This window comes from Camelus bactrianus, chromosome 9 (genome assembly GCF_048773025.1).
Source record: "Camelus bactrianus isolate YW-2024 breed Bactrian camel chromosome 9, ASM4877302v1, whole genome shotgun sequence".
NCBI lineage: Eukaryota > Metazoa > Chordata > Mammalia > Artiodactyla > Camelidae > Camelus > Camelus bactrianus.
Window position 1 is genome coordinate 64,575,295 of NC_133547.1, and position 72,089 is coordinate 64,647,383.

The window sequence follows — 72,089 nt, forward strand, 5'->3', positions numbered from 1 at the left end:
AGGTCCCCTGGTGGCCAGGTCGGTAATGCTCACAGATCAGTGCACCTGAGTCATAGACCACGTGTGACATACTACAAACTGCCAGAGTTAGAAGGAATCCTCAAGTACAAATCACAGTCTAAAATGAAAATAATGAAACTTAATATGAAAATACTGAACACTTCAAAGTATATTTCTCAACTTCTTTCCCGGACATGCTGGGTTCTTCTGCTCACAAACACCTGGAAGCCCTAAACTGGAATGTGATCATGTAATCCCAGCCTCCCAGGACAGACGTTTCTGAACCCTATTTATTTTCCCTCTCCTTAAATGACTTTAACTTGTCATTACTGCCTGAGAGATAAGTAGGATACATCCTGAAACAAGCATACTGGATACTGAATACTCTAAACCATCCAGCTAACTGGGAAAGACTGAACTAGACAGAGAATCAAGAAATGTAAGGAAGAGCATCACAAGTGCTGGATGTCACCTGTATACAAGAGTGATGGAATCACACTTGGAGGAGCCAGATATCCTTTGCTGACATTGGATTTGGATTACAAAGTCATTAGGGACAAGTGTTTGGTGCCTCATAGGACATTTCAACACCAACCAAGGTTGCACATCACACACACACACACACACACACACACACACACACCAGCACACACACAAAGAGTTTGAGGCATTTCCTTTGGACACATATGTGTGATATAGAGACTACATTCCTACATTCCTACCTGGTTCACCTTTATTAGCCAGAAGGAAGCATTAAACAATGTTACCTAATTCATTTGGGATAACTGGGGAATTAATTATTATATAAAAATATACTCTAGGTAGCTGAAACATCCACCATTAAGGTCTAAATTTGTTTGAAATCAATCATCTTGGCAGCAGATTGCTTGGAAAAATTTATGTCCTCCCTGCCTTAGTACCCATAGAATTGTAAATTTAAGTTTAAAAACCTTAAATACTGCAAACTTTTTCATGGATATCAATTGTACAGTGGCCAGTTGCTTAGTCTGTAAATAAATGACCCCTAATTATGTTACTAATTTGTAGAATTTATTTTTTGTTATATCCTTACTGTTGGAAAATTTTCACTTCTTTCTCATTAATGTCACAGTGTCTTTTATCTAGCTTCTAATTTAATGTTTCTAATACTCTTTTCATACAAAAACTAGTCAGTTGACTATGGGTATAGGAGAGAAAATAAAATAAAACAAGGTCTAGTAAGTACATGCAATGTGTAAACTTAATAAACTTTAATTCATATATGTCTTAGCATTGGTATTAAATACCTATTTTTTAAACTATAATTTTCTGATAAGAGAGTACTGACTATATGAAAAGTTGTCATATATATCCTTTTAAAATATATAACAGCTTTATGAGATATAAAGCACATATTATAGAATTCACACATGTAAAGTGCACAATTCAAAAGTTTTCAGTATAATCACAGAGTTGTGCAATCATCACCATCACCATCACACATGTTATCACCACATTCAACTTGAAGACATTTTACCACCTCAAAAAGAGACTCTGATCCCCATTACTAATCACTCCACATTTACATTCAATCCTCCAGCCCTAGACAACCATTTATCTACTTTCTGTTTCTACATATTTGCTTAATCTGGAGATCTGATATAAACGGACTGACTAATTATGTGGGGTTTTCTCAGTGTGTACGTCTTCCTTCACTTAGCACAGTATTTCCAAAATTGTAGCATGAGTCAATACTTTACTCCTTTTCACCACTGAATAATACATATGGAGCACACATTTTGTCTACACACTCACTGGTTAAAAGGCATCCTAACCACTTAGTGGGGTTTGTTAGACTAGGGGTAGGACCCTTGCTATTAGTTCTTCTGGAGATATGGTCTGAGAAATAGTCAAGCCAATCTCTGCTTGCGGCTAAATTTGTATCTGTATCATAAAATCAAGAGATCCTGCAAGGCTATTCTGTCATGTGGGCTGGATGAAAAGAAAAGGTAGTTCTGCTGTGAAAGAAAAGTAAAGCAAGTTTTCAGGAGAAGCAGAGGAAACATATGGGAAAAGATTGCAAGTGTCCTTCTGGTTCATAATTTCAAACCCTTCTGGAGATCCTTAGTTTACCTGAGAAGTGCATAGAAATCCTTAGAATACATTTTGACTTTTTAAAATTAAGTCATCGTGGTAGGCAGAGAAATGACTTTCAAAGTTTTCTATGTTGTAGTCCCTGAAATCTAAGAGTATGTCACCTTACTTTGCAAAAGGGATTTGTAGATGTGATTAAAGCAATGGATCTTCAGGTGAGGAGATTATCCTGGTTTATCTGGGCTGATCAAATTTAATTACATGAGTCATTAAAAACAAAGAATCTTTTAGAAACTTTAGAGAATATTTGCTTAAACAGAGTTGCATTTACAAATGAAGAAGCAGAGAGATGAAGTGTTAAATCTCCACTTTGTAGGCTCCTCCAATGTAGGCTTTGAAGATGGAGGAACGGGGCCATAAGCCAAGAACTGTGGGCAGCCTCTGGGACTTGTAAAAGGTAAATAACAGATTCTCCTAAAGCCTCTAGAAAGGAAGGCATTCCTAATTACACTTTGATTTTAGCCTAGTGACACCTGTGTCAGATTTTTTACATCCAGAACTGTAAGAAAGTACATTTGGATTAAGCCACTACATTAGTGGTAATTAGTTTCAGCAGCAACAGAACACTAATACTGCTGGCTTCCATTTATTTCTGCTATGTGAAAAAAAGTCAACAGAAAGGCATTTAATGTAGGCTCCAGCAGCCAAAGTATACTCTCTACAACATAACTGAAGGATGCTTTTCTAGTCCAGGATGTAGTTTTTGCAAAGAGAGTACTTGCTTTGGAAGGCAATTTATTGTTCAGTGCTGGTGTGGCAGGCAAATTTCCAAAAATGGCTCACCAGAAATGTTCCACTTCAACCTTCAAACTTGGGAATATAATGAGCTATAACTTCCATGACTGTGTTATATTATATGGCACAATGGACTTCAGTTAGGGAGATTATCTGGGGGCCTTATATATTCTTAAAAACAAAGGATTTTATGTGGATAGTGGCAGAGGAAACCAGATAAATTTGAAGCTTGAGACGGATGTGACCCACTACTTCTGGTTTGAGGAGAAAAGGGATGTGTGTGGCCTCTAGTAGCAGTGAGAGGCCCTGACTTGAGATGTAGTGTGGAAATGTTAACTCTCTACCTGCTGTCACAATAAACTAGATTCTTTCCTCAAGACTAAGAGACCAGCTTGGCAGACATCCTGACTCTGGCCCTGTGAGACAGTAATCAGAGAACTCAGCTGAGATCACCTGGACTTCTGATCTAAGAAATGTGAGATATTATATATATGTTGCTTTAACTCACTAAGTTTCTGGTAATTTATGAAGTAGCCATAAAGAACTAATACAGATGGTTAGAAAGCTGTTCCTTAAAAACTAGTATCTACCCAGACTTTCCAGTTGTGATTCTAGCTCGCCTGCTTATTAACTGTGGAAGTCATTAAGGCTGTTTATAAATGTTCAATGTCTTCATATGAGTACATGGTATGATGACGTTGCCTCAAACACTCTGAAGTTATGAGTGATGCATGGCTTGTCTTGGACAATTCAAAGTGAGTAGAAGTTATCTGTATCAATATTGGGCAATACTTGGTTTGTCACATCTGTTCTCACTTGTGAAAGACATTTTGGGATTGTGCTTCTACTATTCTGGGTCCTTGAGTGACTATGGTAGGCAGACATTCCCCACATGTCTCTGCTAACTCATAGTAGACATATAACATGAGTAAGAAATATACTTTTTTAATGTTAATTTATTGAGATTTTGAGGATTGTTGTTACTCAACAAAATCTAGCCTTTCCTTGCTGAAACACCACTTACGTGACCTTAGGCAAGTCCCTTAATTATCACCTACTCCTTTGTTTTGTCTTCTCCTCCTCTTCCTTCTCCTCCTACCTCATTATCATCCATTTTATAGAAAGAATAATAACACTCATAGAAGTTACTTTTTTGAGCACTTACTATACACTCAGTAAAAAGCCCTTAAAATATGCTATATCTATCTAGCATAGTAGTACTAACATCACAGGATCTGAATCCAGTTTGCCCTAGTCAACAACTTTGATGCCTTGATTAGAAGCTCTTTCTTCTGTGCCTCAGTTTTTCCATTGGTCAGATCAAGATAATAGTGCTTGCTTTATAGGATTGTGTGAGGACAAATATAAATTAACACATGTAAAATGCTTAGAACGCTGCCTGATACATAAAAGTCTCTATATGGTCTGATAAAATTTTCACAACAGCCCTATAAGGTAGGTATTATTTCCATTTTGTAGGCACAGGCAGTGAAACTCAAAAAATTAATTATTTTGCCCAAATTTACACTAGTCACTCTGGTTTCAAAATTAACACTCATAGTACTTTTCTCATTGGTTCTACATGCCTATATCCTTTAGGCTTAATTAATTCCTTCCTCCTCTAAAGGACTCTTGTGCTTCCAAGAAGTTATGTCTTTAGGTCAGAATGAAATATTCTAAGTTCCTTAATTAACTTATTGTCTGATCAGACTCAAAACAGTTGCCTCCCCAGTTTTTAAACTCTTAATACGAGTGCTCCACAAAAATAATGATTAAATATACCTAGATGGGCTCTAGCTTACGTGTTTTTTTTTTTTTTTTGACAATATCAGGGGGTTTAAAACCATCACGTTTTTCTCCCCAGAAATGGGGAATATATACAGGCTTGTTAGAATAATTTAAAAAGGTGTGATGAAGAGACATCAGGAACCCTGAGTTCCAACCTAAGCTCTGTCACTCACTAGCTGTGTGACCATGGACAAGCCAACTTACTTCTTTGGGCCTCAGTTTCCTCACTCATCAAAAGAGGAGATTCAATTAATAGGATATGTTTCAAATCCTCTGGATAGTAAGTCGTATGCTTACTGAAAGCCTCACTTTAGCTCATGTGTGGAGGTGGCTCATGAGAGTCTAATTGGGAAAGATGCTCAATTTTGTGCTGGGCTGGAATCAATGCACCAGAAAGAAGAGGGCATGTAAACAAGGGCCTACTGCGCTTATTTTTCCTAACAAAATATCCCAAAGTGTGAGAATTGGGAGGCTTGAGCTCTGCTGGCAATCAATAAAACATGAATGCGTCTTTCCGAATGCATTTTCTCATCCCCTTCAGCTTCCCTGTAATGAGGAGATAATGAGCTGGAGACATAGCCAGGGGTGCCTGGGAGCTTCTTCTAACATCCCCTTTGTTAGAAGAACTTTTGCAGCTGAAAGGCAAAACATTTTCAAGGGATATTCTGCCAAGTGTGTCACACCCTAAGCTTGATGTCATGTTATTTTTTTTCAAGAATTTGAGGGTACCTACAGGGGTCCCTCTAATGGGCACTATTCGGCACTTGTTGGGGAAAATAAGTTTTGTTGTCACTTCATTGATTGCTTTTTTTTTTTTTTTAATCAGACAATGAGAAAATATTTACTGGAGAGGCACAAGACTCAACTTGTTAAACTGAAGCCCCTGAGGTCACTATTTTATCTCAGGTATATTCCTAATGTTATTTATTTTTCCTGCCTCTTCTAGTGGCTTTTGTGACATCATCTTTCCACCATTTTCCTTAGTATTTCCAACAACCACTGTATCTTGGGCATCTCATATATCCAGATGTGGCTGAGGAATGTCCCCAGCTCCCTGCCTATTCTAAAACAAACCTATAAGTCTAGACTGGTAAAAAGATGTCACCTCTTTTCTCAAAACTAATCAAGTGTGGCTGTCCGGGGAAAAAAAAATGATGAGAAGAATGTCAAAGCAGCCACAGATCTCAGGGGGAAATGAGACTGTGTTTAGTTAGGGATGATTTCCATTGTTCCAAAAAGAAGACCTGCTGTGTCCAATATTTGCTATTCCTGTTATTGAAAGAATTCTCCTGAGTATCACAGGGAGAAGGGATGGGTGACTGGTGTGGGATATCAAAATAATTCGTAGGAGGAAAAACAAAAGCTGAAGGTATATTAAATGACATATTTGTTATGGTGTCCTGCAGAGGCAGATGGACCCCCACTCAAAATTTAGTTTGTAGGTCAGGATTGACCACACACACACACACCCCCCGAGAGGGTATGGAAATTTTTTTGCATAACTGAGATTTCTGGGGAGAGTAGAGCAGAGCTCTCAAGCAGATCCAAAATGACATGAGATGACAGAGAAAGGAGACCAGTTTTGGTTTTTACTGTTGTTTTACTGTAGTTAGGACTAACGAGAGTTCCCAGAGGGCAGGTGCTTGCATGAATTGAATTTTTCTGAGCCCAAGGAGGAAGCACTCAGGCTTTCTTACCAGTTTGTCCAGGAGCAGAACACAAGGGCAAAAGGGAGGGGTGAGTCCAAAAACTGTTAGCAGTTAAACATCGAAAAAAAAAAAAAGGTAACATTCCTCCTTCAAGGGATGCAATTTTAAATTGGGATAAAAATAATCCAGTCTCAGAGGTCAAACAGCATGGGTTCAAATCTTGGCTTGACCACTCATTAGCTTGTGACCTAATAAAAGAGGTTTAGATGCTTCAAAGCTGATTTCATTCCTTCGTTAAGGTGGAGACAGCATGAGGACCCATCCACAAGAAGGCAGATGACTGGTGGAGAGGTTGCGCACAAGGTTTTAGTATTGGGACATAGTAAGTGTAACACTATCATTGCATCAATGTTGTACTTTCTACTCTGGTTCTGCTACAACCACTAGTCTCTCTACTATTTTTCCTGATTCTTCTCCATAGAGCAGGTTTCCAGATCTATTTTTCTTCTATGTATTTGTCTTTAAAACTGCAATCAGGGTTGTTCAAGGTTTCTTTAAAAATCTTGGCTAGGTGTTTCTGTCCTCAGTGGCTATATGGATTTCAGCACGCTCCACTTTGGGGCACACTGATTTGCTGACAGCCACTGACTTATGGTTTGCTTCTTTATGGAATGAGAGGCAGCTTGCTATTTATACTTAACCAAAGGAAGTTCCTTGGTTGCCCACAAGATTTCACTATTTAGATTTGAACAAAACAAATTCCATTTTCTTACAGAACACACATGACTCACATTTCATGATATTTTAGCAGATGGAGAGAACTTGATTTTCCAACTGCAAATCCTAGAAGAAGCTTGCCTGAGCATAAATACCTTCTTATCCAGATTCAACACTCACATCTTGGTTCAGATTTATTTTTAGTCATTTAACCTCATTCATTTTTATTTTTAATTGTAACAACTATCCTTTTTCACAAACATGTTCTCAAAGTCACAAAGTGAGAACTTCATTTAGGAAACTTTCTCCTATCTTGAGTTTCCTGGTGCATTTTATCTATACCCCTTTCAAGACAAAGATCTATTCTGTCTTGTATTGTATGTGTTTGTTTATACAGCTGACCTCTCAAGCTTTCCAAATGATTAGTATTATCATTTGGTTGTCTGTTAAAAACATAGCTTTTAGCCATTTCCTCGGAGATTCTGATTCACTGGGTTTTGGGTTGGTGCTTGGGAAATAATATTTTTTAACAAGCACTCAAGGATATTCATGGAATACTAGTCTATATTCCCTATGGATTTTAATTGCATGCAATTTGTGTCTTCACCACCAGAATAGCCAACACACTTTGTGCCTAGTGGTAACTCCAGTACTGAGTTTGTGAATTCCTATGCTCATTGGGATTTTCTCAAGTAAAAGAATAAAAAAAACACCACAACAATAGCTATGATTCATTACACATTTACTATGTCTTCCATTCTTTAGGCACATTGCTAAATCTTATCATAATGCACTAAATCAGAATTTAGATCTCCAGGTTAGAGATATGGAAAATGAGGCTCGAAGTGAGGGTTATAAGTGCCTCAGGATACACAGTTAAAAAGTAGCCAAATCCATCTTTATATCCAGGTGTGCCTGACAGCCCAGCCCCTGTGACTTGTGAAACGGATTGGACATATTTCTCCAGCCGCTGCCGCTTGCCCTAGTTAACATTCTCCTTGAACGACCTACAAGGTCCTTAACTTCTCACTGGCGTAAATGTCTCTGATGCTCCCAGTTTAAAAACTGCAATACACACATAAATAATTCAAGCAAACAACTTGATATAGTGGAGTGCATTAGGGCTAAAATAACCCTCCCCTTTTCGACTAGTTTAGAAAACCATCATCATTTTCTAGAAATACTCTCTGGGCTTCATGTGGTGCATGGTACATTGAATTTGTTAGCATTTTGCCAGCACTGCCATTCAAAAGGAAAAAAAAACATTCTGGAATTGCTGCAAAATCAGCGTAAATGCAGATTTAATTGGCTTTGCCTCACAAATAACCTTCTTCATGCCAGCTTTATTGCAGTGGTTGGAGAAAAGCCTATCTTTTTCATCAATATGCTGGTTGTTTCTATTAACAATATTCATAGTCAAAATCTGAGAGGTATTTACTGATAGGCTAAGGCCTGGGTGGGTTATCTTTAAACAGAATTTTTTCATCTGCCAGAGATTTATCTCAATAGATAGATGGATGGATAGACTGATTGATCAATCTGCTTTTATCCCTCCAACATCATCTTCTAACAGCCCCTTCTCTCCCCTTGATCATTCCCTCCAACTATACGGTCATCTCTGAGGACTTCAGACATCCCAGGTTTTTCCAGCCTCCGGCCTTCACCCCCACTGTTGCCTGTTTCGGGATGTTCCTTTCCCCTCGTCTCTGCCTGGGTGATTTCTTCCCATCCTTTACACTTCTGCTAAGTGTCAGCTACTTAAAAAGGCCTTCCTGGAATTCTCTCTGGGATGGTCTATGCTCCATTCTTTTGGATCCCTGTTTGTTTCATTTATAGTGGGTTTTTTTTTTCTTTTCCTGTATAAGCCAGAGAGTAAATAAAACAGGATACTGGCAGGATTCAGCTACCAGGTGTAATCTCCTGACCCCCAGCTTCATAGAACCAATCACAGGTTTTAGTTGGAATGTTTGTTGTATTTTATGTTTGTTTATTATCAGTATGCCCATTGTAATAAAGGCTCCATGAGGACAAGACCCATAGTGTACTTGTCATTTATTGTCTTAACACTGAACATAGTAGATGCTCAATAAATATTTCTAGGAAGGAATGAAGGAAGAAAGAGAAAGACAGACAGAAAGACAGAAAGACAGACAGAAAGACAGAAAGAAAGAATTCAAAAGTTTAGTTTGGTTTAAATATTTAGCCTTAATGATTCTCTGTAGCCTGCAAAATTAATTTTAATTCCTTATGACACATATTAGCAGACTCCTGACCCAATGAAATCTTCAGTGTCAACACTCATTGTCATAGAACAAGAGTTATAGTTCAGTCATCTATTAACTCTTTCATTCAGTATGTCATACACAATAAATAATATTCTAGACAAGGTACTAGGCCAACAGGCGAACAATGGCACATAAACTAAACACAGCTTCTCCTTCATGGAGCTTACACTCTGGTGCTGTCTAACGCAGTAGACAGACTTTCAATTCTCTCTTTTGCATGCTGTTTAGCATGACTTTGCATGTAGGTCCCCGCTATCCGATTCACTAAGTACTCTCCCACCGGTGCATCCCACACTAACTGAGTGGTCGCTCTGGTGCTCTCCCGTCTCATCCCTCCATGCTCTGTGTCATCCCCTATGACACTCAGTTCCTATCTTCAGCACAGCACCTATCTCCTGGGTCACAGTCTTCTCTCTAAGGGTCTGCCTCCTTCACTCAATGATGGCTTTTGGTGAGCCAAAGGGGCTAGTCTGACATTCTTCTCTGTATGACCAGGGCCAAGAACAATGCCCGGATTATAGAAAGTACCAAATAAATGCTTGATAGGTGAGAGTCAGTTCTGGCATCCTACCCAGAGACTCTTGTAGTACTAAGTATTTATGGGATGAATTCAGAAGAATTTTATAAGGATACTAAGAAATTATTGTGTTTGAATTATTATCAAATATGTTTTTGTAAGATTCAAATATCTGAGTTAAAACCCCACTATGTCAATTAATTTTAGACATACTGTTATCTTTTACTTTCATAAACCATTAAAATAAAACGATATTTGAAATCCAGTGTTTTGACTGGAGTCAAAAGTGGAGACTTGGCCAAGGTGGAAAATTTATTAAGGGTAAAATTATATAGTGATGTCTTTCAATGGATTAGTGAATCTGACCTGGTGCCTTGTTCTCTGGTACAGACATGGGTCATGCTGCTTTTATTTCAAATACATTATATTATAGGACTTTCTCCATAGGATCAAAAATTTCACTGATTTCATTTGATGTATCTGTTTGAAGATTTAAGTTCTAAACATACAAAACTATAAAACTTTTACAAGTCAATATGATCCTTTAGAAAAACCATAAAGCAATGTTTGTTTATATATATACACACACACTTAAGAATATTTCTGTTGAAAAGCTGTCACTTCTATACAAAATAACCCTGGACCCATGCAAATCACCTTACCTTTAGAATATGAAATAATTTTTAAATGAAATGATGGGGTTTCAGAGAAAGCATGGGTTGTTTATCAAAGCAAGTGATGGAAGGGTTGCAGATATGAGGAGAGTCTTCTGAAACGGAGAGTTTTCATGTATACTCAATGATTTTGTAAAACATAAAAGCATTCCAAAAAGACAACAAGTACTTTAAAGCAAGAGACAGGGTTGGATTCTGCTAACTTTCCTTTATCTATTTTCACTTTTCTCAGAACATATGTTTCACAATAGTTTTATTAGCAAGTGGAGAAGACGCCACCGTCCAAAATCTGTGGTGTGATTAGCGTTATTGAATGGCAGGTTTTGTGTTACTCATGTTTATTTTATGCCTTCCCGAACCATCTGCTTCCTTGTGCTGTGTCTTACTCATATAATGAGAAACAGTGATAGCAGAGGTGTACAGTTCCACTATGAGTCTCGTGGTTCCTGACATTTTGGGCTGGGGTCTCTCTTTTTCTGAGAGTCCTGGGCAAAACTGAGTAACATGGTCACTTCATAGGAAACAAAGCCTAGAAATAATTCACTCATTCAACTCAAATTTACTGAGTATTTATTCAGTGCCAGGTAGTAGACAAGAACCTGTGGTTACTGAGATATATAAGACACTGTTTCTACAGTGGTCTAGTTACAGAGACAGGGAGACAAACATTGTGGTGAAAGAAAGTCTAAGATAGATTTAGGATAAAAATATGATGCCATCAGGAAGAGGAAGTGAAATCATTTATTCTAAGAATGCACTGGAGTCTTGAAGCATTTACTTACCAATATAAAAAGAAAAAAAAAAGCTGTCAGAGAATACTGCAGACCAGAGAATCTACACTGATCATGGTATCCATAGAAACGTGAGAGAGACTGCTTTTGAGAAATTTTCATTAATTTGGTTTGATTGGAATACAGGGCATGCATGGGAAAGCAGGAGAATGGGACTTTGCAACTTGACAGCAATTGCTAGTACATAGTAAGCACATGCCATCTCCTGTACACCTATTCTCTCACTGAATCCTTCCAACAAATTATGACAGTAAAACACGTTTACTATTTTTTCTTATTTTACCAATTAGAAAGCTGAGTTTCAAAGAGTTTAAGTGGCATATTGGCTCAGTCAGTGCCCCCATAGAACACTCAAACTGGGTAATTCTAAAGCTTTTTATATTGGGACTACTTATAACACTGTAAGCATGGGTTAAAGCAATGGATCTCAAAATATTGTTACTAGCCCAGTATTACTGGAATCACTTCAGAATTTGTCAAACATGCAAATTCTCAGGTCCTATCCCAGAACTACTGAATCCAAGACTCTGGGGATGTGACCTGTAATCTCTACTCTAACAAGCCCTCCAGGGGATGATGAGGCAGGCTGAAGTTTGAGAATCACAGATCTAGGGAAGAGACCTAGATGTAGTGCTATGGGGCTGGCAACAGAGGGCGATGTATCACCCTGGAGTCTAAAAGTAGAGAAGGCAGTGGTCAGAAACACTGATACTCTTAAGCCTTCCTGAAATTTCTTGCTTGAAAATCTTACCAACTGTGGTTTCTCTGACATAGTTTTTGGTTTTTTTTTTTAATTCTTGTTCATTTCTGACAATAAATAGGCAGTTTTGTGGATTCAGTAAAGAGACTTGGGTTTGAATTTAAATTTAGCAAGCTACTAGCTGTGTAATTTTAGACAATATCTTTATATCCTTTGAGCCTAAACTCTTGCGGTTGTTCATCTATTAAATGAGTTTGATATTAGTGCCTACCTCATAGATTTTTTTTGGTAAAATTTAAATGATTTAATATTTAGAAAAAAATTTAGAGCAGCCTGTACTAAATATGTATTATATGTTACCTGTTATTAATAATATTTTATTGCTACTGTTGCTATTTTCATTATTTCTCTTCCTTCTCTCTTTTGTCTAAGGCTCTCCTTCCCCTCCTGATATTTTACTTGAAATCAGTTTTCCGTCTGGTTAATTCTTGACTTTGTTTCATTTTATACATACATTCCAGGCTATCTTCACTAGCATGTGGTAACTCTCAATGTGTATCTTCAGTTCCATTTATCTTTTAAATTCTAAACTTTTATGTACAACAACCTATTAGACAGCTCACATTGCTCATAAAATACACAGCATCAAAAAGAATATAAAATCAATCAAATAACCAGCAACAACAACAACAAATAAGAATTTCCATTCATTTACACTGCCACCTGTGATAGAAATCTGGGAAGCTTCTTACAGTCGTTCTGCCTACAAATAACTCATCTATAGATGTTAACAAATAAGCCCCATAGATTTTAATCAATTAGACTCTTGTCATCTTCATTCCTGAAGCTTGAGTTCTTATCTCAGCTGGGTTAACACAAAAGCTTTAAACACCTTCTTCAAAAACACTACGCAGTCCTACTGTTCTCCATCCTTGACCTCAATTAGAGTGCTTTTTTCTCAGTCCAAAACAGAAATCAAACAACCAATGAAAACATAAATAAGTCTGCATAACTGCCCTACCTGAAACTCTTTTCAGGTCCACACTAGAAGCCACCGTCAGGAACTCAGTGGGCTAGCAAGAGAGAGTTCCCTTCCTGTTGAGTTGCTAAAGATTGGCAGTGCCTGTCTACTAAGGGCCACAGTCCGTGTCACATAGACTTCTCAAGTTTGCTTTTCCTGGGTTCTGTCAAATGCCTTCTTTTCTTCTGAGCCTAAGGGTGACAGCATCTTCCCCTGTGTTACCAGACCCTGCTCAATCTGGGTAACTGGGATCTGACTTTTTTTTTTGTTCCCTGGTCTCTGCTTTAGAACGATGCCCAGGAACCACTTCCCCCACAACTGAATGGTCCATTTTGCCTTTGCCACACTTCTTAGGTACTGCATTCTTCCCCTTGAAACCCAGTTCCTGCAGTTCATCATTTGCCTTGAACTTTGCTATAAGGCTCGCTGAAACAATGCTAGCCAGGTCAATTCAGCTGCTTAATAACTGTGATACTGACCTCTGACCTTCTTGGCCTTGTATCTGTTACCTCCCTCTGGGATAACTGAGTGACAGTTTGGTTTCAAGGTCCCCACTATTTAATTGTCTGAAGTATTAAGATGTTAACCTAGTCAAGTTCTAGCAGTGAGAAATCTTCATCTCTGGATGCTTTTTTTGTTTTAATCAGTCATTAGAATTTTGTTATTTTTAAAGATGGTTCTGACTATATATAGGTATTTTCCCCTTGAGCGCTCCTTAAGGAAGGCAGGGGTTTTCTTTTGGCAATTCTTTCTCTTTTTTCCTCTCTTCCAATCAATGTCTTAGTCATCTTCCCAGGAGAACTTTGGAATCATGGGATTCACCCCACTGCATCTTGATCAAAAACCTGTTCCATTTTTTGCAATGTGTGCCGAAGTCCTTTTCATACACTTTATATTATTTAATCTCAAAAAAGCTCCTGTGAAGTTGCTATCACTAGTATCCCTGTTTTATAAATGATAAAAGTGACACTCAGAAATATTTTGAAATCTGTCCATGGTCACAAAATCAGCCGATAGCAGAGATGGAATTCTAAGCTTCCTCTGTTAAAGGTCAAAGGTATGAAATATTTTAATACAGTGTTTCTATCTTATAGTATGCTTGTTTAATATTGATACAAGCTAAAATACTTCAAACCAATAAGTAGCTTTACATTTCAAAGATAAAATCCCAAATAAACTGGCTCAAGTATACTAGAGGATAAACATTCCTTGTGTTTAAAATGCTAAATTTCTTCTTCAGTTATATGAAGTTTAGAGTTCACAGAGGACGATCCAATGTGGCATTTTTTTACAAGTTTGACTTGAAGTTCAGATGTTGAGTTCTGTTCCCAACTCCAATTTCTTCTGGTCAGCTCTGTGCCTTGTCCCGGGTTGGGCATCCAACAGGAAAAAGTCTTTGGCAATCACTCTCCAACAGTAAAAACATAAATGGGGAATATGCGTAAGATGTGGAGCCTCATCTCTGGCATATCTAGCCCATCCCACAGGACTGGGATTCCATTTATGTCTCCATGACTAAGGTGATAATCCTTCTTTATAGTAGAGGCTTATCCTGGATTCCCTCTGACTAAATGTTTGTGGCCTCAAGTATTTTGCCTCTCTAAAAAAAAAAAAAAATTCCTATTTCAGAAATGGGTGTTTCCTGCCATGCAGGCCCTCTTCCAAAGAGGTTGATACCTAGAACCATGGAATTTCACTATTTAACTGGTATGTGGATTATTTCATGTCATGGTTGGTTTAGTAATCATGCAAGCTTGGGGATGGAGGAGAGGGAGAATTTTCTATCCTCAACAATATTCTATCTTTCCCAGAAAAAGAGAAGTGCCCCAGATTCAAAGCAAATCCATCTAACCAACCGTTAACTTCCCATTTTCTTCATCATCTTGTATGTCAGTTGTCCTATTTTCCTATTGTATATATTCATCCACTCTTCCTCCATTTTTTTCTTCACCTGAATTTATAACTTACTTGCTTCTTCTATTTTAATAACAATGAAACCCACAAAAACAAACATTTTATGTTAACCCTGAATCCTAGTAGATTCTGCCTCATTTCTTCACTTTGTTGACTGCCAACTTCTTGAATGTATCAGTTGAACACTTGATGTTTCTGCTTCCACTCAGCCCAATCATCCTCCATAACTGTGTCTCTCAACACCTCTCCTGGAACTGCTCTCAATCTATTCCTCTGTGCAGACACGTCTCACCTGGAGCTCCTTGAATTTCTTGTTTGCAACAGGACTAATCCTGTGTGAGGGACACATCATTCAGGGTAGGGTAATTAGAGTGTCATAGTCATCTGGACTAGAATGGGATCCACTTAGAGGGATCGAACACAATAACAATATTTTGAGTCCTCTTTTTTGCGTTGCAATGTATTTCTGACGACAAAAGCTCCTGCTGAGAGAACTGGAAGAATCTGAACTATGTGGATTTGAGCTACAAGCATTCTACCATGCCTATTAACTTTCTGTATCTTGTATTTATCATTTCATGTATTTCTGCTTGAGCACAAACTACTCTTCTCAACATCAGCTGTAACATTACATCTTAACTCCAGTAAAGAGAGTCCAAAATAAAACCAAAACACTGAAAAGAAACTATAATAAACATCTGAATGAAAATGTCCAAGAGAAAATAATGATCTTATTCTTTGCTATGATAAAAACAATTGGCTTCCAAAACAAAACGAAACAAGACAAGGCCTAAGAGGAGGTCAAGCAGGTGAGGAAGTGGGTATCATATAAACCCTTACGACCAGAGCACCTGGTTTCATTTCTCACCATGATTTTGAATATCTATTCACAATAATATTTCCCCCAGTTCTGTTTTCTTACTTCTGTTTTTTAAAATTATTATTTTATTGTATACCTCTTTGTTGCAGCTCACTTAACTCTTTTGGGAGTAGCAAGACAGTGAACAAAAACATGTATAATAAATAAGACATACTGACAGTTTTATTCTTCTAAATATTAAAGGAATAGTGATTTATGGAGCATCCTCCTGGGTAAGATGGTGAGGTGGTCATTGGAGGAGTATTTGTATGAGAAAATATTCTGGGGTATGATGTGGTACTCACATCATAAGAATGGTAAAAATGCAGGATAAAAATAGTCAGGAGGTTGAGGTATTTGTGGCTGTATTTTTTATGCAGCAGCTCTGGTGTTAAAACTAAGCATAGTGTGAAGAAAATCAATGACTTTTCTTGCAGTAATTTTTCATTTATTTTCCCTCTTGGCTGTAAGAAGGAATATATTTTTAGTTTTTTTTTTTAAGTCCCTCTGAGAGATCTTGCACCCCAGTCCCCCAAAAGGGGCAGTATTGTTGAAATACCTTAGAGCTGCTCCTCCATGAACTCTGGTGACCTCTCCTCTTGATAGAAAAAAAATCAACAATCTAATTTCAGAGGCTGATGAGAATAGAACTTTTACTGGGCTTCATCAGGCAGACCTTAGATTGAAATGTAGGCCCCATTTCACTCTTTATTACATGCTTATCTTTCAAAAGGCATGTAGATGGCTGCAAAAGTCAGTATCTGATGGAAATCTTGAGTTAAAATTGTGTACAGTTGCCTGACATAGTAATTAATTCAAAATCATTACTTATCATTACCTGGCTCTCTGAATTCAATTCAATTAGTTAGGAACTTAGATGGAGGTGTGCTATTAGCACCGTTAAATACTTCTCCCAAATTCCACTGGCTGAATCTAAACATTTTATTTTGATAGAGTCACTGACAACTGGAATGCTTCCACAGGAAACGGCCCCATGGTCTGGATAATAAGTCTTGTGAGGAACAAGTGAAGGGATTTTGCAATTTTGAATCATCAAGAAAAGATTAAAACTCTTATCAATACTGGAAGATCAACAAAGAGAGAAGGAAGTTGTCCAGGGATGTGTTGCGAGTGATGGCAAAGCCTGAAACAAATTATAGAATTTACAAAGAGGCAGACTTCAAATCAGTGGAAGAGAGCAAACTCTATGCAATGTGATAGGCTGACTATGAAGTCCCCATTCCTGGTGAATGACCCCAAATCAGCGCTGTCAAAGCATGACTCCTACCTCCATAGCATAATTGCAGATGTCAGTGTAACTGGGCTGGGGGCAGCCCTGCCCGGGATCCCTATAATATTCTTCCCTTGATTGTCCTGGAGACTGGATGTACTCAATAATACAAAAGGTCAAAAAATCACTTCTGTGAAAAGGACTTACTTATTCACTCAGAAATACAATGATTCATGTCAAAAGAAAATGGTTTTCCTTGTTCAGGCAGTATTCTTTATCGTTGGGCTTAAAATGAGTCCCATAATGTAAACTGAAATTAACTTGCCATCTAATTCCAGTTGTTCTCATTGAATAGAATTATCAGAAGCCACAGTTCAGTGGAACATTCAGCTTATTCAATCAAGAAACTGATCAGGGAATGAAAGGCATGACTCTGGAGCTAAGGGAATGTGCACATTCTCTGTGCTTTTTGGCCTTGTTAGAAAACCCTCACCCATTTTACAACTATCTTTTTACAATGTATCCTGGACTCTGTGATGTGCTAGGTACTGTTCCATGCACTTAGTTTGGGGAAAACAGTGTCCCTTCCTTTAGGGACTTAATAGACTCGAGGGAGTGCTCTATGTGCAAACACAGAATTTCTGCAGAAAATTGTTTAAGTGCTAAAGTTGTAAGTATAGAAGAGGTAGTGCCTTGCCCTCACTGTGTCTCAGTTTCCTCATCTGTAAACTGAGAGGGCTGATCCTTTAAGAAGGCTTTTCACTTATGAAGTAATTGTAACTAGTACTTAGTAACCAGCCACCTGGAGTTACCATTTGCACTCTAACTGGAAGGTGGGCTTCCCAAGACGTCAGTAGAATCCCAATGCAGCCTCCAGGCATGTGCTAGAACAACAGATCACAACTGGTGTCATAAACTTTGTGTGTTCACAACGGTAAACATCTCACCCCAACAGTTGACTTATGTCTGCTTTTTAAACAATTGCAACAGATGGTTGACACTCGAACAGAATATATAATTAGCTTTGCAATCTAACACTTCATTCTTACTTGTTCTTTCTCAAAGGAGAGAAGCTGTGCCTTATGCCATTGGGTCTAATCTGTTAGTTTAATCAGAAGCAGTGTTAGGAAAGTTCTCAGGAGAGATGAGCTGTGGGAGGATTCCTAATCCCAGCCTTTAAGGGATATTTAAAAAAAAAAAAAAAGCTAGGAGGGGGCGGACAGAGAAATTTTAGTACTTTTTAAAAACTCATGCCTCATTCTCATTTGTGTTCCAGATGAGGAAAGTTTTTATATGTGTTTTCTCTCATTTCTTCTACTTCACCTCCCTTAGCCTCAATCTCTTCACCTGGATTTGCAGTCTAACTCAAAGGCAGCTCAGAATAGTAAATATAGTAAATGGAGTAACTCCTGGAAATACCTAGCATAGAGCCTGGCACATAGCAGCCACACCGCAAATGTCAGTTCTGTCACTATGGAGGAATTTAGGTGAAACTAAAGGGATATTAGTTTTGTTTGTTTTAATACTGCTAATGTGATTCAAGTTGCACCCGCCCATTTGACGAGTAACCTTTCTCAAACCTATGTTTCAGGAAGAAGCCTCCATTAGAATTTCTCTCCCTCCTTTATGGAATCTCCTTTGCAAACATTGCTTCTCCACACTCTTAACCAAGGCAGCTCCTAGGTCCGCATGAGTCCCTGGAAGCCCAGAAATCCTTCTACTTTCCTTAAACCAACATATTTATTCCCCATGTGAATCTACTCCAAATTCCACTCCGTCCCCTGAATCAAGAAATCTTAAATCTAATATGCTACTCCTCCAAAGTTTAAATTCATAGAAGAGAGCTACTGTCACCTTCCTTGTTATCTGTATGATATATTCATAGGAATTTTGATATTCAACCATCTTAAACTTGTCAGAGAACTATGCTTTTTCAGAGAACAGAACAAATGTCTAAGATTGAAAGGCACAGAGTTGTCAAAAAAATGGAATTTGGTGTATCAGAAGAATACAATTCTACTTCACGCAAAGTATCCTAAAGCTTTCAGATGATCCTATACCACAGATAATATCACATTTATTCTTTAAACGATTGCATGCCATCAAAGACCACGCTAAATTTTGGTAATTCAATGAACTTTTTGCAACTCAAGAAGGGAAAATGAAATTTAAAGTCTTTAGGAAAAGGGCAACAAAGTATAATCCAGAATAATTTACAAAACCTCAAGAAAAGAAATTAGGTAATACAAAATATATAGAAAGCTAATTGGAGTGGCCTTAAAATTTAATTACCATAGAGAAGAAATGTATATTTATTGAGCTCTATACTAAGGAATTCACATATTTCACTTACAAGAAATGTGGTAACATATGCAACAGTCTTAGCACAGAGGGTGGCATGGAGTGAATGCTTAGTAGAGACCAACTTCTATTATTTCATTCAATTTCAGAAACGCTTCTGTTTTGCAGATGAAGAAAATCTGGCTGTGAATATTTCGGCAGCCAGGCAAACTTCACAAAAAGAGAATGTGGTAAAATCAAGATTCCAAGTGAATCTTCCAGACATTAACTCTCATCCATTTTTCTGCTGTGCTACAGGACTTGCCACTGAAGCTAAGAGAGGGGACTTTTCTTTCAGAGAACACCCCATTACTCATTCACACCCTATCTTGGCAGGTGCAAACACAATTCCATCACAGGTAGAGGACACTCCAAACCTGCTTCCAAGTGATGCTTGGAAGACCATTATAAGAATCCTAGTGCACTTTGGATGTATTCACTCATTCAACAAATATTTAATGAGCATCCTACTGTGTGTCAGGGACTATTCTAGGCACAGGGGGTACTATGAGAAAAAAAAAACACATACATTTACTCTAAGACAAATATATGCAGTGAACTGGAACATCTATCTCTATTCAAAATTTTTGACTCTGAATCAAAACATCTTTACTGGCCATACTCATTTTTACTTAGCACACACTCTGCATCAGACTCCATACACACTGAAACACAATGATAAACAAAACAAAGTCCTTGCCTTTGTTTATTAAAATACATATAATCATAACAGAAAATGATGGAACGTATAAGACATAGACAAAATCTTCCACAGTCCCAGCATCCTTAAACAAACACATGGAATATGTTTTTTTCTATTTTCCAAATTAATTAAACCCTCTCCCACATACATACTTAAAATTTATAAATCATTCTATATATTGTTTATGGTTTATTTTAAAGTAACTTTTAACACGCATATAGCAGCATGGGCACAGCTTGTGTACATATGTGAGCACGTGTGTCTTCTAAGTAGATAAAGGATATTCACAGCACAACACTCCAGAACACTCCTGCTCATCTCAGTCAACACCCTTCCCAGAGTAACCACTATTCGGATGTCTATCACCATATATTAACTTTGCCTCTTCTTGAACTTCATAAAATTTTAATTAGATGGTTTGTACTCTTTCTTGACTGGTTTCTTCTACACAATATTTTATGCTTTACTTTTAATTTAGCACTACATACCAAACGGTTTCCTTCAGCAAATCTCATTCAACAGATTTATGAAGTGTTAACCAGGTGGGTGACACACACTGACCCAGGGACTGTTTGTGCAGGAAAATTCATTATATCCATTATTATTCAACAATATATTGAGGTTCTAACAAATAAAATAAAGGGCATTTTTAACAAGATAAAAACACTTGGAAAGAAGAGACTAAAATCGTATTTTGTTTTGATAGTAAAGTGACTGTTTACATAGAGACAGTTTTAAAATAGTATATTAGAATGAATGCAATATTTGGTAAGGTTGATGAATAAAAATGCATTTAACAATACTTTTTCTCTGTTGTAACAATGCACTTGTAGAAAATGAAATACATTCTTTAATTTTTTTAAGGACTTAACTCGGGATTAACCACATATTTGTTCTTCTTGTTAACATATAGGGATAAATAAATTACAAAAGAAACAAAATCCTTGACCTTACTGAACACATATTCTGGAGAGGATAAATAAAATATAATTAATAAGTAAAACTGTATGATATACTATACCTTGAGAAGTATGTTAGAAGTGTAAAATTAAGCAAGGTGGGGGAAATTGCCAATGCAAAGAGGATGCAGTTCTAAACAGATCATACTCCCAAGCTATGATAATCAAATCAGTATAACACTGGTATGGGAAAAATGGCCACTGAAAAAGAAAAGAGGATCCAGACTTGGCTTTAAATATATTATCATAATTTAATTCATTATAGAGATGTTATTTAATTCAGCAGAAAGAGAGGTGTGTTACTTATTAAATGGAGCTGGGTCAACTGCTATCCATCTAGAAGTAAATAAAAGTGGGCCACGCTCCCATGCTATGCAGGAAAAGAAATCCCACTTAGAATAGACACCTGACCTAAATGTAAAAATAGTGATATTAACAAAAAGATATCAAAAATCTCTGATGAAAAACTAGAAGGTGAATACATCCTTCATTAAATACATATTTATTAAATCTCATTTAATGTTAGGTGCTTGAGGCAAATCAATAGACAAAACACAGATGTCCATGTTTAATAAATAGAAATAGTAAATAGCAAGCAAAATAAATAATTATATGATCTATCTTGTCAGGAAATAACAAAGGCTACAGACCAAAAGGAATAAAGAAAGTAAAGCAGGGAAAGAGAGGCTGTGAATGCTAGAGCCAGAGAGGGTAGGTAGAGAGTGGGTCAGATTATAATACTAAGTAATGCAATAAGGCAGGACTAAAAATGTGGCATTTGAGCAAAGACTTAAAGAAAAGTGAACTGTAGACTCCTTGGGCAAGAGAACCCTGAGCAGAGTCAAGAGTTGATATAAAGTTTCCAATGTGGGAGTGTGCCTTGGGTATTTAAGGAAAAGCATGTGGCTACAGAAAAGGGAGTAGGGGGTGGGTTGAGACATAAAACTGAATTAAGTCACATAAAGCACCGTCGTCCCTTTTAAGAACATCACGTATAAGCATTACATCTGAAAACCAAGAAATCAAGCCCTATTTGCTAACATAGAAATTAGAAACCTTATTATTTATATACTATAAAAGAAGAATTAGATAACCAATAGATTTGGAAAAAAAGTATTTGCAATATCTAAAATTCACTGTATCTCCACTATATACTGAGTAGAATAGTGCATCAAGATTATAATTCACAGAAGAAAAAATAGAAGAGTTCAACAGATATATGAAGAGCTTATCTACTTTTCTAGTTGTTAAGTCGATGAAAATTAAAATAGTGACATATGGATATATGTCTGTAAGACTGGCATAAATGGATAAAAAGGCTATAATCCTAATCACTGGCTAAGATTCATGGATACACTTTGTAGTAGACATATAAATCAATGCATTTATAGCAGTTTGTCAACACCTAGTAACATTAATGACATTAATGAAAAGTATAATTTTAAGTAATTACTTTTATACCTTTGTAAGTCTTTTTTATCATAATTAATTCAAATACTGATATAAAATGTTCTGACTCTACAGTTTGATTGTGTGTGTATGTGTGCGCAAAAGAGTGAGTGCACATGTGCACACGTATTCATACAGGTGTTTCTGGATGGGCTCAACACTGGAAGAAAAATGCCCAGTCATTTTGTTTTGGCACCAGAACCCTACTTTAATCACACTTGTCTTTTTTGTTTTGTACATAATTATATATATATATATATATGCATGTATAGGTACATATATTTTTATATTTATATTTTACATATATGCAAATAATTTTGGCATAAAAATTCAAGCTTACAGAAACAGGATTTCTTTTATTCCAATATCCTTATTCTGTAATTGTGAAAACTGAGGCCGAAAGAAACACTCAACTTTACACAGTCTGTGAATAACAAAGCCAGATGCAGCTCTTTTACTTTTCTTTTCTCTTTTTTTAAACCATGCCAATGTTCTTTTTGGAAAAAGAGCCTGAGAGCCTTGAATTCGATGTGTCCACAAAATATAAAGCTTGATTCTCTGAGTCCACTTCGGAGTTTTTTCCATTGTGTTCCAGAGTCTCTCAACCTTTTTGAAGTTTATATCTGAAATAAAGTAGCATGCAAAAGTTCTCTGTACTGAGGACAAATTTGTTCTTGATTATTGAGTTATAGTTTCCATTAGAGGAACATCAGAGAGAAACATCTGGCCAACAAGTGGCTATGGAGTGGAAATGGAGAATTACTGGGAAATGCATGCAATTCCTTGGACAAGTGACAAAGGATTCTGAAGGCACTGATGCCAAAAAATTTCACATCAGAAAAGAGCAAAGAAAGAGAATATTGTCCCAAGATTTAAAAAAAAAAAAGACAAATACAAATGTTAACAAAGGCTCACAGATGATTTAAATTTTATTTCAAGTGGGAAAAAAAGTCTTCTAATTTTGTTGAAAACTTTCTTTAGGCAATAAAGCTTACATGTGTTCAGAATCACACGTTTAATCATCCTGATCTGTGTCTAGATTTATATAAAGAAGTCAGTCAAGACCAAGAGAAGAGAAGTCACTTGCCCAAGGTCACACAGTCAGTTATCAGCACTTCCAAAACCGGCTTGTATGCATTTTCTAACACTCTTTCTGTCATCCCTTCCCTCACAGAATAATCTGGGGTGAGTTAATGAATGACTGCAGAAAAACAGAGAATCCATAATTTAAGGAATACAAAAATATAAAGCATTTTCAGAAACTTATACCTACTATAAATGAGCAGAAGACATCTTCTGCAATACTGATACCAGCTTTTTATTTCTGGACCCAGATTAAAGTTACACACTGTACACCACCACTGGGGACACAATTTCTTGATGGTGGAGGACAGATGATTCATCTCCTACTACTTTGTATCTTTTTGACTTAATACTACACTTATTTTTTTCGACTGAGCTTTGAGCACCTTGAAATCATGAAGTGTATCTTTGGTTTTTGATCCTAGGGATAAGCTTAGTATGATCACAAAGGAGGTGTGGATAAATGTTGAATGTACAAATGGGTGCATTTCCAGCTTATAAGTGGAAAAACACTTCTACCTGTGGACATGGGACCTCAGGAACTCATTGATGACTCCCAAACCCTTACTCACTAAAATGACTTATCATACGCGCGTGTGTGTGTGTGTGTACTGATAGCTGCTTCACCAGCGTTGTCAATAAGAATCATTCAATACTTATGACATTATGTTTTAGTGTGGCTTCAGAATAAATTTACCTTGTTGAGCCACTGATCATCTTTGATTTGAAATACAATCTGGGGGAGCTTATAATAGGCCAGTTATTATTCCAGGTGCTAGGGATAAAGTAGGCAAAGACAACTTCTCTGCATGTGCCTAAAACTCACAGGTAAGTTTAAGAAAAATATGTACAAGAAACTGGAGAGCAATAAGAAGGGCTTTGGACCCATATTTGGAGGTGAGACAGGAAAGATGAATATAAACTGCGCACGCAGATAAGGTGGGCATGAGGGTAGGCAGTGGAGTATTGGAGGAAGCTTTCACGGACTGATGGATCTGCACATGTGAACGGCACATGGTACATGAGGAGGCTTGAGTGAAGACATACTTTCATGCATGTTGAGTGTCTATATTTACTTGGAATGCTAGGAAGGAGGAGATAAAATCTGAAAGTAAGAAGATAAACCCTGAGAGATAGAAAAAAAGTGATAAAACTTGAGAATAAGCAGTACCAAGTCACACAGACATTTGTAACTTAGCCTAATATCTTATACTTTATCAAGGGCTTTGAACGTTATTGAATGGTTTCAAGTAATGGGGGGTGTTATATTCACATTTCTTCTAAGAAAGATTACTGTGCTGTGTGAAACATGGCAAGATGATCACCATTGAAAGATTGTGTTTCTTCATCTAAGATGCTAATACAATTGGAAACTGGCAGGGTATGTCTGAAACAGGTCCTGTACCATTTGATACAATGAGGCAGGTTGGATTTGAGACAGAGCCAAACACAGACCCTCGCATAAAATATGGATGCAAAATGTCTCTGTTTCTCCCTACTCATTTCTAATTTTCTTCTTTTCTTTTGTCTTATAATTTTAAGTGCATAATGGCATTATATGTTGCTTATTTTATGTCTATTTTATGTATATATGTGGGAGGGTGGGATAAGAATTGACCTAACTATAGTCAAATCTCCGGGCAACACTGAGTCTTTGAAGAATTACAGCCTAGCTCTTTCAACATCCTTTTAATTTCTTTTTAGTTCTATTTTGAATAGGCCCCTCGCTCCAGATGTTCCTTATCATGGGTGGGAAACAAGAAAGGGGAGAAAATGATGATTGTTCTTTCCTTCAGTCTTTGAGTGTGGCATTGTTCTGTCCATATACAACCTCCCCAATCTTCAGATGTGTATAGCGGAGATCAAGGCAGACATTTTATCATCCTTTCCCTTATATGTTCTTGATATCTGTGATCTTCAGAGAATCGGTGGCAAAGCAGTAAGTTGATGAGGTCCACAGAGACCTGAGGCTATTCAATATGCCTTAACTGATTCTCTATTTGAGGAGAAGGAGGTAAATAATACCCCATTTAATCAAATGGTATGGTTAATTTTATGCGTCAACTTGATTGAGCCACAGAATGCCCAGACATCTAGTTAAACACTTATTCTGGGGCTTGTCTGTAAGAGTATTTTCATAAGAGATTAGCATTTTAGTTGGTGAAATGAGTAAAGCAGATGGCCCTCCCCTATGCAGGTGGGCATCATTCAATCCACTGAAAGCCTGAACAGAACTAAAAGATGGAGGAAGGTTGGATTTGCTCTCTGACTGTTTGAGCTGGGACACTGGTCTTCTAACCTTTGACTGGGAGTTACACCAACATCATTCCTGGTTCTCAAGCCTTCCAGACTCAGACTGGAATTACACCATTGGCTCTCTGACTCCTCTCTATTCTATTCATTCTGTCTCTCTTTGACTAATACTGACAGTAAACTAAGAAAATTATGTCAAAAGGTCATTACATAAGAAGAAAACATGTTTCAGCAAAACATCTTTCATTCCTATAGTTCCAATTGCTCTGGAATTAGGGATGATATCTCCAGGGATGGTAGCTTGACAGCAAATGGCTGAGTCTCTGAAAGGCTACATGACCACTTTTCTAAGTTAACTGTGGGGTGTCTCATCATTGAGACAAAATGCACAGATCCCGTTTAAAGGAATGCCACAACCCCCATCCACCTGACAAACTATTCTGCCTTAAATGTCAAAAAATCACACTTCTATGAAACTTTCCTTAATCCCTCAGGCGGAGAATGTTCACAACTTCCTCTGTGCTCTCAAAAATCCTTGTATGCTAGGTTTCACTGCACTGTGCAGGACAACCTTGTATTACACTACATAGTTTAATTTTTCATTTGCATATCCATTGTGCCCACTAATACCTTGTAATTAGATTATGCTTTATCACGCCTTCTGTACATTCAGAATCTTCACATAAAAATACATGGTAAGCAAAAAAACAAAAAAGCTTTTTTAAGTGAATGAATCAATACAGGTTCTTAGAAATGCCTCCTAAGAATTATTTTTTAACTTTCTGAAAATAATTACAGTCTCATAAGAAACTGCAAAGATAATGCAGCAAGGTTCCCTGTACCCATCACTCAGCTTCCTTGAATGGTAATATCTTACATAATTATTGTATATTATCAAAACAAGGAAATTGATATTGACACAACAAAATTAACTAGATCTTACTTGGATTTCATTTGGTTTTGCATACCCTAATTTTTCTTTTCCTGTTTCTTTTTTGTACGTCTGTATGTCTGTGTGTATACTTCTATGAGATTTTATCACCTGAATATATTTGCACAACAGAAATACAGAACTGTTCTGTCACCACTGAGAAACTCCCCTGTGATCCCTCTTTATAGTCACACTCTCCCCTCCTTCCCTAATCCTTGATTATCACTATCTGTTCTCCATCTCTGTAATTCTGTTATTTCAAGAATGCTATATACATGAAATCATGCAGCATGTAACCTTTAAACACTGTCATTTTCCACTCAGTAAGTATGATATACCTGAAGTCCATCCAACTTGTTGACTTTATCTGTAGTTTGTTCGTTTTTATTGCTGAGAAGTATTCCCTTGCATGGATGTACCAAAGTGTGTTTACCCAGAAAACTAAGATTTTTATTTGATTTTCCCAAGTTTTCCATCATTAGTACCTAGTGCTTATACTTCTCACGGATCATATAAGTAAAATATTTCCTCCCTAGGGTTCTTTGTGTAAGTGCTTCTAATCAGCTTATTTTCTATAAAGTATTTTACTTAATCTGAAGTCCTTACTGTGCCAGGGAAGAATGACTAGACATCTTAGTTGGCCCACTAGCATTCTCCAACCCAGTACCAGCAATAGCTCCTTCCTAGTAGTAAGGACACAATGTTTATAAATTCTTGGCAAGAGTTTGGAACCATACAGGTTCACAGTAAGTAATTTTGGTAAATGTCCCTAATTTACTACAACTCCTCTTACACACATTAATCTTTTAGCCCAGGGTTTTTTTGGTAACACACTTTTAGATGTTATCATAATTTTTTTTCTTTTTTTCTAAACCATGAATAACACAGTGAGTCTGAGAGTTTGTTCTTTGTGGGAAAATGTTTTTAAAGGAAAATCGGTGATATTTGAAATAGCTATCACAAGAACTGAATTTACCAAATCAATATACACTTAGAGTTGCACTGAGGACTTGGGGGTGGGGGAGATGGCTGTGGCATAAGTGGGAAAGGCAGCGGCAGCATTTTCTTACTCTAAGTGGTGGGGTGGGCATTTTTTCCGTAATGATTCACACACACAAAAGGAATCCCCATGATGCTAACTAAGGAGCACTTTGTGTTTTCTGTTCTTTTCTTTCTTCATGCTCACCCTGAGATTAGGTCAAAGAATGGGAAAAAGTAGTAAGAATCTAACTCGGTGAAAGCAAAGTGCTTTCTCTGTTAGGAGTACAAAGAAGAGCGATGTCCCCAGGACTTTCATGTATATCCTGGAAGGAATCCCTGCTTCCAGAAATGGCAAGCTTAACCTTCTCAAAGTTTCATTTCCCTGAATTATCAAGGCTCAATCTTGTTCTTTTGTTACTGAATATATCTCCCATAGAACTCAAATGTCTTTGGCACTGACCCTGGAACGGAGGGTGGAGGCAGCAAGGAAGTGGGTGAGGAGGGAGCCAATGTATTTCATGTTTCTCATAATCAGTTTCTTTCAGGCGCTTCTTCAGGGACTGCCTGATCCCTTCACAATGCTTCTGCTCCTGATCAAGGAAAAGAAATGTGATCTCACAGTCTCCTTGTAGCTCTCCTTCACAGAAGCAATTCTCTTGTACTGAAACCAAAATGAATTCTAGGGCATGGCTAAAAAGTAAGCATTCTTGGCTTGTTTTCAATTTCCCCGATCCCCAGCTACGACTGGAAATTGTTAAGCAGTCTTTCTCATGGTTTCTTTCTGTTTTTTTTTTTTAAAACGATTTCAGTTTCCTTTATATGAATCATTACTCACTGTAGCAGTAAAAGTGAGGGAGGGAAAGGTAACACAGTGCCAGGGAATGTAATATTTGGTCTCTCCTGAGTGTTCTAACTCAGATGGTTAGTTGGGAGCATTTATAGGCTGGATTTCTGGCTGGAAAGGGATTTTAAAAATTAGAGAAACTGAAAATAGCCCTCATGCTGATGGCCAGGATTAACGAGGAGCAGAAGTATGTGCTGCCTCCAAGAATATTAGGGGAGATTTCCAGAAGGATCTTGCCCAAGAACCTCTTCAGTTGTGATCTCCAATTTTTTAGTTTGAGACTAAAATAGATGATTTATCTTTGCTTAATATTCTGAAATACTTTCTATCCTATAAGAGGATAGGACAGAAACAAACTCATGGAATTTTCTAATTCTTGGTGCATGTTGTGAGTAGAAATTTGACTTAGAACTGGGTTTTGTAGATGTGCTTGACTGTATTTTCTCACTTTGCTATGTATCAGCTGTTGACTTTGGAGAAGCCACATTACTGCTTTGATATGGGACACTATAACTCTACCTATTTTACAAGGCTATGTTCGTATGGTGATGTGTGTGGAATATCCAGCCCAGCGCTTGGCACATCGGGCTTAATAAAATTTAAGGTCTTACTGGAAGAACTTAGATTGAGTACAGCCTTAAAAATAATTTACTCAAGTTTCCTCAATTTACAAACAAGAGATCAAAACCTAGAAACATAAATGTACTAACACAGAAAGTTAGTATTAGAGACCTTCTGATGCCCTAAATGTGGAATAGTTTTGACTTATGTTTATAACTTCTGTGTGCACACTTTTAAATATTTATGGTAAATAGATAGTGTTTACAATAAATAGCTTTAGAGTTTAGAGTAAATTTGGCATAACTCAAAACCATAAACACAGGTAAAGAATGATGACTATTCAAATGAAAATAAAACAGATTCTGTTAGATCCAAACCAAAGACTGAATTCAACATGAGGATTCCACATGAGTTCACTTATTTTTATCATACTCAGCCTACATCTGACTTTGTTACCCAATGAACGTTATGCTGGGACTATTATGTAACATCCCTGAATTCAGCTGTTGTTCCAGCTGATGACATTAAAACGCCTTCAACCACCCTTTAAGTAACATAACAAATGAATTTCACTTCCTTAGGATTTCTGGCAAGGATTGAAAATTTATTTAACATATGTCTAGGAAGACAAGCTGCAGAAGAGAACAGAAAAACGATTATTCAACTTATTACATGTATTCCCAAACTTCAAAATGATTAGACTGACAGTTCCCATTGGATGATGGACAATTACGGTGCATTGCCTGTGACCTCTACAATGACAGATGGGAAGGTCAAAGTTGGGTGTAAACATCCATAGAGGTTGAGGTAGACATAAATGTTTATTAAAGATATGACAATGTATCAATTACATGATATACAAGCAATCTCCTATATCCTCCCTAAATCATATTACTTAAATAAAATTGAACTTTAGCCTTATGGATAGCCTTCACAACAACTTAAATGGACTGATGGTCGGGACACTGTTTTTTGTTTTTTAAGCTTTTCACAAATATTTAAGTATACAGTACAATATTGTTAACTATACGTACATTGTAGTAAAGCTGATCTCTAGAACATCTTGTAAGACTGAAAATCTACACCCATTTCTCCCTCCCCCCATCCTACTTTCACCACCATCCTACTTTCTCCTTATAATAATTTGACTACTTTAGATAGCTGGTATAAATAGAATCATGCAGTATCCAAGATAATTGAGATCAGGATCTCGGAGGGGTATTTGCACTATCATGTTTATGGTGGTACTATTATACACAAGAGATGGAAACAATCCAAATGTCTATCAATGAATTAATGAACAAAAAGTATGGTATATACATACAATGGAACTTTATTCAGCCTTAAAAAAGAAGGCAATCTTGCCACATGTTACAACATGGGTGAACGTTGAAGAAATTATGCTAAACCAAACAAGCCAGTTACAGAAGGACAAACACTAAAGGACATGATTTACATGCTATCTTTTAGAGTCATGATTTACTTTTCCTTATGAAAGTAAGATTTTCTTTAAAAGATAAACCAATGTTACACTCATCTGAGCAGGGAAACTCCGGGGAAACTCAAAGACAGTATGTCATTAATCAAAATAATTTTACTCAGACTAATTATCTAAATGCTTCTCATAAAAGATTTGAGATTAACTTCTTATAGAAAATGTAAAAATGTCCAGGAAGAAATGTGTTCAATGTTCTATTAGTGTTTATATAACATAAACAAGGACTTCTGTTCTTTGGGCCTCAATTTTCTTACTACTACCTCTATCCCCTGAAAAAAAAGAGGGTGGAGCTTGTGAATTTCTAAAGGGCCTTGACAGTTCTTAAAGTTTATGGAAGTTAACCTGGTATGGAATCAAAAGATTTTCCAAAGGATCTGGAGTCAAAAAGCCTAGGTTTGACTTTGATTTTGTCACTAAATAGCTTTGCGGTCTGTCATAGCCTTGGTTTCTTCATATACACAATGATGCTGATACCAGCTGCTTTCCAGTTTTCTGGTAGGTAAATCACATAACACTGCTATGTACACGAATGCAAATTTCACATCCTCAAAAGATGGGGATTCTCCAATGATTCTATTATTAGTATTAATCAATAGAGTGTTTTAATACTATGAGCCTGAAATATATTTTAACTTGGTTTCTAACAAGGTGATGAGCATACTAGGTCTTTTTCACCAGGGGCTTTAAGTTAATCTAATTTTGGGAGGATCCCAGAATCTAAGAATTGAATAGTACGACCTGGAATTTGAGATCTGAAAATTCTGGACACTTAATGAGAGCTAAACTAAAGGCAGGGTATGATTCAAGACACCAGATGAAGTTAAGAAACATCATAAATTACTGGGAATAAAAGTATTTCTAAATACTTATTTAACTTATTTTAAAAAATGTATTCCTATACAGACACTCAATGACAACATCGATTTCAAGAATGGATCAAGGAGAATGGATGTATGATTCTCAAACACGATGATGTGTCTGTCCTTTGCCTAGGTGGTTTACATACATTATTTTGTATAATCTTCCTGGTAACTCCATCAGATAAGGATGTCTATTCTTCTTTTACAGATGGAGGGACCAAGACGCCCAGAGCCATGGAACGGATAATATCTGAGCCCAAAGGATTGATCCATTTATCTATCTATCTATCTGCCTCTTTATTCCTGTATCTATGTAATAATTTAAGGAAACAAAATTGAAATCTTATTTTCATATTGGTGAGTCTTGGTCAAATAACAAAGGGTTCATCACAAGTGAAAGTTAGTCAAACTCAGGACCATGCATGAGAAAACAAAGGAAAAAAAGGAGGAAGGAAATAAGAAATCTGAAGTTTGTTGGTTCAGTAGGCTATTATTTCTACAAACAATATTAACAACAATAATAAGTCTTTTAGAGGCTTCTATAATCCCATGGGAAGAATGAAAAAGAGGGGGATAGAACTGAGTGTAACTTTGAGGTACATTTTAACACTTGATTCACACTTTATCAGAATGAATCAGTTCTTAGGAATTCTTCAGAAGAAGATAGTATCTTAGGAAAACTCCAGATGCCCCAGCAGTTATTTATTTGCATTATGGCTTAATTAATGGCTTTTGGAAGGAAAAATAACTGACCATATCACAAAGCACATCATAGTCTGTTATCTTTGCCATCAGAAAAAATTTGGCAAAATTAAAAAAAAGTATCTATGTAAAAAACTATGTGAGGAATGTTCAGAGAACATAAATTGTTCAGCATGAAGACATATTCGTATAAAGTCTAACCTTTTTTATAAAGCCTATCTAAAACCTGAGTCCTTTCACCTCCTCCCTGAACTCTCTTCCTCAGAACTCCCTGTGTGTCTCAAGCAGCCTGGATCCCTCTTCTATCATCACCAGAGACCCTGATAAATGCCAGTGAATCTATAAACTCTCTACTGATCTCTACAAAAGCTAATCAACCTCATTTTTCCCATAATCCTACTCTGTCCTGCCAAACACTATTGAAACTCTTCTATCCATTCAAATCGTGAGCAACCTTTTGGCAGGTGTCTATCTAATTATTTTATCTCCTCTGCACAGCATAGTGATTTGTGCATCATAGCTGCTCAGTAACATCTGAAGAATTTGGGTTTCTTTACTCTTGAGGTCCTGCTTATGGAATCCGCAGCATGCTGCTGTCCAGCTCTGTACTCCTTAAAAGAGGCATCCTTATTTTTTTCTCATTAATCCTATGGCGTATATGAGCACTAAAGCTTACAGAGATTGTCCTAAGTTGCACATATTTGTCACATTGCCCCATATTGTCTCAAAAGTCCATACGCAATGAAAACAACACTTTAGGGTATCTATCTGTGTCATGGGAAAAGTAGCAATAAACACTTTAAAAATCTGTTCCTGCAATGACATTTGCACATTTCCTCATACTCAAATGGCCCATTCCTCCTGTCTTATAATGCATGAGCCACTGTCTGAGAAGGAATTGGAATCTCTGTAAAAATGTTCAGGGGAGGATCATGGGTTTCGTGATGTTCTTAGAATATTTTTTTCCAAATTATTCGGCCTTCTCCTAGTACAAAGAATGGATTCCGCATTGTTTCCTCTTAGAATAAAACTAAAAACTATTTTTCTTAATGGTGCTCAGCCTTCTCACACTCTGCTCTTGGATGATGGTTCTGTTGTAGAGTTTATGGAATTTAAAGCAAATGGAATCTTGTCTCATCTCCTTTCTGCTCATACCAAGTTCTTTCCTGTAACTAGACTAAATTAAAGGAAGATAACTGCTTTATTTTTCACATCTAATGTGGACTGTGATTCAAGATGTATACTATTCTCTTAGAAGAGTCAAAATAGATTATTTTATCCAGTGTAACAATTAGCAAAACCAATATTCATGGAAAATAATTATAGTGTTTAAGTATGTTCTATGTTCCAGGTCCTGTTATAAGTTTATATATATATATATATATATTCAACACATATCTAAAGTTGGTATTAGTATCAACATTTTACAATAAAAAACACTAAAGATTAAATTGATAATTTAAGTACCATAGAGCTAGTCAATGGTGTGTCAGGGTTTAGATTCAAATTGATCTGCATAAAATCCAGTTTTCTTTAATGACATTTCACTAAACTTTTAAATAATTCAAGTGACTGCCTTGAAATTCCCATCGCATCATGATAAAGCAGAAGAAAGAACATATATCCAACAATGCAGTGTGGGAGTTTCAAATTTACAGATATTAACTATTGTATATAAAATAAACAACACATTTTTTCTGTATAGCACAGGGAACTATATTGAATATCTTGTTGTAACCTATAATGAAAAAGAATATGAAAATGAATATATGTATGTGTGTGTATAACTAAACTATTATGCTGTAACTGTGCAGAAACTGACACAATACTGTAAACTGACTATACCTCAATTAAAAAAAAAAGAATGCAGTGTGGCATAGCAGCACAGTATAGTGAAGGAAAGTAGACTTTGAAGTCAGATTGCCTTGGTTCAAGTCCTATCCTACCTCCATTATTTCCTATCTACATAACTTTGTTCGAGTTACTAAATAATTCTTTGCTTCAAACCCCCATTTGTAAAATAGGAGCAGTAATAGTACCTACTTCTTTGGTAATTTTGAAGATTAAAAGAACAGTGGTAAGTGCACTGCAGTCAATACCATATGCATCTGTTACTGCTTATGCCGTATCCCAGGCACTCCCTGTGCAAGAGACCATCTCACTGCTGAGTTTCAAGAAAGAATACAAAATCTTGAATTGAAGAAACAAGATTTAATGCCTTAGATCTTGCTATACACCTATATACACACACATTCAGATTAACAAGAAGTAATGAAACATGTCTGAACTGTCTTTTGATGGACTTCAAGTCTGGTCATTTGCTTATAACATAGAAGGATACATTTATAGATAATAGATACATAGATATATATACATTTGGTTGGAGACTTTTGAGTATGTATATGGTTCTCAACCATCACTGCAGGTATGCAAAATAACTCCTAGACTTTAAGCATTATTATACAAGACAGATTAGGAGGCTTTTTGTTTCATTTTGTTTTGTTTTGTTTTTTCCAAAATGCTTTCTTTACTTCTCTGAGTCCCTGGAAATCTTAAGCATTTCAGCATCTTGTTATATCTTGAAGGTCAGGCTGACAACAATGGACATGCTCAATTTCTTTCTGATTTCCCAAGGAGATTCACTGATGTACTATATTTTTAGTGTGTTAATCATGATTAGGTCCTTCACATTAATAACATAATACAGACCACCTGATATTCTGGTTATTAGTCTGTCTTAGAAAAATGAGGGGGATTTATTTAACTAGTATTGAAGAACTAATTTGAATTTCACTAGCAATTCATTTTTCCTGGTTATATATTAGATTACAGATCACTGAATTTGAAATGAACCTGGATCCTTAATACACAGTGGTGGGGGTGGGGGGAGGTGTGATACTGCAATGAAACTACCCATAGGTAGCTTAAAATATAAAGAGAGAGATTTCTCAATTATAATTAAGTAGACATTATTCCCTGAGATTCTATTGACTGACAATATTACCTTCTTTCTTTGGAGAACATTCAAGCAGATGCACATCTGTAAATATCAATGATGATACAGTGGAAAGAGTACCAATTTTAGGATCAAAATAATGCAAGTTTAATTTCCAGCATGTCTTTCACTTACAGCCAGATATTGGAAGACTTATGTATTTAACCTCCCTTATTCTCAGTTTCCTCACTTACAAAAATGAGAAGAAAGAACTTTAGACTTTTAACTTACAGATAACTCTTCACCTTTATAGCTATCATTTACTTCTCAGCTCACTCTTTTCTATGATAATGTCCTTAGGGTGTGTGTGTGTGTGTGTGTGCAACTATTCTGTGAGAATTTGTAACATCATGCACATAGGTTTGATGTAAAAATTCAAAGAACTGACATCTGAAAAATCTTTATATTTGATGAGGGATAATGATATGCTGTTCAAGAGAGAAGGATATAAAAAAAGTGAAGGTTTTTTTTTCTTTTTAAATAAGAAAGTAGAAAACTTAGAATCAGGGCATGATTGGTGATACTGTTCAGTAGATAAATTTACTTTATTATACAAGGGATACATTACTTGGTTTCTGGGAAATGTACATTCTAAGAGTTTTGTTATATAGCCACACATGGAATATATTCTGTTTTATAGGCACTATGCAAACAAACAAACAAAATCTCTGGAGACTGAAACATGATAAACTGGGAAATAGAAAAGAACTAGTTTTGGCATTCTTGCTAACAGAAAAGAGAAGTACCACACTGAAGTTTTGGAGGAGACTGCATGGGAAGAAAATGAAATCTTAAGTGGAAAATGGGCATTAGATAATCTCCTTGCCCATTGTTTCTCTGCAGGACCTGTTGTGGCCAGTGAACATAGTCCATGTATTTGTGAATGTCTATGGACTCACGAGTCCTACTTGCTGGTATTGCTGTGGATGGAACACCTGGGTTAAGAAATGTGGACCTGGTCCTTTAGGAGACATCCTGGATTTGGTGGAGGGATATAGAGGAGTGGCTGGTGCTTCAGTAGGTCTCCCTGTGGCTGGCCAGCCCTAGAGAGCCTTGTCACAAGTACCTGAGATAGGAAGAATCTAGTGCCCTCTGTGTGACACAGTAAGAGTTCCTCTCCTTGCACTTAGTTCTGCTGATTAAGAAGTGGGCTTGGACTTCATCAAGGATCCTTTCAGTAAGAAAGGAGAAGGATGGAGGAGTGTTTTGAATGGACTAAAATAAAAATGGTCATCCAAACAAAAACTCATGATGCTTCTGCCATCCCTTTGCCGAATAGGGTTTTATTATATTTGCCCTATAATTGAGAGTCAGTTACCTCTCAAGTGCCTTTTACCCTCTAGCTGGTAACATCGTTTACTGTTTATTTAAAATCCTTCCTGAAATATTTCAGGAAGCAGCCAGTTTCACCTGATCATTTGAGTTATTTTGTATAATGAATGTTGAAGCTCAACGTGTTCAGCCCACTACTTTTTGGGTTTTCCCTTATTCATTTCATTTTACTATAAAGGGAGATTGAAATTCTCCCTGATTCTATGTTACTTAATATCAATTAGCTTCTTAGTAGCTCTTTCTCTTTAAAAATGCTGTATTTTAATTCATTCCTGGAGGCTATGCTACCCAAGAGAAAACATTTGCAAGAGCACTATAATATCTGACCCAAAATTTTTATTCTCGGTTGCTAGTATTCATATAGTTTTCAGTCAGGACTAATGTCCTCTGGTAGAAACAACCATTATTAATATATTCATTAATCCAGATTGTGTTAACTATTGACAGCTCTAGAAATTTATCTCATGTGAACTCACTTGTGTACACTACAACACTGAATAATTACCATTGAGGTATGACAAATTTTCATTACTCATAATAGGTGTTGTGAAGGAAAAGCCGGGCTGGGCTAACAAGATAACTCACAAATCTAAGTGCAACAAGTGTCGGATTACTGATCTGAGTTCTGCTGGGCTAACTCATAAATCTAAGTTATTAAGTGTCGGTTTGCTGATTTCCTGTTCGTGTTTTTTTTTTTTGCTAGCCAGCTGGATTTTCAGAGACATATCTGGCCTTGAAATGTTGGTTTGCTGCCTCCTGGCCTCTACTTTTGTGACAATGATGCTGCTAAAGCTGTTCCATGCCTATCGGCCGAATACCCCAAGCTTGCACACGTCTTGGAGGTGCTCAGAGCTCTGGAGCAAAAGCCCCTCTGAGCCCGCTGGCGTAATAAATCTGAGTACTCCAACCCTCTGAATGGTGCTTGTTTCTTGGCTGGCCTGTCATTTCCATAACAGTATAATGGCTTTTATTTAAATACAGGTGTGGTCTATCTCTTTATTTAGATATTCAGTCTGTTTTAGCTTCTCTAAATTCTGGTTATTCTTTTGTAATAATAAATTACAAAGGAAGGAACAAAAGATTAGTGCCAGGTGAAACAAAAGAGTTATATCAATAGTGATAACGGCCAATAGTTGCAAAGCATCTTCTCCATGTTAAGCATTTGGTTAATGGTTTCTATATTCAATGCCTAATTTAATCCTCAAAATAGCATATAAATTAGAAACAGCAATTTTGTTCTCACGTTGCTAATGAGGAAACTGAGAACTGAGAGGTTAAATGATAACTTACTCAAGATGTTAACAGCAATATAATAGCACATGTACAATACAGAGAAGTAGGCAGACTTGGGTCTCAGACAGGAATCTCTTTTATGTCATATCATAGCACATGCTTTTAACCTCTACTCTGGATTCTAAGCTTTCTCTGGGTCTTTTTAATCACTCATTCAAGATTTCAGCCCTGGGCAGAAGCACCCACTTGCCAGATACAATGGTATGTTTCTTCCCATGGCCCATTTAGGGCTTGCATAACAAAGAATGTTCTAATAGATGCTAAACTGGGTTAAAGTTACTTCCTAAAGGATCATCTACATTAAGTGATTTTTGTTCAAATGTTTTTATTTGTTCCCAAAACTCTGAGGTTTATATATGCTTACATACACACTGACTGGGATTAAAATACACATTAGTTACTGGTTTTAACAACATTGCCTAGAAAGGAATGCTTATTTTTGTTATGGAAGAAAAAAAATTTCAGAAAAGTTTTATGTTGATGAAGTTAATCATTTCTTTAAATCATGATGGAATTCAAATCATTAGTGTCTACTCTCAAATAATAATGTGCCTGGATATTTTGCATAGCTGAGAATAAATTTCTATCACATAATACTTCTTTAATAAAAGAGACAGATCTTCTTCTTTAAGCTTTTAATAAACACTGATCTTTTGGAGTCTGTCCTTTTTTGTCATGTCCCACAGCAACGTGTATATTAAAAGTTTGGCCAATACTGTGTTAAATCATTAATAATAAGTATATTAATCTCAGCTCAAGTGTGTGTGTGTAAAACTTTTGGATCAAAACTGTATTCTGGAAGGCAACGATAAGGACTGTATCACTGCACCACCAAAGCACTGGAAATAGGTATCCTCCTGGATGAAAGGCTTTGCAACATTTACTTCCACTATTTTGCCACATCTACTGGAAGCTAAAACAATTATATCAAGTGTTTGTTAGTGGACAACACAAGACAACACAGCTAACTCAAGAGGAAAGTAAGTTTAATAGAAGGAGAGAAGCTAGTTCATCATGGAGCAAGAGAACCAAAAGAGGCTGTTCCAAGGCCACTGCAGAGTCCACCCCTACTGCTGCCCCTACTCCAGAATGAACTCTGAACAGCTCTATGCTTGGTACTCCTAACACAAGACCCCAAGTCCGGGACAAAAACACCAACTTGCTACAGAGAGGCCAAGTCACGTGGCCATGGTATAGGTACCGAAAGTGCTGGAGAGGGTGTCAGGCTTTTTAGCTTCTGAGGTGGGAGCGGAAGGAGCAGAGATGGCAGTTGTTGTTTCCCAGGGAATGACCACGCAGAGTTGGTCTTTACGGATTTTAGTGACTAAGTGTTTTCAGTAAGTTAATTGGCAGGGGAGGGGTGAGCAACAAAATAAGGCCAGAAAATCTGTGTTTAAACATATTCTTTGCTACTAATGAACTCTGGAATCCAAAATCATGACAACTCTTCATTAAAAATGATAAAGGTCAAATTACAGAGTGCTTTTCAAGTGGAAGAGGTACCTGTCAAATTTTAGTTAGGAAGCTAAATGGATGAGGCAGATTTATCACATAAACTCTCTTTTCACCTGTATTCCTGGGCTCTACCAGATAGAGAGAAAGCAAAATCACCCTTTCACGTTAATTGTAAGCCTCCTTTCTGCAAGTCCGATACCTTAAAAAAGTCTTAAAAAAGGTTTAGGAGCAAACTGAAATCAGAACCAAATTCTACAATGTAGCTGTTGTAGCCAATTTTCCACAGCCACACCCTTCAGAAAATCTAATGGATCTAACAAAATCTTGGAGGTCTTGCCAAAGAGCCAGAATGTGATCTAAAAGACATAAAAAGTTCTTATACAAATAATCGTCGGATGACACAAAATCTCTGGTAAACATTCCAGAGGTTGGTATGAATGAAGTTAAACACGTATATTTGACTTGTTATATCTAATAACACATTGGTTGTTTAAAGGCTTTCATAGTTGTAAGGACTGTTTCTTCTGCCTTAACATAATAAAAAAATAACAATGATTTACATCAACAACCAACAGTAATTTGACTTTGCTGAATCAATCCATAACCAACAATTTCTTTTGTCTTTATTATGACATAATAGATAATTAATGATACTCCCTTAATATCTATACCTTTAGACTAACCTAAAATATGCATGTCCCTTATACTCTTCCGGTAAAAATAATGGGCAAGTCTTGCATCTTGCCATTCTAGGAAAACAACCAAGCAACAAGAACGATGTCCAAGGCAATGACTATTCTGTTGTTGCCCTTGTTTCTACTCCATTTAACTGAACCACTAGCCACTGGTGTCATTTCCTGTTCCTATTTCTTCCCTTCGGACATTGTCCCAATCTTGATTTCCATGGATCAGTCGTGAAGGTCTCCAAGACTCAGAATTGAATTTTTTTTTTTTTTTTTACCATTTTCTGCTCTGATAAGCAAATTCCAGAAAAATGTAACTTCTAGTCCCAACTAAACCACCCTGACATCATTCCCAGGGTCCAGATGGGTGGATATTATTATCCCTACTGGAGAAACACAGTGAACAGAAACTCAGTGGGTTAAAGTCACTTGCTCCAGTATAGCGTTTCTGCTATTTTTATATAAAAATCTGCCTTTAAAAACATGCCCAAAGTGAATATAAATGTATGGGAAAAAACTTCAGTTTTTATAATCCATCACTTAAAGTTTTACAGTGCATTAAAAAAAGAAATAAAATATGTAACAAAATATAAAAAATAAAATTATATTACATAAAATCTGAAGTTAATTTAAATAACATGAAGTTCTTTTTAATTTTACTGATGACCTTAGTCATTTTGTATGATTTCTTTTTTCTGGACTATTATCATAATCTACAAACTGACCAAGCTATCTCTTACATCTCCCCATTCAATCAATACTTTTTACTTTCTAAAATAAAAATGTAAACATATTTCACCTCACACACACACATACACACCCACACAACCACACAAACATACACACACACACTTAAAATTATATAATTAATCCCAGAGCCTTCTGGTGAAAAGCCTAAAAAGGGTCCTTCATAATTAGTTCTTTTTCTACCTACCTTTTCACTACCATTGATCATGACTACTATTTTGACACTGTGTGTGTATATGTGTGAGTGTGTATATGTGTATATGCTTCATTTTCTTTACATATATTGTTTCCACTGCAGGAAATGTCCCGACCCCAGACATCTCCTACAAAATCCATGCCAGACATTATTTCCTCTATGAACACTTCTGCACAAATCAGAACTCAATGATTACAAATGACAGAATCCAAAGCAAACTAGACTTAGCAAAGCAAGTTATCTGACTCTGTCATATAAAGTTGAACATCTCTTGATTTTGATCCTTACCTTGGATGAAATATATTTACTTATTTTAGAGATTAAGGCTATATAAGTCAGGGTCTGACACAGAGGAAGCACATTCAGTAAGTGTTATCTGAATAAATTTTACATCTAGTGGTTCTCGTGTGATCAAAGAAAGGATTTAGAAATATATCATCTCTTGATGTGTTGGGCTTCTATAGCCTAACTTTTGGTCCACTCTCCTTAAATAATTGTATGGATCTTCACAAACCTTTAACAAATTGGATTTTAAATTTGTGGAAGGGTAGGAAAAATGTGGAGCTGGGTGGAGAGGGAGAGAGAGGCTTTGACAAACTAGAATGAAGAAACTTCTGTGTTCTGAACTTGTAAGATGAAGGGAATGCTATTTATGAAGTACAGTTTTCTATAAAAATAGGCTCATATTGATTTTGATGACTTTTCTTTTTTATACCCCAAGCATCTGGTGAATATTACTGTTGAGTTAGAGCTTGGTGCTGCAAACCAGACAGTAACTGCAGTTCAGTGGGTGAGCCAGACCTCTTCTGAGTCAAGAATCCTCGACCATAAATCTCAAAATAACAAACATTCATCAAAGGTTTTGTGGCACACTTTTTTTTCCATTTTTACTTCTACATTTCCTACAAGGAAACAGGCAAGCAAAACCTACTGTGGTATTTACCAGACAACATGATGCACTTTCACATTGTGAGAATACTTACACTGTTTTGAAATTGGGTCATACTAGTACGTATTCTGGATTTGCATCATACATTTTATTTAGCAGTAGAAAATATATTTCTTAAAAAAAACGTAAATGTGTATAGAGAAATGTTAAGCATATTTTTCAGTGGTGATATAATAGAAATTTGCCTTCACACAAACACAATATAAAACAGTATTAGGAAATACTTGAATTTTGAGATATTTAATTTTAGAGGAAAAAAAAATCTTTGTTTTCCCCCAACTATTCTGGCTGTAAAACCTGGCCAGAATAAATAAAGCATCAATTTGAAGACTCTGAAAACTAAAGAGAAACAAGTGGACTGAGGAAGAAGACAAGAATTCAAAGTAAACAACGAGAGTATCTTTTTTGCCCCGTCTCGCTCTGACGTCTCTCAGCCTACACTCAAGGCAGCCGTAAATCGGAAACTGAGCCTTAGCCCAGGGAGACATGGATGAAAAGGAAGCTTCCTAGTTCTCATGTGTCGATCAGAAAGGCACCTCCTAGAGCTCACAGAGACTGGAATAAATCTCCTCCTTTCTGTTATTTTTCTTTTCTATCTTATCTTATGCCCAAGACAGTCCAGAGGCAGCTAAAGCTCTCGGGAAGGGGAAACTTCATCTCTGACTGGAGGAACTTTGATTTCAAGCGGCTGGTATGAACTTCCTGATATATTTCTTTTTCCTCTTACCTCTTGCCACTTAGCCCCAAATGCAGGTGCATTTGCAGGAAGGATATGGCAGCACAGAACTGAAGGACGCAAAGGAGAGCCCTGGGGAACCATAAAGCATGGGGGTGTGGTAAAGAGGGAGGAATTCAGGACAAGGAACAGCATGCAGTAGTTTATGAACTCCTGGGGTCACCCATGAACTGCTGTTCTTGCAAAGTTCTGATCTTAAAAGCATTCATTAGACTTCAGGAACTGGCCTACAGTATAGACCACCAGCTAGTCCCCAGTCTGCTCAATGGGTAGTACACACGGGGAACAGTTTCAAACACCATGCAAAACCTTTGAAAACGAAACTGACATTTTAAGTACTAACCCAACTTTTAAAAATAATCATAGAACTAGTCAAGTTATCATTCACTCTAAGTGAAAATTTTGATAGTTTGTGGTATTTCAGGAAATGGCCTATTACATGCAAATTATTATTCATGTTTGTAGAGTTGTTAGAGATATTCCTTTAAAATTCTGTATTGTTCATGGTGTCCATAGTGACATCCTTTCTTTCATTCCTAATTTTTTTTTACAGTTTTCCAGAGGGTATATTGATGTACAAGAAATTGTACTATATAACGTATACATTTGGATGTGTTTGAATATATACATACACTCACAATACTATCACCATGATCAAAGTAATAAACATATCCAATACCTCTGAAAGATTCCTTGTGTCTCTCTTTTGTTTGTTGGTTTTTTTTTCCTTCTTTTTTGTGGTAAGGACACTCAACATGAAATCTACCCTCTTAAGCTTTTAATGCATAGTACTGTGTTAACTATAGGCACAATGATGTACAGCAAATCTCTAGAACTGAATCACCTTGCATAACTGAAGTTTTATGTGCACTGAATGACAGCTTCTAATTCCCTTCTTCCCCCACCCCCTAGCAGCAACCACCCTATTTTCTGCTTACACAAGTTTGACTACTTTAGATACTTCATGTAATTGGAATCATGCTGTACTTGTCTTTCTGTGACTAACTTATTTCATGGATATAATGTCTTTCAGGTCCATCTATATTGTCACAAAGAGTATTTCCTTTTGCAAGGCTGAATAATATTCCCTTGTATGTATATACCCCATTTTCTTTATTCATTCACCTGTCAATAGACATAGAGGTTGTTTCCATATATTGTCTATAGTAAATAATGCTGCAAGAAACATGGCAGTGCAGATTCTGGTTTCAATTCCCATCAAAATCCAAATAGCACTTTTCACAGAAATAGAAAAAAAATAATTTTAAAATTGATACTGAACAGCAAAAGACCCAGAATGGTCAAAGTGATCTTAAGAAAAAACAAAGCTGAATATCACACTTCCTGATGCCATAAATATATCATATTTATGTTATAAAGTTACAGTAATTAAAACAGTGTGGTACTGGCCTAAAGACAGACATGTAGACCAATGGAACAGATTAGAAAACCCAGAAATATGCACACTGACCTTTGGCAAGGGTGCCAAGAATACATGGTAGGGAAAGGATAGTCTCTTTGACAAGTGGTGTTGGAAAAACTGGATATCCACGTGCAAAAGGATGAAATTGGATCCCTATCTTTCACCATACAGAAAAATTAACTCAAAATTAATTAGAACTTAAACATGAGATCTAAAATTTTAAAACTACTAGGAAAAAAAATAAGGGAAAAGCTTCATGACATTGGTCTTGACAATGATTTCATGGTATGACACCAAAAGCACAGTAAAAAAAAAAAACAAAACAAAACCAGACAAGTGGGATTACATCAATCTAAAAAGCTTCTGAACAGCAAAGGAAAAGAAATCAACAGAGTGAAAAAACAACAGACAGAATGGGAAAAAAATATTTGCAAACCATATATCTGATAATAGGTTAATTTCCAAAATATTTAAGATACTTTCACAACTAAATAGCAAACACAAACACAAATGTGTGTTGCACATGCAAATAACCCAATTTTTAAAAATGGGCAAAGGTCTTGGATATTTCTCCAAAGAAGACATACAAACGGCCAACAAGTATATAAAAAGGTGCTCAAAATAACTAATCATCAGAGAAATGCAAATCAAAACCACAGGATATGACCTCATGCCAGTTAGGATGTCTATTATTAAAAAATGAAATAAGATAGCAAATGTTGGTGAGGATGTAGAGAAATTGAAAACCCTGTACACTGTAAATGGGAATGCAAAATGGTGTAGCCATCATGGAAAACAGTATGGAAGTTCCTGAAAAAAATCAAAATTAGAACAACCATATAATCCAGCAATCTCACTCCTGGTTACATATCCAAACAAACAAACAAACAAACAAAAATTGGAATCTGGATCTCAAAAAGATATTTGTATTTTCATTCCTAACATTGATAGTTTATTTCCTCTCTCTTTATATCAGTCTTGCTAGACGTTTATCAAATTATCTTTTTAAAGAACTAGGGTTTTTTTGCTTTCATTGACTCTCATTATTTTCTATTTTTATTTCATTGATTTTTGTTTTATATTTATTACTTCTTTTCTTCTACTTGCTTTGGGTTCACTTTTTTCTAGTTTCTTTTTTGTTTTATTTTATTTTATGTGTGAATCCTGTACTATTGATTAGAGATCTTTCATTTTTTCTAAAATAAAATTAAATTCCTCTAAAATTTTCTCTAAGCACTGTTCTGTTGCATCCCATAAATTTTTACTTGTTATATTTTCATTTTTGTTCAGTTTAAAATATTTTCCATTGGCCATATCAGTTTCTTTTGAGTTGTTGAACTGAGGGCCTCAGTTTCTCTCTGGCTATTGGCTGCAAGCAGCTCCCATCCCCTTGCCTCATGGGCTTCTCCAGAGAACAGCTCACAATATGGCAACTGGCTTCCATTAGAATGAGCAAGTGAGAAAGCAAGAGAGGTTGAGCAAGGCAGAAGCCAGACTCTTTTTATAACCTAATCGCTAAAATCATATCCCATTGTTTTTGCTATATTCTGTTCTTTAGGAGCAAGTTATTAGATCCAGCCTAGTCTTAAGAGGGCATGGATCTCAGGAGGTAGGCATTTTTTGGAGACATCTTAGAAACTGCTACTGAACACAGAAAGAAAAAATAGACAGATAAATAAAGAAACAAGTAAATCAAAGATAGAAGGCATTGGAAAGTGAGACACTGAGGTCCCAGTCACTGGGGTAGCATAGGTAGGTAGCCTGACCTCTTTCTCAACATGTTATCAAAGGCAGCGTCTAGACTATGCTGCATTGGAGTAAAGTCTCATATGGATGTCAACTCTTAGATTTCTCTGTTATTCTTCTTAGCCAGCAAAGAGGCTGTTTCTCCCACCCAAGGCAACAAGAGAAATATTTGCATTGCCCTTGCTTGCTTTCTGACTTTAGCTCAGGAGTTGGCTCAGACCCACTTTCTTCCATTTGATAGAAAAATTGCCTTCCAGACCATTTTTACTTCCTTCCAAGCACCAGTTATGAGTCAGGGAAAACACACTATACCCCTGAGACACAAGGAGCAGGACAGAGCTACTGAAATTCAAGAAATTTCTCAAGCCATATGCAAACAGGGCCAAGAAGCTTCTGCAGAGTTAGTGAAATTACTCTCCAGAGCCACATAACTGAAAGATTCCAAGTGAACATAGGAATGGCTCCACCTTACTATTTCCTTTTTTAGGAGATTTTGGACAAGTGCTGTGGCTTGGAGACAGTTCTTGAGACTGGTATAGATTTTCTGGAAATGCAATCTCATTTTCAAGGTTTATCTGGTTTCTACATAAAAAAAAAAAAAAAAAGGAAAATTCCAACCCCAAGTCCTCATTTCATGCCGTAAACCATGCTAAAAGACCTTTTATATTTGTCTCATGTAATACTCACTACCAACCTATAATCCCTGTTTTAGGGACGTGGGTCAGATGTTACACAACTTGCCCACGTTTGCTAGAGCAGGGCTGAGTCATATTACTCATCCTAGGTCTGTCTAATGCCAAAGCCTGAATTTTCCAAGGGTTAACTCTCTCTAAAGAGAAGTATACATTTTCAATAACAGATCACATCAGTAGGTAATTCATTCTTTTTAATAGACTTTATGAATGTCTATTATTTTCCAGATATCATGTGATGACCTGGGGATACGAACTGGAATAAAGATTTCAATATCATTTTTTAGAAGTTCACAGTCCACAGGGAAAAGACAAGTTTGCCCAAAAAAAGATATATTACAGTACCATGTATTAAGAGCTAGTAAAATATAATCAAAGTATTATAGGGATATTAAAAGTTAGAAGAAACTTTATAAGCAAGGCGAGTTTTGTTTACTAGGACGCATCCCTCCAAACCTTTGGCATTTGGGGTTCTGGAATAATATAGAGGAGCAGACATACTTCCAGAGGGGAATGAATAATCTTTCTGTATTTCTAGGAAATAATTGGTTTCTGATACACCATGTTACTGAATGAATGAACAAATGAATAAAAAAGTGAGTTATGGTTCTAGCAATTATACAAGAGGTGAGTCATGTAGTGGTTTAAGTTAATTATAATTATGCTTATTTCTAGCTTACCTAAATAAATAACTCTAACATTTTTAAAAGATATCTGATTAATATCTAAACACAAGCAGCTCTTAACATGCTAATTAGATGTCAATTGTTCTGCAAAAATAAATACAAACATTTGTAATGGTAATTGAAGTTGAACTTGTTATGATTATTTATTAAATCTAGTTTTCAAACATGTTAATTGCTGTAGCTACGGAAAATTCCCATTCAAGATTCAAGAGGTCGCATTAACCCACCTTTAATCATTGATTATGTACTTCCTGTAAGATGAGCCCGTTTGAGTATATTTACTGCTTACTGCTGGGTATATTTAATGACTTGTTTCTGGAACCAGTAACTGAGTGTATGGCCACCTTAATGATGAGTTCTGAAGGAAGTAAAATAAAAGGTACTGAACAAAGGAGTTTTAAATCTACTATCAATGAAGCACTCATTATAGAAGAATGGTTGTTTACACATCTTGTCACAGCCTCGAGGTAAAGCTGATCTTCCATGATCATCTCTCCAGCTTCACCCCATTGGAATTAGCTAATTTGCTTTTCCGAAATTACTTAGAACTGAGACATCGGCTTGTCAGATCCCATTTCCTGAGTCCTCTCCTTGATTTCAGGAACCTAAGCTAATTCAAATTTTTGAGTCAATGGGGGGAAAAAAGGATATTTGGGTTGTATCTAACTCTTTTAAGTATGTATTTCAGAGTTACATAGGGGAAGGAAATTACGCATGTTAAAAAGAGGGGTTATTTTTTCTAACTCTCTTCAATATTGGATAAAACTTAGCTCTAACCATGATTACATCATCAATCAACCAAACATAAAAGGACCTTCTGAATGGATTAGCAAGCCTCACCTACTGTTTGTCACACATAGTTGTAAAATTATTAGCCCTCCTGGTTTTTTCACTCCGACATCTTTTATTTGTCTAAGTGTGAATTGCCAACAAAAATGTTATCCTGGCTTTACTCTTTGTTTTGCTTACTTTTTCAAAGAACAATATGGCTAGGAGCTTGAATTGGAGTCATGGAGAAGAAAACCTGTCTCAGCTGTATATTATCTGTATAAAATTAGGCAAGTTAAAGTAAGTTCTTGAAACCAAGTATGCCAATCTATACAGTGAAAATGATGGTAGTCTGAATTCACAGTACTGATAGGATTAAAGCCCTTCATCCAAATTGTAGTGCATAATAATAAAGGTTAACACTTAATTAGCCTTTGCCACCTTCCACACACTGTACTAATTGCTTGCCCTGTGTTAAAGAAAACTATACTCCACACAAGAATCTCTTTTCAAAGATGAAGCAATTAAAGCATACAGAAGTTAAAGGGCTTTCCCAAAGTCATAATGAGAATACGTGGAAGAACTAGGGTTCAGACCCAAAGACTTTGGCTCCAGATTCTGGATCTTACCTTCATGTACCCTACTGCCACCAACAGTGTCGCTTGTAGACATTATAACCATTAATTCTTGATATTTTTTTCCTCCAAACATCTCCAACAGCACTCTTCCTATTATAATTAATTATACAGTTCTTTTTATACACCTATTTCTTATTTTTTTAACTGAAGTATAGTCAGTTACACTGTGTCAATTTCTGGTGTACAGCATAATGTTTCAGTCATACATATACATACATATACTCCTTTTCATATTCCTTTTCATTATAGGTTATTACAAGATGTTGAATATAGTTCCCTGTGCTATACAGAAGAAATTTGTTTTTTTTAATCTATTTTATTTATTGTGGTTAAAATATTCACAAATCTCAAATTCCTAATTTATCCCATACCCTATTTTTTATTAAAACAATCAACTTCTGGACTATGGCTAGGTCTTAACTGTATTTTTCCTGCAGTTCTTGAACAGAGTCCTATACATGCTAGTCACTGATAAATATTGTGAATGAATGAATATATTTATGTGATACTGCTGGCCATCCACACGTATACTCTATAAAGTTATACCACACAGTAAATTCTTCAGTATAGCCCATGTGTGGAAACCGTCCCATCTGTCATGCATTGGACTACGAAAATTCCTTATAGGTGAATTGATAAAATGAATTGTCTCTGAGTTATGATGCTATAAGCACCAGGAAGAACTGGATTGTGCTCACTCGGAACCACAAAGCCATCTTTCATTCAATTATGACTCGCATCACGTGACCCTGGAAACTGAGGCTTACGAAACTTGTTATTGTCTAATGTCTATTAAAGGACACAGCCATAATTTGAATTCAGGCCTCTGTCTCTTTCTGTATATTTCACATGAAACTGTATGCTATCAAATTTTAAACCCCAGATAGCCTCGTGTTAAGCTTTGAATCTGAAACAGTCCTACAAGGGCATTTAATTGGCCTAGTTATAGCAAATAAAATACTCTGATGGTCTTAAAGTTATTTTTATTTTGTATTGGGGTTTATATTGTACCCAATATACTTTGCTGTTTTAGCTGTACATGGAAAGGTACACAGCTATGGAATCCAAGGAGGAGTTCTAGTTTCACATATCAATAACTTATACTCAAACGTAGGCATTGCACACACAGGCACTCGCAGAGAGCATTTGTACAATGCACAAATAATTCTGCTAGGTAAATGGATGTATATAGATGTCCATATATTAAGAGGGCAACTAAAGATTTCATTGTTTCTGGCTCTCTCCTCTTTTTTATACCCTTTATCTCTTGGTTAAGTAAGTTGACCTACTTACTTAACACAGACATTGCCATATTCAGCATGTGGCACTGTAATAATTCCTTTAGCCTTTTCTTAAGTTCTTACAATTACTTAGCAAGATGCTTTGTAATTAATTCACTTCCTCCCTCCTTCTACTTGACCTTTTCTTTCCCAGGGGTTAATACACATTTACTACTTAGTAAGTAGACTCATATTTTACCCCTACACCTATCCCCATCTGCAAATAAAGTACCTCAAATATTATATTGCAAGAACTTTCATCTTGTGGCTCCGGGAACTGACTGCCTTAAATCTTTTTATTAAAGAATGTCTTAAATAGATTTAAAAATTTTTGTCAACTACCTTTTAAAAGTGAAATATAGCTTTGTTTTTCTATTTGTGCCTATGTTAAGCATTTCACTCATGCCATGTCAACCAATCTTTGCAAATACTGTGAAATACTGACTATTGTGTCCTTTTTACAGAAAAAAGTGAGAGAAGTTAAGTTAGCAATCTAGTAAAGCAGATAATGTAGGTGTCCCACCCATATCTACATGACACTTAAGGTTCCGGAATGTGCTGACAGGGTCCTACTCCCCACCTGACAGGTTTTTTTCTCATCTGTTCATCGGTTAGGCCAGAAGTGCAGGGAGTTTATGGTTTCAGGAATATGACTCAGATGATAACTAAAGGAAGTTGAAAGCAAAGCTCTAGCTGCTTTGCCCTTCTGGTTGGAAAACACTGAGGCATGTGCTACACGTCTCTTGGTTTCCCCATGGAACTGAGTCTCAGTTGCACACAACTCTAACCTGTTAAATAATGCATCCTTTGTTAACTTCTTAAGCTTCCCAGTCTCTCTTGCTCACTTACCTACTGGTATTTCCCAGAATCTCCTTTTCTCAAATCCTTGTCTTAGTGTCTGTTTCCAGTAGATCCCCAATCTAAGACAGCACTAAAAGGCAAAAGTCAGATACCAATCCAGGTCTGCCCATCTACAAAGCCCATCCCCACATCCTCTAAGGTTCTTCAGGGCAAATTTAGTACATGTGTTCTGACGATTCTCTCCCTGGCACAGATTAGCACTGACAATAAATGCTGCCACCTTAGAAATTTCTGATGAGGTGATGTCATCTTGGAGTTAATTTTTTCTTTTTTAATTGGGCTTCTGCCAGATTCTTGTCCTTGGCAGTAAAAGGGGGAAAAAATCTTCCATGAAGCAGATAATGAAAGGACTTCCTTTTAAGATACACAAGGGAAACATATTTCTTGAGTCCCAGTTTCTTGTTTCCTTAGGTAACCCCTGTGGAGAGGCACTCAGGTGTGTGCCAGCAAAGTCTTAGTTGCTCTCTGCTGTGCCCCAACGTCCATAACACAGGAGGAAAGGGCCCTGCTGGCCCATTCAAATGAGCACTGAGCCAGCAGCAATGAAACTTTGCTAATATTGCCATAAGAAGATTCACTGGAAGCCAGCATTGGTTTTGAACTCTGTGAGTTGATGGAAAAATACAGATATACAGGCATGCATAGATAGAAATAAAGAAATAGAGGTAGAGAAATAGGGTGTTTTTTTCAATTTGTCATTCAGAACTGAGGACCTGCTCCCCCAGTTTCAGGTTACAATGAAAAACATTTTCAGTTCATATTTAAAATAGATATTTGAAGAATAACAGATAATAAAAATGTCTCTGAAGACTATCTGTACCCTAACTGTATGTTTCTCAGCATCTAATATCTGTGGGCCATAGTAGTAAACCTGGAGCAGAAAAAAATACATGAATAACATTTTTAGTTGTGAAAGAGAGAGAAGAAAAATGTCAAGAGAGTTTGGGTCTCCAGATGGAGCACAGGGAATCTGCTTTGGGTGGGAACAGGCTGTGGAGGAAGAAAGAAATATGATATGAAGATCCCACATTAGGGATGATGAGTCTGTGTGGACAATGTAGGACTCTTGTCCTCATTTTCAAAGGGAATTGAGAGGCAGAAGTACACAGTAATGACTGAACGAATGGATCTGAAGACAGAAATTCCAAATTAAAATACTGGCAGTGTCACTTAGATATAATCTGCGAAGACTTGATCAAATTTGCTAACCTCCATGTGTATACTTTCTTATTTGAAAATAGAAATAACAGCACCAATCTCACAAGTGAAAGGTCCTAAAAGATGAAGTAATTTATATAACTTCTCCTTTCTTTATCCTTTTTTTTTTCCAGGAGAGTATCAGACTCACTCATTACTCAAGCTATAATGAAAATTATTATTAATCCTAATCGTAATAAAGTTAATACTTTACATATTAAAAATATCCTTTCATTTAGACTATAGGAAATATTCTGTGTGAAAATAACACAGAATTAATCAAAGAGGTAATACTATTACAATTTTACAGAGCATATGCTCAAAGATCTCAAAAGTGTCAAAATGTTCTTAGCAGATCTGTACCAACCAGTAAGTTGGAAAATGTTCTGATAGCTGCAAGAGCTGATACATGAAACTTTCAGTTAAAAGTGACCCTTAGTAAAAAACAGTAAAACTAACATGTACTTGGCCTGCATCATTCACGGAATGACCAACAAATTTGATATGGCTAGAACCTGCAGGACATGTGGTCCATCCAAAATCTTCATAAGACTTCTAGTCCATAAGACATGTGATCCATATGACATTCGGTCATTAAGACTTCAGTTGATGTCAAAAGGTTCTTGGAATTTGGTCCTATCCAAAAAGATCTAGGAGCATATTTGGTCCATGACAAATGGTTTTGGACAGGACAAAATATCCAGGGCCTTCTGCAGAGGACCAAACGTCTCCATGGATGTTTTGGACAGGACCAAATATGACTAAGTATCAAGGACATTTTGGCATGAATCAAAAATCTTATGGTTGTTTATGACAGGACTAAAGTCTGCTAACAACAGTTTAATATAACCTTTACTATTTTTGTTTGTTTTTGATGGCAAAAGAAATATGTAGTCTTTAGATGCTGGAAAAAAATTGTAGTATCATTTTTGTTTATTTCCTTTTAGGATTATTTTCTGTGTTAGCACACACATATAGTTGACTTTACACTTTATAATACACAGTGTTTCTCAAATTTAAGTAATGCACAGTCTCTTTCAAAAGAGAAAAAATAGTTTTCCCAAATCACTAAATATCTTTCTTTTGGATTCTAGGAACCCACCATTTGTGAATCAATGCCTTGAGAAAGTGAAATCTCATTCAGTGAAATTATGTTCCACTGCAAATTATCACTATGCAAGAAACAATTTATAGTGATTAACTACTTGAGGCAGTTTTTAGGTGTCCATACAGTTGTAACTACCGAGTGTCAAAAGTGACAACTCAATGTGCAATGCTCATAATAGTCATTTCTGTTTATCTTCAGAGATCAATCAAAACCACATGACCCTCTTGTGCACTTCAAGGTTAGAGTCCTCGAGAGCTGAAAACCTGGCTCATTGTTTCCCCCAGAACCCCCACCCATAACTCCAGGAATTCTGTAGACTATGGGATAAATCCTTTCCCTATAACTATTCTGATGCTCACTAGTCAAATGGTAGGCTTGACTTCCTTGGGACCCTTCCAAGAGTCTACTTGGTCTCCCACTGAGACTGCTAAGGAGCTGCTTCCAGTTTCCTCATTTAGGTCCCTGAATCGAAACATGTGCAATTTAATCACTGGCATGCAGAATAATTTTTTTAAGAAATTTCTGGTAGATATCCTGGGTTCTAGTCCTGCTCTGCCACTGATTAGGTGTCCAAATATGCAGACATCTCGCAGTCTCACTTAGTCCTGACTCCCATATCTGGGACATAGGAATAATTGAAAGTTATGCCTACCCCGTGAAATTTTACAAAGATCAACACATACAAACACACATACATACACACACACACACATATATACTATATTAGATAAGTATTTGAGTATAATATATAATAGGATAAATTTATAGAGAAAAATCTTTGGGTTTTAATAGATAAATTTTTTGCAATTAAATATTATTCAATATAAAATTAAGTGCAGAAAATCCATTGTAATATTCTTTTAGCTCGGAAAAATCCTAGGTAATTAGGGATTTAAATATTCACCAATTTTTATTAGCAATTACCTACACATACCAAAGAAAGCATTATTTCAATATTTATCATGCCTTTGAGGTAATTCTCTTTTCTTGTTATCTTTTTTACCACTTAATTGAAATTCCATGGGAGATATTTTACAGATGTCCTTGGTCTTGGTGTTAGTTGTGCTCATGGGGGTGAAAGGAAGATACTTTTAGAAGAAAAAGTACCACTATGACCTTGTACTTAAATGGCTATAACTTGAAAATACTGTAATATAGGCGATACATGTATTATAATGATTAAACTGTATGTTTCTTCCAATACAAGATATAGGAAAAATAATAGAAATTTTAAAAGACAAATTTCAGTTTATAATATTAAAAATAACACCTTTAGTCATGTGTGTGTATGTGGGTGCAGACACACCCCAAAATGGAAGAGGCCACATCAGTTGTGAGTTCAGGGAGATGGTTTTAGGCATGAAACAATCACCCACTGCATTAGGCTACTATAAACAGGCTTTTAAAGTCAATCCAGTGTATAGTATGATAAGGCAACCATCTCTGGCTCATCCAGTTCAAAACATCCAGCCCCATGAAATGCAGCAGTTATGCCAGTACTGGGTGCTAGAAAGAAAAGTCCATGCACAAAGACAAGTCAGTATCTATTTATTAGACACTGGCTGTGCACTTGGCATTGAGTCTTCAAAGAGATGAAGGAAATGTGAGCTCTCTAGATTGTGGTGGTGGTTACACTGATGTACATATCTATCAAAATTCACCAAATTGTACATCTGAAATATGTATAGTTTACTGTACAGGAATCATATCACAATAAAGGTGTTAAAAATAAATTAAATTAGATTACATTAAAAAAAAAAACAACACAGAGATGAAGAGAGCCCTCCCCTCTCTGTATTGAGATGATAATCAATGAAACTCAGATTACTTAGGAGAAGACTGATGGTTAAGAAATCAGGAAGACATGAACTTGAGCCCCAATTCCATCATTTATTAATATGTGATCTTGACCATTTTCTCTAGTTCTCAAAAACCTCACGTTTGCCAAAAAGAAAGAATGCATAAGCATTTCACAGAGGCCATTCGACTGAGCAGATGCATGAACAGCTCTGTTTGTCTAAATCTGCATTTCTGATAAAGTTCCAGGCTGAGTGTTGAAATAGCACCATTTAGAGAGAAACATTGCATTCCATGCTTCATTAGTCAGACAACCTAAAATCATTACATAGTAGCTAAAAAGAAACCAAGTGACTTTCCCAGGACCTCCAACTGTGCATAATGCATGGATTTTCTATGCGTTAGCTCATCATTCAGAAGTACAGTGTATCTAAGGCTGACACAGAAAGTGGCAGGAGACTACTTATCTTAAGGTTTACTATTTTGGGAAAGACATGTATTGAGCTAAGTTTTTTACTGATTATGCAGTAAATCAAACAAATAAACAAAAGCGAGTGTAGTTTAATTAGAAATAACATAAAATGTTAACAGATTACATCCAATTTCTGTCCATTACTTAATTATAGAATGCTATGAAAATTACTTGCCCTCTCCTATAATCAGCTTCTTTATGTTAAAACAGAGGATCATCCCCCTTCCTTATTGGATTACTGTAAATGTTAAATGAGAAAATCTCAATCAAAAGCACTTTATATATATAGAAATATATATATATTTACATAAATATATATGGCAACTGCTAATATATATTAGCAGTTTCCATAGTATCTGGCATGTAATAGGCACTCATATAAGTTTTGAATGAATGAATAAATTTACTAAAGATTGTAATCAAACCATCCATTCAATTCTTACTTGCAACAAGCAATTTTTGGTTTGGAATACAGGCAAAAGACTATTTAATCTACTGATTGCATTCTTGTGCTAGAGGAATTAGTCATTTCTATGTCATTAGGCTCGAAATTCAACTTGGAAATACATTAAAAATGAAGATACGGTAGTAATTGATAAAACATTAAAGTTAATTTTTATATAAAAACTAAGGTATTTATAAGTCTGGTAACTGAAAGTCATAAAATAATAGTATTGGAAGACAAATCTTCCTACCACCTTCTATACACAGATGAAAAAGCAAAGACAGAGAAGTTTAGGTATCTCATCTGAGTTTTACACAGATGGAGACAATGTCTTAGACATAAGGACAAAATATAATATTACTGAGTAAAAGATCGTGTCAATTGCAAGGTAAAATAACTTAGAGGTGCCATCTCCATCTGTCTATCTCACAAACAGAAATGGAAAAGTTTTGTGTAACCAAGAATACTGTGCATTTGAGATCATAGAGAACTTGCTATTTCACTTTAAATATTAACCATATATGTTACTGGAAGAAAAAAATCACATTTGGTGAGAAGTATATAGCAGCTATAAATTTTGTTGAATTCTAATTATGCATCAAGCATATTCCCCAATTTTTTTTGCACATATTATGTCACTGAATTCCCCTTATAGTCCAATGATGTAAGAATTATTATTGCCATTTTACTAAATAAGCAAATGATTTAACAAAATGGAAATCTGATTTTTAAAGAATAATATGCCTAGGAGTATACTGTTCAAAATATAGTTCTGGGATTTGAACCAAGAAGTCTGACTCCAAGACAAACAGACCTTTCATTTTTATCGAAGAGGCTACACATCTCCTAGCATGCACTTGTAATCAGTGGTCTGTGATCCAAAAAGGAATTAAAATGTAGGATATTGTTGCTGTTGTTGTTAGAGCAAGTTCATGCTGACATAGGGCAAGTCACGGAGGAAGGAGAGAGTTGGACACATTACTAAGGCATGTTGCCAAGGAAACTCTGTTGGTAAACCAAGTGTCACAAAGTCCAGGGACATAAAATCACTTGTCTGTGGCCATAATTATTTTCTCCATCAGTCTACATAGCAAGGAGGAGACCTCAGACACTCCAGCATCTTAGGAAGGCCAAATCTCGGGGTGAGCAGGAAGTTTTCAGAGCTTAGTTTAAATGTTCAAGGACTAAGTGAATCTTACATCCTGAGAAACTGGGAATCATTAATTGGAACTTTCTTCTGAAATTCTAAAGAAAACTGCTGAAATGTCAAGACTTCTATGAAGCCTTGAGGCAGCCTTCAATTCAAAGTCAAAAAAGAACAAGGTTTTGACTCTCAGAGGTTCAGGTAAGCATGGAAGTGTCTCTTGAAACCTAAGAAAAGGACAGAATGTATACACGGACTCCAATACCAGCCTCCAGGTACCATTTACCTGGAAGTAGCCACTGTACTGGAAGTAAAACGTATAGAACAATCTGAGGAAATGCATTTTGGCTTACTTTGTCCTTGGCTGTACACAGTGCTTCTCTCACAGAGAAGTTCTATGTCCTAGTACATTGACTACAATGAATTTTTGGACACTTTTGGTTAGTTCATTTTAAATATTCTTCTCCAGAAATAAATCAAGAGATTTCTCTCAGGTACCACGTGCACACTAACACTCAGTGTGATTCTGATGGTAACTCCGCGTATCAGGGAACTTTCAAAAACATTAACATGACCATCCATAATTACGAAAACTGCTTCTGTTCTGGTTCTGTGTAGATATTCAAACTTCTCCTTTAATGACCTGACACTCTTCTCTCCACAAATTACCCCATGGCTCACAATCTTGATTTTAAAATGGTCTTTTCTTTAAGTCAGTGTGTATACTAACTACCCTCAATTCTCAGCCTCTCCTCAGGAAATTGAGTGATGCTTACATTCCAATTACAGTGCTTAAAGCTTTTCCAAAAACAGGAACTACTGGCTGCCCTAGTAGCCACTGTGCACAAAGTTCTGGAATATAAAGTTTGTCCGTTTTTTAATTCAGGTGTTTTTGCACTATAATGTCGATAGCCCCATAAAGCTTCTCTTTCTCTCTCCCTGGGTTTTCAGTTCTCATTTTGTGCTGTTTTTCTAAATACTACTATAGCCCCTGAATTCTTAAGAGATAAGACATGAGCTTTAAGTCCAGCATTATTTTTCAAAAGGCCCATTCTCCCCCATTTTTCTAGTGATTGATTCTCTACATATTGGGTTTTTTTCATTATTTTCAGTATCTTTCTCACCTACTGTATCTTTGGATTTCCTGTTTAACTCTTCCATATCCATCTCATTGGGTGCTAAAAAAAAGGCACAAAGCAAAGGAAAATCCTCTCTTCATGGGCAGAATAAAATAAGAAAACTTTGGCAGATAGCACCAGTTTTAACACCTTTATAGGAAATGTTTCGTAGTGCTCACTGCACAATTGTGCATGCAAAATCTCAAAGCGCAGAGCACATGTATCAGCAACAATTTCATGGAAGCAGGCTCTGCTTAATACGTGCAGAGTCTTACATTACTTTATCAAACTGTCTTTGTGTAATTAGTCTGTCTGCAAACACTGGTATATAAATTAAGCATCTAATTTATCTTGACTGGCCTCCGGATCACTTGATCAGTCCATTCTGCCTCTGTGGCTCTTCAGTGAATGCCGAGTGCAGAGGAGGACCCTGTGGCAGCAGAAGTGTGTAGAAGCAGAAACACCCTCAGAGGTCAGAGGGAATTTTCAAATTTACTCATCACTGACACCCGGGCGGAAGGTGTGCCATTCCTTCCCATGACAGGGATCTTCATAAGGGGCATAACTGATGTCCCTGGTGGCAGGTTACTTTGTATCATGGCTGGTAAATAATAAATAACTACAGCTCAAGATGTAAAGTCAGGTTTACTAAATGAAATCAAATTAAAAGTAAATTATACTTTCCTCCCAATTCAGCTCCATTTCTCACAAGCCACTTATCAATACCACCGCCGTCTGTACAACTGTAAGAGACAAGTTACGCAGCTATTCAATCCTGATAAAAACAAAGTAACTCCTGTAGCCATAATCATTCCTCAAGGGCATTTAATTTGTTGGCTGTTGCATTATTGCTATCAAAACAAAATCTTGCTGCTTTATTGGAATACATAAATCTCTTTGATTTAAGGGTACTTTATCTCTCTTTTTCTTCAGATGAATGTGAAATGGTACAGAGTTAAGTTTTTATGGAGTGATTTCTGAGGGGGACGAAAGGCTGGCATAATTTTCAGCCTGGGACGGTGTGTTCTGATGACAACTGAGAAAATTTAGAGACAACGTTCAGCTTACTGGGTGGTTTTTGTCAGAGTGCATCCTCTCTTCTGTAGTTGAGGATGCACACTTAGTACAGATGCGTGCTCTGTGTAATATGTGACAACATGCATTCAGTGTGGATGCGTGACCTCTCTTCTGACTTTGGGAATGGATGCACAGTAGGGGAGCCAGAGGACTGGGTTCATGAAGACTCTTCAGACCATCATCTTGTGACATTCTTTCAACTTCTGAGGAATTACTCAGCTTTTCAAAATATCCCAATGGTAGTCCATGGTTCACATATTTTGTAGTACAGACCTTATCAGAAGGTCTGTTTCAGCTCTAACTTTCCCAGAGGATGTGCAACTCAAGTAACGTGGACCTGGGGCTCCATGGCTCTGCCATGGGCCAGAGATGACATCTCAGCTCTGACATTATCTGATTTATAGTAACATAGTACTCCTGTATGCTTTTTTTCCCCCTTTAACGTAATTTTTAAAGTAAAGAGTAAAAGATATAGTGGCTTTAAATACACTCTAATTAGGTTCCCACATGGTGAATGTTTGGGACCGTCATACTAAGGTTTTTCTAAATGGAAGTGTGCTCATGTTTATGTTGCTTGGCCTTCAAATTATAAAAAGCCTCTTTCTAGAGTAAGATTATATATCTATACAAGTGTAGTACATGTGGATGGTAGGAGAGAAAGGGGTTTGAAACCATGTGGAAGTGAGTTACAGTCACAGGAAGTAAACACTGTGATCATGTATGCAAAAGATGGTCACCTCTTTTCCAAAGCAAGTGCTTCAACAAAGAACGGTTATCAACTCATTGAAATGTAAAAACACCAAATCTGCCTTCACAGTATTTAGAGTCAAAGAAAACTGAGTTGGAAGAATCCTTTTCCAAACATTAGACTTAGGTCTAGTGACCAACTATAAAAACGGTGGCCCATAACAGTAAATGACCTCCCCAAGGCCACATAGTAAGTTTACAATAATGGGAGGCCTGACACACAGAACTCTTGGCTCTTTCATTTCATCTTCTGTTTCTTTGTTTACGCATCTGTGTGTTAGGTACTCTGTTATAGCTTGAAATTCAAGGACTATAAATGGGAACAGAAATAATCTCTTTTCTAGTGGTCTCCAGTCTATGATGGGAGCCGAACATTAACCAAATAATCACTCAAATTAAAAAAAAATAACAAGGTAAATTGTATGGAATGACAATGAAGAAATGTGTAAAGGGATAAGGTCAAGAATGGAATATTTTTTTCCAGGCCTATGAAAAGGAAAGAGTGAGTAAATGATGATGAAACAGCTTGTTTTTTGACGTAGGTTTTCCTGTAAGCACAACTGAAGAGGCATCTCAGAGGGTGAAGTCCTTTCAAGGGGCTTTCTGTGATTCCCCCAAATCTATTTAGGAGCAGTATCCTCAACTGTCCCATTTACATGTCTTCTCCAATTCCAGTTTGGGTTGAAATGGTCTGCTCTGCCTTCCCTATTAAATCATCTTGTCCATTATTTAATCTATACACACACCTGGATCATATTTTTATGTTCAGGCAGGAAAGAAAGGAAAAACAAAGAAGCGTAGGATAAGAAGAGGAGAAACTTGTTTAAAGCAGATACTGCTTGAGGTTCACATTACATTCCCTGGCTTCCCTAGTTTTAGCACAGCTGTGGGGGACAGCATTTTACAAACTTCCAGCTTCTCATCTCAAGGGACTCATGGCAGCTTTCAGACTTCCTCCAATGTCAAGCAGCTACATATCCAATGGCACAGGCACATCCTGACAGTGTGTGGGGAAGGGAGCTGACTTAATATCTCTAGAGGTAACCCTTAACCAGTAAGCTACAGAAGTTACTGGATAATTGCCTCATATTCTGATAATGGGAAGAAATTTTTTTGTGGGATATTCTACATGGTTCCAGAGAGGGTCTATAACGGGATGGGGTCTCAATTCCACGATGGTAAATTTTTCAAGGATGCACCCTTTAATGACTTTTTTCCTCCCATTAATAAGTCTCTCTATTCTTTTTCTCATCTTCCTGGGATAACATTCCAAAAAAACTACTTGCATCCAAGTCTATGTCTCAGGTGCTGGGGTAGGGGTAGGTGGGTTGGGTGGGTGCAGGGGTAGGGGAAGGAAAGAAGCAAATAGGATAGTTATAAGTCGAGAAGAAACAGTAACAGATATCAGTTCCTGCAGAGAATAAAAGAAAACTCTATTATTTAGAAAATAATTAGCATTGGTTGGATGCTAATAATATTAAAGAAAGGAGGTTAAATTGAACTGTTGAGAGTTTATAACATAAAGGGTATAGACTGAGATGTAAGGACTTATGTATAATTACAGTCTACTGTTGGTTCTCAACCTTTACTGAACCAAAATATTGCAAAGGCTTATTAGACTTTGCTGGTACTCCCGAACTCCAAACGAGAAGTTTTCCAGAGTGGGTATCTGGCGCATGTGTCTCAAAACAAAACAAAACACTAGTGAACATTCCCACAAGAGATTTTATGTACAACAGACTAATAACCACTTGAGCAGCTATTCTTAAACAAAAACTTTGCTGCAAGAAATATACTAGAGGTTGAAAAGCAGCATGGATAGATCTTAAAGCCATAATATTCAGCAAGAATTTTCTTTTAAAAAGTAAGATCTGTGGTGCAATACTGTTCACGTAAATTAAAAACATATTCACGTAAGCAACTTTAACAAATATACATTTAAAAAAAAGATATATACCAGAATTTTAGAATCGCTGTCGACAGAAAAGGAGGATGTGAAAGGGGAAAGAGAAGAAAAAGAAACTGATCAAACCAAATAAGGGAGGCTTGCACAGAACAAGGGCAATAATGTACAAAGAGCTAATGAGTATGATTCACTCATCCTTTTATACCAATGCTCCTTTCCCAAATTTGTTGAAACCTGGAAAGATAGATTTATCATAGATTAGGTTAGACAGTTATAGTACGTGTTTCTATGTGTATGTACACTGAGACATGCATATTAAAAGAAAGACACTGAAAATTCATAGCCCAATGAGCCACCCTGGCTACATGACCATTGTCAATAGTCAGCTATCAGCATAAAGCCTCTGCAGCTCCTGGCTGTGGAAGACAATAGCATATGCTGATGATTAGCCCATGTTCATCTGTGAGGTAAAACAGTTGTAGTCAGAGTTAACACATAACCAAGACTACACAGAAAAGATGATAAGACAAATTAAGCAACTGAGTCCCAGTTTTCATGCTGATAAATCTGAGACTGCAATGATGGAGGAGGGGAGACATGACAGACAGAACACATAGTTCTGCATGGGAGGTTTCCAAGAGGAGAAAGGATTGCCCAGCATGTAGGATTCGACTATATAATGCACACTCCCCTGGCTTGATCTTACCCTCTACTCAAAGCTTAGAATCCCCTTCTCCTTTCCCCAAGTTCAGCGAGTTAGAGAGTGTCAGGTGTGAGTAGGGAAATTTGTTCTGCAGCCGATAACTTATTTGGCTTCCTACCTACTCTATGAGTAATTATTTTTTAACAACATAACATTTTTTTTCCTGGTGAATATATTTCCAGAGGAATATAATTACTAAAGTGAAATCCTCTTGAATGTCTCATCTGTGAGTAGCCATGGAATGAAAAAAATGATAAAGACAGCTATATATTTTCAGAAGTAGCTTTTTCACATATGGAATTATATACGTGTATAGTTAATAAGAGATAACTCTTCTCAGTTCATTAGACTACCCTCTTTTTTGCTTTGGATAATAGTTTAGATATGACATTGTAAAGCAGAAAGGAGTATATAAAGTTTAAATATTAGTTCATTTATCTCGACCCACACAGTTTCAATTTACAGTGCTGAAGATACTCACATGCAGGCCACATTCTTGAACTGATCATATCCAAACTTTACAATATTTTCAAACAATAAAAAAATCGTTTCAAAGGAATACCTGTTATTGCGTTTTCTTACAAAAAAAAATTCTTTACATTCAAAAGTGTTTAAGTACCCAGATCCTCAATTAAGATTCCAAACAATGATTTAATACTTTTTCCCAATCTCAGAACAGTACTGAGTGCTAAGGTGAAATTATTGGGCATCAAATTTTAACAAATAAAAATACAGTGATTTCCACAGATGTAGCTAGCTCAAGCACAGTTCTAAGAAATATTAAATATAATGACATGCTTACTTTATTATAAAGTTACTCTAAAAAGAATATATTTGATAGTTGTACTTTTGATTTCTAGAATGATACAATAAAATATACAATATTATTGATATAATTCATCAAGAAGGAATTGGTTGTTTGGGCATATTTTGCTTTAAGCTTCATTCTGTTACTAGTTCAACTGTATTAGAGTCTACTCTACACACTATTCTAGTATCTAGTCAAAGATAAAGATGCACACTGTCTATTTCTTAAGAACTCTGTAACATCCAAGTATAATACAATATTATAAGCTGTGCATTATAGCAAACAGAAAGTCACTTCTTCCTGCAGTAGCAATAACACTGAGGGGGGAAAAAAGTGCCACTTCAGTTGCAATTAAACCAGGTTTCCATGTGTAGTTTAACATTAAGCAGACCCATGTGTGGATTCTGCAGAGAAAGCAAAAAAGAAGTGACTGTGAAATATGCTGATTTGACTACAAAGTAGTTGGGTCAATTTTCACATGCACAACAGCTTCAGTTGGTTAAGAACTTAGACTTATAACTCCTCCACAACTTACTACCTTTTGGCTCATCTACCAGGAAAGAAATGTCTCAGACTGTGAAATTTAGCCAGGTTCTGGCTCATGGAGGCTGCTTAACCTTCCTATGACTCAGACTTCTCATCTGTGAAAAATGCCTCATGTGATGATCGTCAGAATTAAATAAGATAGAACCTCAGAAACACTTAGAAGAGAGCTTTGCACATGAGCCTTCAACAAATGTTAGCAATTATTTTTCAAGACCATGTTTAAAAATAAATAAATAAGAGCCTAGAATCTGCAGATATATTTGGGAGGCACTGGGGCTAAGTTTGCAAATTCCCTTAATGCCCAGCAAAAAAAAAAAAAAATTCCCTCTTTTAAAATTTCCTTTTCCTTTCCTTAGGTAGTACGTTCTAGTACTGATTAAATTAAACGAAACCTAAAGTAATTTTGAGGTTGTCATACTGTAGTGAGTGAGTGAAGAAGCTATATTTGTCCTAAGCTGACAGTGAATATACCTATCTCTCTGATTTTATAAACTGACACTATCTGTGATTTAGTTTAGAATATATCATTATTAGATATTCCAGGATAGTTCTCTATTTAGAAAGACAAATAAATATGGTGATTTATTTTGTTATATAAACTTCCAGTTATTTAGGTTGGAAACATTTGACTAAAGTGAGTGAAGGATGTCAAATAAATATTAAAAATTTTAGGACTAATTTATTTTTATATTGAAAGAACTGTCTTTATTCTTTAAGCTGCCCTCCTAATATAAACGCAACATTCTTCCTTGTATTAGTGGTAATTCCTTTAACATTTTAGCTTGTCTTTTAAACTATAAGATTTTAAAAATACAGATCTTGACTTACTTAACTTTTAGATCTCCAGGGTCAGAATAACAAAAAAACAAACAAACAACAAACTCAGGTGTTCAGTACTTCGTTGGAGAATAAAAGAATGAAAGTGAATGTCAGATATATCACGATGCTCCCCAGCACTCTGCATGGCTCTCTACACTTTGTAGGTCAGAGAAATTGTTGGGAAATTAATGGATATCAGAATGTCAAAGAGACAATATCAGATGTTTTCAACAGAAAGTGTGACATATCTTTTATTAAAGTGCTAATAAGTACCACAGAACCAGTAACATGAAAATATATTATGAATAAAGAAAGAAATCTACGACCTATTAGAAGGAGTCTCACTATTCTAGTGCACTATAAATCTGTAATTTTGGCAAAGGGCAAAATATCTTCATACCGGAGCTCTAGAGCGTATACTCTAATCAGAGTCAAAAATGAAAAGTTATATGTCAGCAAGCTTAAGCAAATTTTATGACTCATCAACTAAACTACAGCTTGTAGTCAGTAGTAAAACTTTTACAGAGTTGTCACGTGTTTATTAATATAATGGAAGTCACTATGCAAATACTTCCTGAATGAACGAGTTGATGAAATGAAGTAATACATAATTATTTGTTGAATAAATGAGTACTAGGATAGCTAGCTGAGTAAGGAGGAGATAACTCCAAAATCTTGAAAAGAGAAGAAAAGTTTAATCACTTGTTCAAGTTCATGAGAATAAAGTAAGATTCACAGCCTGACTTTGAGGATGTGGATCCTTCTGACACTCTTGAATCTTTTAAGAGTTGTTCATTGCCAAGAGAACTTAGCATCACTGGCCATTAAAACTGTGTCCTTAGTGTTAAAATCATACTGAGGTTTTGAATAATGGCACTACCTTAGTAATCATGAAGCAACATTCTCCTTGGAGTCAGTCAGATATTTCCATTAGCAAAAATCAGTGGCAAGCCACTGTTCCCCTGGAGTGGCATTTGCTGCAATCATTTTATGCTTTAACAAGACAACTTGCACTTTATAACTTTGTAATCCCCCACTCCCCTCATTCTTTCCTGACTTTGGGAATGTCTTTAAATTTATTGCCAAACAAAAATAGCTCCAGGAAGAAATAGCCATTGTTCATGAAAGAGAGATAAAAAGAAAGAAAAGAGAAATACAGGGAAATTATACCTTATCATTTTCATTGCAGAATTGATAATAGCATTTTCAAAGAACATTTAAATGAAGAGATGTGGAGTCTGGCTCAAGATGGCAGAGCAGAAAGAACCTGAGTTCATCTCTTCCCACAGACACATCAAAACTACAACTACATATAGAACAACTATCTCTGAAAGTGACCTGAAAACTAGAACACATTTTCTACAACTAAAGATATTAAGAATAGGCCACACTGAGATGAGTAAGAGAGACAGAAACCCACACACCCAGTGGGACAAGCCTCAAGAAGGAGGGATATCACAACCACAGACGTTCCCCTGGGGAGCAAGGGATTCAAGCCCCACATTGAGCTCCCCAGTCCAGGGTATCTGCACAGGGAAGAAAAGTCCCCATAGCATTTGACTTTGAAAACCAGTAGGACTTATGTCCCAAAATGTCAGAGGGCTGAGGGAAACTGAGACTTTCCTCTAGAAGGGCTCACACACAATGTCACTCACTCCAAGTCCCAGTGCAAAGGCAGCAGCTTATTTTCACCTGAGTCATACAAGAAGGAGAGTCATTGACTAATTTCAGGGCGTATGCCAGAGGGGCAGGTATCTTGGGGAACTTTCTCTGGGAAAGCAAAGACAGGCATCAATTTTTTCACTCTTTTTCTACCTAGCTGGCCCAGTGCTGGTGGGCACCATTTCTCTCACTCTCCACCAACCTAACTAAGACCATGTACTCCATCCCAGCATTCCCCCTGAGTACCCACTCTGCCCAACTTGCCCAGCGTGCCCGCCCGGGGCCAGCCCCAGTAAAGCAGCTCCCACTCCACCCCACTTGCAGGTGCCCCTGCTTGCACCAGTACCCCTCCAAAGCAGCTCCTGCTGCAGGGGCCAGCCCCTCACACCAGCGCACTCACAATGTCTGCAGCCAGGCTTTGAAGCCACTTGCATTAGGGGCCAGCCTTGCACATCACTGAGTCCACAACAGTCACAATCAGACCTCTTAGCCAACTGGGCTGGGGACCAATTCTGCCCAGTAGTGTGTCTGCGGCAATTGTGGCTCAACCACAGCAGGAAGATGCATACAGCTCACACAGGGAATATCCCTGGAGCATCTGGGTTAAAAACAAAACAAAACAAAAAAACTTACAACCAAGAATACTCTACCTGGCAAGGTTATTATTCAGAATTGGAATAGAGATAAAGACTTCCAGACAAGCAAAAGCTAAGGAATTTACAACAACTAAACTAGTCTTATAAGAAAAGTTAAGGATACTTCTTCAAATGGAAAAGAAAAGGCCATAACTAGAAACAAGAAAATTATGAAAGAAAGATTCTCACAGCTAAAGGCACACATGTGATAAAGGTAGTGGATCAACCACCTATAAACCTAGTAGGAAGGCTACAAGATAAAAGTAGTAAAATCATCTATATCTAAAATAATTATTTAAGTGATATACAAAACAAAAAGGTGTAAAATACAATGTCAAAACATAAAATGTGGGGGGAGGGAAGTAAAAACATAGTGCTTTTAGAACGTGTTTGAACTTAAGTAAACATCAACCAGTTTTATATATGCACTTCATGGTAATCACAAACTAAAAACCTATAACAGATAGACACACTAAAAAAGAGAAATGAATACAAACATAACACCAGTGAAGACACCAAATCATAAGGAGTAAGAACAAAAGAAAGGAACAGATAAGAACTACAAAAACAACCAGAAAACAAAACAAAACAAAAACAAAATGGGAATAAGTACATAGCTATCAATGATTACTTCAAATGTAAATAGACTAAACGCTCCAATCAAAAGGCACAGAATGGCTGAATGGATAAACAAACAAAAACAGTTCCATATATAAGCTGCCTGTAAGAGATTTACTTCAAATCGAAAGACACCCAAACTGAAAGTGAAGGAATGAAAAAAGATATTCAAGCAAATGGAAACAAGAAGAAAGATGGGGTAACAATACTCATATCAGAAAAATAACAAGAGACAAAGAAGGGTATCACATAATGATAAGAGAATAAATCCAACAAGAGGATATAAAATACATAAATATCCATGCATCCAACATAGGAACACCTAAATACATAAAGCAAATATTAACAGACATAAAGGAAAAAATTAACAGTAATGCAATAATAGAAGGCGACATTAACAACCCACTTATATTAATGGATAGATCATACAGACAGAAAATCAATAAACATTGGTCTTAAATGACACATTAGACCAGATGAGTTTGATAGATGTATACAGAACATTATATCCAAAAACAAAAAAAATATACATTCTTTTCAAGTGCACATGAAATGTTCTTCAAGATACATCACATGTCAGGCCACAAAACAAGTCTTAATAAATTTAAGAAGATTGAAATCATACAAAGCTTATTTTCTGACCACAACAGTATGACTTGAAATCAACCACAAGAAGAAAACTAGAAAAAATACAAATATGTGGAGGCTAAACAAAATGCTTCTAAACAACCAATGGGTCAACAAAGAAAACAAAGAGGAAGTTAAAAAATACCTTAAGACAAATGAATAAAATTGTAAATGAAAGAGAAGTTGAACTGACACCATAGAAATACAAAGGATCATAAGACATTACAACAATTATATGCCAACAAAGTACACAACCTAGAAGAAATGGATACATTCCTCAACATGTACAATTTTTCAAGACTGAATCAGGAAGAAATAGAAAATCTGAACAGACTGATCATTTGTAACAAAATTTAATCAGCAATCAGAAAACTCCCCCAAAATAAAAATCTAGGACCAGATGGCTTCACAGGTGAATTTACCAAACATTTAAGGAAGAGTTGACACCTATCCTTCACAGATTCCAAAAAATCATTTGAGGAGGAAAGAATGGTTCCAAACTTGTTCATTCAGGCCACCATTACCCTAATACCAAAATCAGCTAGAGACACTACCAGAAAAAAAAAAAAAATTACAGCCAATATTCCTCATGAAAGAACAAAAGATTAGCAAATCAAATTCAATCAAATTAAGATCATGCACCACGAATGAGTGGAATTTATCTGCGGGATGCAAGGATATACGATATCCACAAGTCAATCAATGTGATACACCACATCAACAAAAGGATAAAAATCATAGAGTCAACTCAACAGATGCAGAAAAAAGCATTTGACAAAATCCAATATCCATTTATGATAAAAAATGTTCAACAAAGTGGGTATAGAGAAAACATACCTCAACATAATAATGGTCATATATGACAAACTCATAGCTAACATAATACTCAAAGCTAAAAGTGTTTCCTCTTAGACCAGGAAAAAAGAAAAGGATGCCTACTTTCAACACTTTTATTCAACACAATATTGGGAGTCCGAGTCACAGCAATCAGATCAAAAAGGCATCCAAATTATAAAGGAAGAAATAAAACTATCAACGTTTGCAGATGACATAAGACAATATAAATAAAACCCTTAAGACACCACCAAAAATATTAGAACTAATAAGTAAATTCAGTAAAGTTGCAGGATACAAAATCAATATACAGAAATTGTATTGCTATACAGTAATAATGAATCGTCAGAAAGAGAAATTAAAAAAAAATCACACTTACAATCACATCAAAAAGAATAAAACACCTAGGCATAAATTTAACCATGGAGATGAAACACCTATACTATGAAATCTATAAGACATTGATGAAAGAAAGTCATTGAAGAGGACACAAATGGAAAGATATTCCATGCTCATGATCTAGAAGAATAAATACTGTTAAAATAGCCATACTACCCAAAGCAGATTCTGTTAACATCAATTTGTGTGACTTAAATTATGCATTCTAATTTTTTTTCTACAAGTCTGAATAAAATTGACATTTAGAAAAGTCACAGTGACTTGGCACATTGATTTAGATCAACCCTAAATAAGTTTTGTTACTGGCAGAGATATTTTAGCCATTAGCAATAGTTTGACTATGTAAAAAGGTCCTGTCTCTATAAGTAAAAATAGACAGGGATCAAATAGAAGCCAGTATGTGCAGCAAAGCAGAGAAATTAGTAAAAGCAGTTGTTACTCCTCTTACTCTTCTGTAGCCAAAGCTAATTAATGTATAGGATCTGCTACATTCACGATGACTGCCCTTTCTTAATCCATAGCCCCTAATCTCAGAGAAGCACAAAAAGTTGCATTATATTCATTTCAACAATTAAAAGATTTTTACATCCGTTTAACAATTAAAAGAAATAAAAAGATGGAGGACCAACATTTAAATCCAGGACACCAAATTCCATGCTCTTTCCCCAGACCAGAGAAAACTATCTTCAGTAGAATGCTATATTAAATGCTTCTTAAATCACTATTGAGTCTGAAATTCTATGGCTATCTAGTAGAATAAGCTTAAATTAGATAGTAATTATAACATAGTTTATACTGTCAGCACTATCTTCACTGACTTCCTTGAGAAGTCAAATTATATAGTTGAACAGAGATTGAGGAAGGGGTTTTAGATATTCCCATTGAGGAGGCTTCATCTACATTACTTTCTATTCAATCAGCATCTGCTCTACAGTGATTGGTCATCTTCCTTCTTCCCCATTCCTCATCTAAAATACTCTTTAGAAGTTATGAAATAAGAACATAAATAAAAAAGAGAAACCAACTCATAGACATACATAGATACATAGAATACAAACTTGTGGGTGCCAAGGGGGAGGGAGGTGGAAAGGGACAGACTGGGTGTTCATAATTTGTAGATACCGACAGGCATATGCAGAATAGATAAACAAGATTATACTGTATAGCACAGGGAAATATATACAAGATCTTGTGGTAGCTCACAGCAAAAAAAAATGTGACAATGAATATATGTATGTTCGTGTATAACTGAAAAATTGTGCTCTACACTGGAATTTGACATAACATTGTAAAATAACTATAACTCAATTAAAAAAAAAAGTTGAAAAAAAAAAGAAGTTATGAAATAAAGTTGACCTTATGGTGCAATGCAATTAAACAAATGTTCTCAGTCCTCAATTTCTTTAATTTCTCAATAGGATTTGACATTACTGACAACCTCTTTCTTGAAACTCTCATGGGCATTGCCCTGAAGATGGTCACCTTAAGTTAGATTAATAATATAAGTATAAATGTTATAGTGGTAAAGGATGTGTTATGATTGTTTTAAAAATGCCACATCAGTGGTGTTCTTGTTCCTCCTCTATTGTACTGATGTTGGGATGCTAAATAACACCTCTTAGACTCAGTTTTCTCTTTGGAAAATGTGAATAACAATAGTGCTTGCTTTATAAGGTTGCTGCAAAGAATAAATAAAAACACTGTATATTAAGTGTTTTACACATAGACTGGTTTATAGTAAATCTTTTGCATACAGTAACTGCCTCTTGTTTTAGTAAAAAGGGATAGATTGAAAGAAGAACTTTAAAATCCATTGAGACTGAGAGAGAAGGTAGTTGAGACTTCTGTGACGTAATGTGTTAATACAACATCTGGTACATGATGGGCTCACAGAAAATGTTATATGTTCACCGAGGAAACAATGTCAGAGGCAAGCTTTACAGACTTGTTGGCTCTGTATGAGCAGAGATGATGAGGGTAGTACTTGTGTGGCAATTACTATTTATACAGAGTCTATCTTATACTCTGTTGAATATAAAGATGTAGCCTCAAAAGACACTTCCACTTTGAGCCTCCAACTAAGTTTGATATAATGAGGTGCAGTTTTTAAAAATGTTATGTTCATATTTCATCCATCAATTTGCTTTTCAGCAGGTTCACTGTCAGTTGAGTGTAATTTAAAGGTACAAGAAGATTTCTTTTATGAGTGAAAGGATTCATAATTCTTAACTGTTATTATCACAGCAAATCACTCTACATGAAACCTGGAAATATTTATTGGTAGAAAATAGATATAATCATAAAGATTTTGTGACATTATATTGAATAGATGCCTACTTAAGAATATTTACCTAGTCTGATTTATACATCCCATCTTTCTCAGTCTATGTTGCTGCCTTAATTCAAATATTTAATATTTCTCACTTATTTAATGGCAACTAATCTTCAAATTTTTCTTACCAACTCCCTTCTTCCCCATGCCTTACATTCCTTTTAAGTATAATGTCAACTGTCCCATTCCTTGTGTTGAAAATATTATTCATCTACTTGTTTTAAATAACTCATGCTGCCTTTCTAGACTTTCCAAATTATAAATAATAGCTCTACCATTTTATTTTATTTTTCACCAAACTCCCCCACAAACCCTATATTCTAAATCCATGCTGTCCAGTACAGTGGCCACTAGCCACCTATATGGTTATAAAGCATTTTAAGTGTGCCTTGTCCAAGTTAAGATGTGCTGTGAGTAAAAAAAATACACATCTAATG